The 71,842-nt window shown below is 40.9% G+C and overlaps 1 protein-coding gene across 2 annotated transcripts; it reads left to right on the forward strand.

The window, feature by feature from the left end:
• Window positions 1–1,832: 1,832 nt before the first annotated feature.
• On the forward strand, window positions 1,833–33,039 carry PPP4R2 (protein phosphatase 4 regulatory subunit 2). Of its 2 annotated transcripts, none has more exons than XM_068408837.1 (9): window positions 1,833–1,977; window positions 3,468–3,549; window positions 21,921–22,091; window positions 27,075–27,168; window positions 28,623–28,660; window positions 29,142–29,216; window positions 29,632–29,775; window positions 30,189–30,457; window positions 30,768–33,039. In XM_068408837.1, coding segments are annotated over exons 2-9 (1,107 nt in total). In that variant the 5' UTR covers window positions 1,833–1,977; window positions 3,468–3,547; the 3' UTR covers window positions 31,082–33,039. The 2 variants fall into 2 exon arrangements, with proteins under 2 accessions (XP_068264938.1, XP_068264937.1); XM_068408836.1 differs by lacking the exon at window positions 1,833–1,977 and adding an exon at window positions 2,619–2,694.
• Window positions 33,040–71,842: the final 38,803 nt, after the last annotated feature.

Here is a 71,842-nt window from a genome sequence, read left to right on the forward strand (position 1 = left end):
AAGTACATGTGCTGCAGAGGCCTTGAGGCAGGGAGAGTCATGGCAGCAGAGCTGCAAGGGCAAGGTGGCCAGTAATGAAAATTGTTAACTGTGTCCATGTCTCTGTGATGAACAAAGTGGTCAGAAGAAAAATGGCAGTTAAATTCACAAAGGTTTTAATGCCATCTTATGCACTGGGCATTGTTGAGTTTGGTTTTGGTTTTTCTTTTCCCCAGAGGTTTGGGCAAGTTGTATCTTCTTTGTCTCACTGGTCAGTGGTTAATAGAGTTGCTGGGTGGCTGCAAGGGAACATGTAACACAAGAGACATGTATGAGAAAGTAAAAGTGCCAAGTCCTGAGTATTGCTGTTGAGAATTCTTGTGTAAGTGATGTCCAGTGGGGAATGCCTTTTTCCTTTTCAGAAGCTGAGAATCGATCTGTGGCACAAAACCTAGACAATTCCCTTGTAAAACACTCAGAAGTAGCTGCACTCTAAAGTTGCACTTGAGTGAGCTTCCAGCTATTAATATTTGATCAGAGCGCGCCCCAAAATACTACATCTGAGGTATCTGTACCTGGTCTGAACTATTTTTGGTTTATAGAAGAGATGCTTTTCCTGCGCTCCCTGTCGTGCCGTGGCACAAGAGCATAGCAGCTCCGCTCTCCTCGTGCTTACAGCCATGACCGCAGCTCAGCGCTCGGCTCAGGCTGGAGGGGTGACTCAGCCTCCTCCTCCCACACGTGGGCTGCAGGATTCCTACCATCACAATCCACGTTTGGCCCTGCTGGGTGCCTTGAACAATGAGGCCTGGCCCGAAAGGTCAGTTCGTTACCCCACGCTGCCGCTTTTCCCTCCTCCTGCTGACCAGGCAGAGGGAGAGGGTCTCACAGAGGTTCATGAGCTCCCCTCTGCCTGACCACAGCTTTCACAAAGAACCCAGAACTTTCTTTGTAAAGTCTGCTTATTTCAACAAAGGTTTTCACAATAGTATGAAACAAGAACTTTGTACAGCGCACCTGTAAGTATGAAACTTTAAATATCCCTATTAGCGTTACGTAGTCCTCCAAGGGTCAAAGAGATCTGAAAGGTTCTCGATTTTAGAAGCCATACATTTTTTTAAATAAAAGTTGGGGTTTCTCTGTGATGCAGTTGCCAGCAGAGACCATTAATTGCACAACTTGTGGATCACTTCCTGCATGATAAAATCAACACAAGGGGTCAGAGAAAGCAGCCTGCAGCACAGGAATGCTTGCTGTGGGTGCCACGTTCATCTCCCAGCCATTTTCCGTGATCCACAAACTGGGTCGTTTTGCTGTAATGTTAGCAGCATTTCTAAGAAATGTGGCCATGTCACAGGTTTTCTGTTGTCAAGCTGGCACCTGGGAGAGTGGAAAGGTTAGTACAGCCATTGGCATTACCATCTTTTTAGGGACTCCCCTGAGACGAGATGGTACAGCGGAGTGCATTTCTGCTGCAGACAGCCGATCCACTCTTGCTTGCGATCAGCCTCGTGCTCTGCCAGGCTGACCCTGCACGCAAGAGCAGCGTGGACATGCCACGCGGGAGGACAGACACCTCTGCGCACATGGCTGCCTGCAAGTGCAGGCCTCAGGAGGAGACTGGGACACGATCCAGGTCTATATCAGGATTTTACCTAATATTAAACCACCGCAGACGTGCCAGCTCACATATGCCTAGAATAACAGTTGGCATCGATACTTGGCTACCTTATTTACAACTTCTTTTTGTGTGTGTGAGTGTTAAATTAGCATTTCCCTTTCCTTCCAGGAACAGCCACCGCACGTCCCTCAGTCCTACTGAAGCGTTCAGGCTGGAGGAGCCTGCTGGGCTGGAGCCCCCGCCGCTGCTCGGGGTTTACCTGCTCTCTGCTGGGCTCCCCTCCTGCCTCGCCTGGGGACCTCGTCCAGGAAGGAGTGACAAGGGGCAGCCTGGAGTGACAAGGGGCTGCCTGGACTTCTAACTTCGTTAGAGCTGTGGTGAGAAGGGACTATCCCCAGGACACCGGCAGCATGTGAGAGCAGCTGCTGGGCTTGAAGGTGCAAAACAGGGTGGGAGAGGCAGGTAGAGTGAAGAAGGGGGACGGTGGCTCCTCCTTGAGAATAAAAGGGGGGGCTGGCGTGTCTGTGCACACACAGATATGAGATTTGAGGGTGAGGAAGAGCCGTCGCCCTCAGCCTGAGGGGGGAGGAAGGCGCACGAGCTCCCTGAGGGGCCGGGGCGGGGAGGCCCCGCCACAGAGGCGGGAGCTCCGCGTTCCCCACCCCGAGGATCCGCGAGGATCTCCGTGGCGGGGCCGGCGCGAGGCGGCCGGTAGCCGCTGGCATAAGGAGGAAGAGGAGGAGGAGGAGGAAGGCTGCGGCCGGAGCCGGCCCGGCGCTCCTCGCCTCACAGCCGGGCGCTCCCTCCGTCCCTCAGGGCCGCCCCGCCCCGCGGCCCCGCCTCCCCGCGCGCCCCCGCCCCCCGGCGGGGGGGCGGGAGGAGGAGGAGGGCGGGCTGTCGGGGCCGCGCACGGGGACGGCCCGGGCGCCATGTTGGAGGGTTGCTGAGCCCGGGGTCTCTGTGTGTGCGCGGCGGCTGGAGCCCGTTTCCTGCGCGGGGCGGGGGGGGGGCTGGAAGAGGGGAGCAGCGCGGAGCGGGGGGGGAGTCGCCCAGGCGGATCATGGACGTCGAGAGGCTGCAGGAGGCTCTGAAAGGTGGTGCCGGGGCTTGCCGCGGAGAGCGGGGGGTGGGGGGAGCGGTGTCCCCACGCTGAGGGGGAGACGGGGGGGTCTCCCTCGCAGCTGAGACCGTTGTGGGGGGACGGAGCGCCCTTAGCTGAGGGCGGCAGCTCCCCTCCGCCGGGGACGAGGGTCGGGGTCCCCGTGCTGTGGGGAGGGGGCTGCTTGCGTGGGAGGGAAGGGGGTCCCAGGGAGTGAGGAGAGGCCCGGGGGCTCCCCGTGGGGAAGGGGAGGGGTGAGCCCCGAGTCCCCACTGCCCTAGCGATCCCCTCGGGCTCGCTCTGGGCTGCGTGAGGGCGAGCAGCAGAGGGAGGTTAGTGACCCCACCGGCTCCCCTCCTCCTCCAGGCCGGGGCTCCCCTCGCCCCCCGCACGCTGCCCGGTGCCCTTCCTCGGCCCGCGCCGGGGCTTGTCTTGTTCTCCCTCCCCAGTCCCTTCTGTGCTAGCCTGCCTCGCTGGACGCAGCCTGGGGAAATCAGCCTCTTTCTCTGTGGTAGCTGCTCAAAAGAAGTTGCAAATCAACTTTTGCTACTCAGATGCATGTAGTTTCTCCACACGAAAATACTAAGTGTTTCAAGGGCTGGGAAGCTGGTGGAACTCTTGGTAACAACTAAAACATTGTGAAAACATGAAAATATTTTTGTGCGAGCTGTGCTGATTGTTAAAGCAAATAAATCGCTCATTATTATGGATTTTTGTTCTATCCTATCTTCTTTTACCATTCTTTTTGTATCGTTCTCATGCCAACAGATTTTGAGAAGAGAGGAAAGAAGGAAGTGTGTCCAGTACTGGATCAGTTTCTTTGTCATGTTGCTAAGACTGGAGAGACGATGTAAGTGTGACTTCGGTGATCTTCAGTTGTAGCTTACAACATTTCTGCATTTTAAGTCAATGAGATGCTACCTGGATTCTCTTTTTGTCTGTAGATTGCTTCCATGAGCTAAATAAGCTTGCCTTACTTCCCATTTAGTTTTGGATGGATTGGTTTTGTTTGCTGGTAGGTAAGTTTATCTAACAGGGAGACTTTTTGTGTAGGCTTTGCTCAGGGGTGTCAGTCAGCTGCTATTGATCCTGCTCAGTACAGTAAACCTGTTGCTCTCTCTACATTTTATGTGACATTCAGGCTTTTTAAATGGAAAGTTTCTCTCACTGTTGTAATGTCTGCTGTATACTGTTGTAATATCTGTTGTATACAGTATCTAATAGTATTACTTACATAAAGGAATGAATGGCTTAGATAATCTCTTTCTAGGCTCTGTACACCACGCTGTGTGATGATTGTGTCTAAAGGCTTTGGATGAAGAGGGAAGAATCACGTAGTGCTTTCTGCAGCAGAGACGTATGGGAACTGCTCTGAATTTCCGTGTCGCTCGTTTTTTGGCTCGCCCGAGAGCGTGACCTTTCCTGGGCTGCCTTTCACAGGTGACCCTCGTGGGTTCGGTCCCCAGGTGGGGTGTAGCTGGACGGAGCCCTGCCGCACGCTCCTTGTCAGGGGCGAGCTGGTGCTGCGCTGGGTGACTTCCTTGGCGGATCAGTATTTGGCAGGAAGGGGAAAGGCTTCCCTGGGTGCGTTGCTATAGAGTTGCTCACTTTCTGGCTCCCGGGCTGTCTCCTTGTTTTTGAGGCCTAGTGCCAGATACAGGCTTCAGCAAGAGAGAGGAGATTTTACCAGTGTTTTGTTAGCAACCAGTGATCGCAGGGGCTTGCTTTGGCTTTGTAGAATCCCTCTGACTTGTGAGAGGTTTGTGGGTTTTGGTGGGGTGGTTTTCTTTTTTTTGGTAGCTTGCTAGTACTGCTTGAATTAATGATTTTGAAAGAAAAACAAGTTCTGAAATGTACTTTGCTCTTTGAATAGAAGGCTTTGGCTCAGCGGAAATATACAGCTGTAACGCTTAATATTTTGGTGTAGTACTTATTTTAGTATGGGCTTACTGTGGTGTGTTCTGTCTGTATAATATGTTTAAAATATTTTTCATGTTCTGAAGTATTTCTTCAGGCTGTTTTTATTGTTTCTGCCACTAAGACATATATTCCAAAGCAATTTTAAAAAGTGATTGTATAGGGGCAAGTTCTTGGGAACATTCTTCCCTATGTGAAACTTGGGAGAATGAATAAACTCCTGATTTTGTTTCCATTTGGGAAATCTAGATTTTTTTTTTTTATTATTATTGTTATTTATTACAAACTATTGCTTAAACCTGAACTGGTATCTGTCATCTAGAATTTCATGCAGACCCTGGCCTGGTATGTTTTCAGGGTTTTCTTTAGCTGTTATTTCAGGTCTGTAGCTTTTTTCCACCATTCTTGAACCTTTCAGTTGCATTAAATTGTTCTTTAATAAAATCTGGAGACAGACATGGAAATATTGTTCCATAATGTTTAATTTGCTTCCCATTACCTAGTGAAAACTGTATTTCTTCATCAAATATGTTTCTGTTTTCACTGGTGTGCTGTGTATCAAAGTATCAGGAAGAAATGAGTAAAAATCGAAATCTCATGGTAAACATCAATGTAAAGATTGGTAATATGCATTATAAGAACTTAATGTGTTTTTAAACTAGTGCAGCTTGACCACAGTTAAAGTGTTCCCTAATACATGTTAATTCAAAGTGAGCTAAATATTCTTTATTTCCAGTTATGCAAAAGTAACTTTATTTAATAGAAATCTAAACCAGAAATAAATAGATTGCCTTGGAATGAGAAGATGAAATCTAAAATAGTAGTTTGTAAGTTTGTAGTGACATTTATTAGGATTTTTATGACGTTCAGAGCTCAGTTTGAAGGGGAGGAAAAAAAAAGGATGATTAAATCAGGGGTAATTACACAAACAGTTTGCAGACTTATTTATTGAAAAACAATGGATCTTATTCAGTCACAGCCTGTTCCTAAAGTAACAAACAAAAAGTACCATGTAAGTGAGGACCAAGGAAAATAAGGACAAGTGAAATGTGAAGTATTTTTGCTTTGAGTTATTGCTGTTTGTAGGAGAGTTATATAGTGTACATGGGGGTTCTCTCAGCTTTTTAACTTACTCTATGATGAAGGCTGATTTTAGATGATATACTGCAGTCTGCACGCTGGGTTAAATGTGAAGTGTTCTCACCTCCCATACCTCTTCTGGACATAGTTGCAGCAGATCTTGTAAACAGTTAGTAAACTTAGTTTGAAAGGGTGCTGATGAAATAAATTTAAATGACTTTTAAGGTTCTCATCAAAGCATGATCGTGGCATACGTAGCTTGTTTAACAAATTGAAAGGATGGGCTTGTACAGTGTTGGGTGCCTCCCTGCTCCCGTGTGTGCCAGTGTGCTTATTCATCTGACTGAGTTATGAACAGGTAGACGCAGGTTTAGGTTAGGCTGTAATTTTACTAGTGTTTCTCTTGGCACCAGTCTTGGCTAACGCAGCCATTGTGTCACTGTTTCACTAGTGCTTGTTCAACTATTTATGTAGCTGCGTGGTAACCTAGAGCAGGAAACTGCTCGCAGTTGTAAGTAACTTTCTTTTTGGCAGTACTGTTTTTAACAAGGTTCAGCTCATTGATTCAGCTTGTTTTGCCAGTGTTAACTGGTATGTCAAGCCGCAGCGCAGCTGAAGAGGCGGTGTAGGGGAGGAACAAAGGGTGAGAGTTGTATAAGGCAGCAGTGCAACTATGATAAGGCTCTTCAGAGTGTGTGGTTATTGTAATTAAAAGTCTTTTTCATTTATAAGGAAGGTGTGGAATAAAAATGTTGCTAAATTTGGTTACATTATTGGTGTAAACTCAGTTGTGTTATCAATATGTTGCAGTAAAAGCCTGATCATGCAGTCATGTGTTAGCCTCACCTATTTGAAGTTTAAGCTATCTTCCTGTCCAAAGTTAACCATTCACTTAATTGTTTGTGAGATTATGGCCTGCATTTACAAAAGCCAGTCTAAACTTCCTTTATTATAGGTGAACAGAAGCAAAATTTTTTGATTGCATGGCTACTTCCAAATATTTTTGTTTCTTAACAGTTGCTATGGTAAGACTTAGCCTTAGGTGAAATATAAAGTTTATGGTTCAACCTTTTTTAATCTTTTGTTGAGTCTTTGGACCTTTTTCTTTTCAGAGGAGTGATGTACTCCTTCATGGACTTGACTTTTTACTAAGATACTAACATGGAATTTCCTTAGTGAGACTGAGTATAGTCAGGGAAGATCACTATAACCTCCTTTTCTCTAATTTGTAAAAGATCAGCATGACTTGCAAAACTGAGTAAAGTGAAGAGATATGAAATTTATTAGTCTTAATACTATACTGTATCTGAAAGACTTTTCTAAAAACAAGACATGTTTTTATGATTGGTTTTTGCATAAGAAATCTACTTATCTATTTTTTCTGTAGTAGAAATGACTTTAAGAGATGGTACAAAAGTCACAGCAATGTAATACTAGAAGTGAAATAATTTTTTTGTTCTTCTGAAGAATTCTTAAAGAATGAATACGGAGATCACTTCTCAATTGTGATCTTGTGTCTTGTATTTAAAATACATTTTCTCTTACCTCTTAGGAAATTCTTTTGGATTTAAAATCACTCTGCCCGTTCAATAGCAAAAATGTTTCTAAACCATATATTTAGGTACTTCACCAAGAAAATACAATTTGTTTGGTCTGGAAAGGAAAACTAGAATTTTCCTTTGGTTCTAAAGTTGAAAATAAACCTTAGAAAACAAAAGCAATCAAAAATTTTATGTCAGTTTTCTCTGCATTTCCCTGACTTCTGCCCTGGGGCAGGCAGCCTATAAAGCACAGTTTTAATGGCTTACTATAGTGGAAAGTATAATACAGATGCTTACTGACAGTGAAGGAATCCAGAAATAACTAGTAAAGTACCAAAATCTGGAGAAATACAGTATATAGGCAGAAGTGATTAACTGTAAAATAGTTCTAGGCTGAAGTAGAGAACACTGGCCTGGCCAGGATGTAATGTAGTTATACCAGTTCTTGCCCTAAATGCAGTATAAACAGCCATTGAAATACATTCTGGTTTTATTTCTTTGTGTAGTCAAATTCTTTCCTCAGAGTTTCCCTGGAAGATCTGAACTATTAATTTGCACCTCATCTAAGCCTGAGGACAGAAGTTGTGTCTTTGCTAGTTTCCTTGAGGACCAACATAAATGCTTTTCTGCAAAGTTTCTTGAGTGAAGTTTAATACATGTGATTGTAGAGCAAATATGAACATCTGTAGCACCATCACAGAAGAAAGTAAGTTGGAAGGGAATTCTGGAGGTCATCCAGTCAGACCCTGTGCTCAGGGGGGGCTAATTCCAAAGTTAGTTTAGGTTGCTTAGGGCTTTGTGCAGCTCTTCTGAAAATCTCCAGTGATGGCAATTCCATAGCCTCTGTTTGGCTCCCTGTTTCACTGCTTAACCACGTGCACTGGGAAGAATGTTTCCCTTGTAGCAACTTGGAGTTTCCCTTGAAGCAACCTGGGACCGTGGTCTCTTACCCCTCATTTGTGCACCTCTGAAGGGAATCTATTTCCGTCTTGCCTGTACACGATTACCCCTCCAGTGAAAGACAGCAGCCAGATTCCTCTACCATAGCCTCGTGTTTTCCAGAAGGTGACATGCTGCCTTAGCTTCCTGCCTAGGTTGTGTGCTGCAGCTTTGTTAACCATCTTGGTGGCCTTCTGCTCATCTTACTTTCTGCTCATCTTACTTTCTGCTCTCTTTTGCATTGGACATAGTATTGTGGTTATGGACTCGTAAGTGCCAGGTAGAGGGGTATAATTGCTTTCTCTGATACTGCAAATGTATCCCAGTGTGCCGGCAGCCTTTGTCACAGCAAGGGCACACTGACAGATGTTCAGCTTCCCCCAGTATTGACTCTGAGCAACGTCGTTTGTAACTGGTTGCAGACTTTGGACCCCTTTGGCCACAATCACTGCTGGGTAGGCCTGATGGTCCACTGAGCTGTAGCTGTCCAGCTTGGCTGCAAAGGTGCTGTGGGAGACTGTGCTGTATGTCTTGCTGAAGCTAATGGTGTCTGCTGATCTTCCCTCATCGACAGAGTCCGTCAGGTAGATCAGGCACGATTTGCTGTTGGTACATTACGTAACCGTAAGTTACATAAGTGTAGTTCTATCAAAGATAATGGCAAAAAGTATTTTTGACCCTTTGATACTGTTTCATGTACCCTATGTAGCAGTGAATGTTTTTTCTTAATACATTTTTGGAACACTTTTTTTTGATCAGTTTAGCTCTTACATTATTTTGTTACAGCAGCAAAATAGTTTGTCAGCTGTAGAAAAGATGTGAGTGGAGATATGCTAGCAACAAATGTGTGAGAATAAGTTCCCGTTCTCAGCTTTAGTGTTTTAATAATGTATTCTGAACTCTTGTATAGTAATTTCCTCTCTTGTGTTAGAAATATGTAGACTTTTCTAGCCATGAGTCCTTTAGCTTATTTCACATGCTTAAATTTAAGTCTACTTTTTTCTATAAAGTACGTTCCCTGCTTTGACATGTGTATTCTAGTATTTTTGGACCAGTTTGAAAATTTTGTTCTGATGTGGAGGCAAATCATTACTTGGAAATCTTTAGAGCTATTAGGGGAATGTAATTCCTTGTGATTTTTTTTTTTTTTTTAAATTAAATAAAACAATTCTCAAGTTCCTGCTGTAATAAACAGGATAATATTTTCTGAAAGAAGTCTGTGTGCCTTTGTTAGGGCAGCCCTCTTCCATTTCCATGTTCTCAGTGAAGCAAGAGATGTGAGTAAACTTCCTTGCATTGTTTCCTACTATTATTCCTCACTAACTCCATTCCACTAAGTGGCTGGAATTATTCCCCACTAATTCCCGTTCCACTGACACTGTGTTTTCTGTCTCATAATCCCCTGATGCCTCCAGAGGACAGGAGTCTCGGTTGGAAAGCCTGTTGACTTATCTTTGTCAAAGACAGTTTAGCTTCCTGGCTCTTTTACCTATATTATAAAAATTATATATGTATCAAATGTACAGTTGTAGTACTTCAGAGGAATCAGTTGTGATACAGATGAAATCACTTGCTCCTTTAGGAAACGCACACTGTTGTAGTGTTTTCTTTTAAATGCTGCCACTTCATGTCTCTTGGGAGTGGGGTTTACAGTATAAAGGTCAGACTTTAACTACTGTTATAAAACGTGCTTGATGAACTGATCCTAGTAAACTTTAATCTGCTGAGGTAACGTGGATCTCTATGCACTGGACATTTAATGGTGATAGCTACACTTACCAGCTGAGTTACAGCATTTCTTTTGTTTATTTGCTTATTCTGTGCAAACTGGTGATACATGGAACAACTCCAGTGTCCTATGTTAGTAGATAAGTGGAATTCAGTTTGCGTATGGAAGAGGTTATATATATGCAATTATCCAAACGTTAATTTTAAATTACTTGGAGTGATTTTCTGTAGGCAGTTCCTGTAGAGATAGTAATTTTAACTTGCTGTAAATTCAGGGAGACTTCACTTACTGCATAATACTTCAGTTTTGACTCCTGCACTTCTACTATACAGGTTTATTGAGAAAGTGTCGTCTATTTAATGTTTCTGTATTCTGCCTGCGTTGACTCCAGAGTACTACAGAATTATATTGCGCCTTTGCCTGGTGGATTATTTTCCTGTGCAATATCTATTGAATGGGACTCGCTCTGACCTGTGCTATGGAATTCCTGCACAATCTCTATTATACAGTGCACAGCATCCCTCTTGAAACATGCCTTAGTGAACACTAATCTGTTCAGTGAAATTTTGTCTGAAATGGAAATAAGTAAAAGCTAAGAATAATCCACAGCATTGTTAGAGTTGAAATAAATGTTTGTCTAAATTTCAACAAAATGTCCAATCACGTTAAAGGCAGATCTGGGCTATGTAAGTGGTTTTGGGGAGGTATTTTGACACAGATAATGCCTGTCTGCTCTTGACAGTCTGATTGGTTAGTGCTATTTGAATGCAGCTACAGTTATCTTTGGTAGAGCAGATGAATATAAATGTTTGTAGGGCTCGTGTGATTGTGACTTGTGAGAGAAGTCGGATACCTTTCCCCCTTCCAAACTTTTTGTGCTAGTCGCTGAAGTGATATTGTTTACAGTTCTAAGGTTGATGTGAACGTCCTTTAATGAAAGTTTAAAAATGAAATTTTAAGAATATGGTCACTGAAATCATGCCTCTTTGAAACAATTATTCCTCGTATAGTTTGTTGTAGTAAGAACTGGATCAAAGTCTTGCATTAAGTGTTGCAGAAATGTGTAGTAATCTAGTCCGTGTCTTGAAGATACATTCTACAGAAATGAGGCAGATGTGGGCTGAGAAAACAGTTGCTGTACACAAAGTGATTACTGAGAGTTCTTGAACAATTCTGTGTGTTTTATAATTAAGTTATGCAGGAAATATGTAGATCATCATCACTCAGATTAAAAGGTACTCAAATGATTTTAAGATAATCTAGTACAACGGGTGCTAACTAAATTTTTTACAAAGGTAAATGTAATAATTACACAGAATATTAATAACAAAATTATCCCTAACTAGAGAAATAAAATCTGTTGGGGTAAAGTATTCTGTAAAATATGTGACAGCAGGAAGATTCCAGGTCTGCATATATTGTGGCGTAAGTTTAGTGTGGTTCCCTGAACTAGTTATTTTTCTGCATAACAGAAAAAAAAAAAAAAGAAAAAGGTAACTAAATAGTAAAGAAGTTAACTGTGGTTGATATTGCTCAGATGGGAGGACTTAGCTGATATTTGATGCTTATCCAAAAGTCTGTGTTTTTAAGACTTGGGGAGCTTTGTAGTTGGTGTGCACTATAGAAAAGTCAATATCTGGGATGATCATTCTACTTTTAATAAAATTTGATGTTTATAAGAAATGGTATTTGAATATGTGCGTAAATGAAATTATGTGAAGAATAAGAAGGCAGAGCAAGGTAGGAATTTACACAGCGCAGAAGCACAGTATGTGGAACAGTACAGTAAATATGCCAGTTTATTCTTATCGGCTAAAGATAATTTCAAGTAAATTTTCAAGTGGAAGAGGGAAATTTAATGAAAATATAATCAACTTTCACTTTTGTCTTTATAGATAAACCACTGCCGGTGGTTTATGGAAGTTTTCAAGGCTTTCAGTTACTTTGTGCGTGTTGTGTTCCACTCTGCTATAAGGAATTTTAATTCTTGAATGAAGAATCTGTTGTAATCTTGTACTTTTTTGTTATGTGGTCAGTTTTTGCCTTTAAAATAAAAGAAAAGGAGACGTACTTTAGTTCGTTTGGTTTTAGGTAACTATATTAAGAAATGTACTTTCTCGAAAAATTGAGCCCTAGTTCAGATTTTCTCTGTTTGGTGGAACAGCTGTATTCTGTTGGAGTCAGCTGAATATTTATCAGGAGAGATCAGAATTAGTCCCTTGATGATTACAGATACTACTTTAATGTCTTCATCAGCTGTCTGTTTCCATAACTAAGTCTTAATCTTTTTTATTCCTGGCAATAGCAGTAGTAATTTGCGAATAGTAGAGAGGTGAACACTCACACTACCAAAGTAGATGTAGTTCTGATGTATTCCAGTTCCTGTGGTTCTGGAGTGAGCTCATCATGCTCACAACGAGAGCAAAGACTTAATTTCGGCTGACAACAATCAGCAAGTGAAAATGGAAAAATACCTTCTGTGCTTGTGGGAAATACCAGTTTTTCCTCTTTTGAGCTCTTCAATATATTTTTAATTAAAGTGAAAGGTAACATCAGGTCAGATCCCACTGAAGATAAAATGTGAGAGTGTTTTAATTTTACATGAGTTATCAGGTGAAAGTGAACAGGACACTCCCTCAGGAAGAGTGCTTGCCAGCTTGTTTTCCTAGGAGGAGTATACCATTTATAGCAAAGCACAGTGTTCCACTCAATTCACCATGCTGCATCACCTAAAGTTTAAAATTTATTCCTCCTTCAGAAACACCAATAAAGAATCTAGCACTTGCGTATGGTTTTAATTTAATGTTAGGTTGAAGGATTTGCCCACTTGGCAGAAGCAGTTAAGAAACTAATCTGCATTGATGCTCGGGGGATTTTACCTTGTAAACATATTGTCATTGTTTGGAATTTCCCATGTTAGTCTGCACTGCGTGGATGGTGAAAATAGCAACGGTGTGCAAAATGATGACACTAAAATTAATTGCATCAAAATACTGAGTATTAAGATAAAGCATGGGAAGTAAAAAAAATGAGTTTAAAGTTCAAAGACTATTTGAAGCAAGAGTGAAATTAAGTAAGGTACGTTCTTTTATCTGGTACATGAGGGCAGCTGTTTAAAGGAATGGCTCTGCTCTCTACTAGTCACATCACACATCTTATTCTTCCTTATCTGTAGCATTAATTTTGTGGTTCTATTAGTGATCTGCTTCACCTCCCTGTGAGTGGGATCACAGGAATGCGTGGGAGCAGCAGAGCAGGCTTGCCCCTTTCTGTGTAGACCAGGTATAAAGCTAAGTATGTAGTGGGGCAGCGCCCTCCCTCTCTGCACTGTGATGAAATCCCTGCTGAACCACAGCGTAGCTCATCTCCCCATTAATGGGACTCCAGGGTTGCCAGCTTTCTACCCCAGAATTAATCAGAGCTATTTTCTGAAGAAGTTGAAAGCCATTTCTCTGTCATTGAGTACTTCTTGTTAAGAAGCAATCTTTGTTTATATAATAGTAATTCCTGTACAAAAACTAAAAGGTCAAATGGTAACTGCTGGGTTATGTGTTTTGTTTTGTTTTTTTTTTTTTTGTATGAAAATGCTGGAGATTGTGTTTTACAGGCAGTTACAAGATTTTTAGCTTGTTCACTCCCTTCTCTTTAACAGTGTACATCCAGGTATCCTTGTTTGTACCCAACAGTAGATCTGAAATTAGGGTGTGCTAAGTAAGGTAAAGATTAAAACAAAAATATAAATAGAAGGACAAGGCTCTGTCTACTGTGTTTCCATCACAAAGAACAGAGGTAACTGAGGAAGTAGATGAGTGAGAGGAAGAGAGTGGCCTCTGTCCCCCTTCCTCCAGAGGACTGCAATCCATCAGTTCCTCTGCACAGCTGTAGCTCCTGGCTCTGTGCTGCTCCCCGGGAGTGGGACGCTCAGCCCTGCGCAGGCTCCCCACACTGCCTCCAAGGTCCTTTCTGCAGCTGAGGGAAGGGAACCACCCTGGGGCTTCTTGTGCCTGAGGATAAGTTCTGTGCTTTCTGGTGGCAGAGATGGGCCTTTAGTTTGGGAAGTGGCATATTCCATCTCGTCCACAATATTCCTGTTTGGATACATCTTGCGTCAAGACTGTGGAAGAGCACGCTGGAGAGTCTGGCATCTTGCATAGGGGTTTGGATTGGGTATGTGAGTGCACTTCCTTTTCTACGCCTTTTGACTTTTAAAATAGTTTTGGGGATCCTGTTGATAGACCAGGATAGAAAAGGAATTAATTTGTTTTGGATGAAACTTTAATTTTGCTTCTGACAGTCTGTGGAAATTACTGTGTTTTAGAGTATATCTTCATCTTCTATGAGCTCTAGGGCAAGGCACAAAAGAAGAAACAGTTACTAAAGTTGGCAAGTTATTTCACTTAAAAACACCTGTTTCCTACTAGCAAGTCTCTGTGGGAGCGTAATCTCAGTCAACAGTATGGGGTAGGGGGTGAAGCTAATTTAAGTGACTCCTCTCTCGGTACAGGTTAAGTGAATCCCTCCGAGATTGTCCTCTGGTTCTTTCCTTCTGTGTTCTGAGGACTTTGCCTTAAAATCAGTTTAGCTGAACATGAAGTGCTTGCATCCTAAATATACTATTTTGTACTTCTTATTTTTTTATTTCTGCTTGTCAGAAAGCTAATAACAAGGGTGGAGAGGGAAGTGCTCCCTTCTTTTACTAAGTTCTGATGTTTCTTTTATGGCCTGTTCAGTGAACAGAATCAATAGTACATCTACTTTTGTTTTCATTTTACGTTCTTTGTGGTATATAGCATCTCTCCAAAACAGATGGCATCCTCTTAAAATTTAAACCACGTAATTTTGTAGTGAACTTAAACGCTGTGAAATCTGAAGACAGACATCCCACCAGGACTCCTGGGACTCTTAATGTTTTAAGTACATAGCCAGGTCTCTAGAAGCTTAACATCCCTTCAATATAATGTTTTTCTTAATTAAACCTGTAATCTGTGAAGCAATTCCAGAAAGATTTACGAAATAATTGCAGTACCTTCATTTCAGGAGGTAGCCTTATTTCAGGCACTCTGAATTCTTCCTCCTGTTCTTCAGTTAATTTTAGGTTTTGTGCTGCTTACCTTCCATGGGTCTTATTTATTTCAGTTTGGAACTTAAAATCCTGTAGAGTTTATCTAAAGTGTGTAAGCCATATGTACTACCTTAGTGTTAGGTCTGTTATTTTAACACAGTTGCTAAAAAGGGAGATGGGTAACTTAACCCTAAGTTGTCTTTTGCACTCGTGGAGACTCGCAGTACAATCTACACTTAATGTCCAAGTCATGTAGTAATGTCGGGGATCACTGCGTTGTACCAAAGCCCTTCCAGTGTAGTACTAAATACACAAGAAAGAACTATATCACTTGTTCAATGTGGATAGTTTTTCTTAAAAACAGTAGGGAAAGCACTGTTTGTATGAAGGAGGTAGGGATATTGCAGTTACAGCTTTGTCTCCTTTCGTATTGTAGTTCTCTGAAAGTTAATGTTTTTCTGTGATTCTCCATACTGCAGGACTTTCCGTTTCAGGTTCTTAAGTTGCCTTTCACTATTACTTCTGTTACTTGGTTTTTAATGTTTGTCAGATCTTGCCCCAACAATTTTGTTAAACGTTCTGGCTTTCTCCTCTTTTTGTTGAAATTTCAAGTCTCCCAAAGTGAATATACCGAAGGGCAAAAGAATCAAATATAGAAACTTGTCCAATGGTCAGAATAAAATATCATTTAATTCTCTGATATACAAAAAACATCTTGGTAGCACAAGCTATTGGCAGAGAGTTTTCCTCCTTCACAATAACTAGTATGGTAAGGGAGAAAGCTGCTTTCTCAGTTTCACCAGTACAAACATTTTAAGTAAGCAAGAGATAAGGGAATGGGGGAAGTCTTTTGCACTCTGGGAGTGATAGGATTAGATTATTTCCATGTAAAATGCAATTTTGTTTTTGATATGCGTGTTTGGGAAGATGAATTGTGTGCAAATCATGTTAGAGAAGCAATCGTACCTTGCAGGCGACTTCGTGCTGGTAATTCTTCTTTTAAATCAAAGCGTAGCATCAGATTACTTGAACTGCTTGCTAAGGTGACCTCTGTCCCTTGTTGAAGAGTGCTGTTTATCAAATAGAATTGGTGGATTTCTAAACTTGGTGGATGTTGCTTGGCAAATTTCGGTTGATCTGTAGTAATGGATTTGTTCCAACAGAAAATCATGTAGTTCAAGTACAGGTGTGAAATAGTTTGCTTTTATTAGAGAACAAATTTATTTAGGATTATGTTCTTCCCTGTTTCCGCTCTGGTAATGCTAGGTTGTGTCCCTTGTCTAAATTAATCTTTTTTTTTTTTTTTTTTAAATTCTTCCCTGTGCAATGGAGGTATTTTTGCTGACTCATCAACTTCGAGTGAATAAGTACATTATTGTAGTACTGTTCTGACTGTAGAGTTTCCTTACACTCCATTGTGTCTTTCTTCATAGGGCTTAACTTTCTGCTCTTCACTTAGTAATTCTGATGCTGTCCTGGGGTTTTGTGTATTTATGTGGGGGATTTAAAAATCCTGCCTTAGATGTCTTGTGTCATCCTTTTTTAGCCTTTTCTCATACTGCCTCTCTAATTATCTGTAAATATTGTCAAAACTTGCGTATGTTTCTCATATTATTGACTATTTGGTCAGGTGCTGTCTGCTTTCCTGTTTAATTTCTGTAAAACACAACTGAGTATCTTCAAACACTGATGTCTTTTCCATCCATGTTTCTCTGTTATGTTTCTAATTTTTACTTAAATTGCAATGTCGGGGACTGCATTCTGGTACATTATGGTGTTAAACATTGTTTCATATCTTAAAGCACAGTTATTAGTATATATTAAATCTAGGACATGTTATCATGTATTTAAGTAATGGAAGTTCTGGAAGCGTGCTGTGGTTGCTTCTTTTCAGCCATTCATTACTGCCTCTGGTGACATTTTTTTCCTTGCTAGGTGCTTTTTTCATAAAACCAGTTTCTTCCTCTTAATTTTCTGTATGTCAGAGCAAAACCTCTAGGTTGATATAAGGGAAGGCTGGTGTAGGAGCTGGTGGGAGGGAAGCAGAGGACTCTATTTAAGAAAAAATGGCAATTTACGATGATTTGCAGTATCTGTGAAAACTACATGCTCGTTAGCCCAGGGGAGCTGTCTTTGTACAGGTATATTTACACAGGATGACCCAGATATTGTAGTGAGAGATGCTTTAGATATACATAAAATGTATATGATTTTGAAGTTACCATTCTCTAGAATGCAAGTACGCTAAATCAAAACATTTTAGGATCAACTAATTTTTTGAAGTATTGTTTCTGAAGATATCTTTACAGATTATACAATGTTCACAGGAATTTTTTTCTTTGAGTGGCTATAAAAGAGCTCTCAAAGTTGCTAGTACAAATTCACAAGTTAGCATAGTGGACAGGAAAAGCATGGTTTAGAAGACATGAGTGTGCGTTTAGAAAAGGCTGATTATGTATAATGCTGAGTGGGAAGAGCAAGTATTTATAAACAAGCCTGCTCAGAAGAAAGCAAGAATAGTGTTTTCTCTGTGGAATTTCTTCAGTTTGGTTTCTTTACAGAGCTTAAAGTGTGTGTCAGTTATTTTCCAGTGTATAAATCTTCATGAGGCTGTACATAAAGCTGTGTGGAAGAGTTTACTTTTGCTTCCATTTGGCTCTAGATTTAACTACAGAAGGTATTGACCAAACTTTGCTCATTTTCAGTGTCTCCCATTTTGTAACAAAGCACCTAAAACAGAGGTCTTGCATCCTAATGCTAGAGTTGTTCTCAGGGAGCTTGTGATACAGGTGGGAAATTTTTTCTTTTCTTGAAAACAGATATTCACCATTTGTTTCTCTTATCGCTTCTCACTGCTATTGTCTGGCTTTGTAAGTGACCAGTCTTTCAGTGTATGCTGGTAACTTAAAATTCCTAGAGGTGTAGATATAGATTGCTTTGCTAATTAGGAGGATATGCCATTTTTAATCTTCATTTTTGTGTTGTGTTGGTTTAACAGTTTTACCCATCATTTATGAACTAAATGGTTTTCTCTAAGGATGAGATGCAAGTGAGTTTCAAGAGTTTAAACTAGCTGATACCAACTTCTACATGTCATTTTCATAGACTGGTGAAACAGGAAAGGTAACTTTCCTCTTTTGATCACTTCCACTGAAGTAAATGGAAATTAAGAAATTCTTACTGTCCCTGCAGATTTTTTTTTTGTCAGAAGCGAGTTCATTGTTTTAACAATTTATTTTTTTTCAGATACACAGCCAGATACTTTTCAGTTTTGTAGATTGAGTATAATCTTCTATAAACAGTTTAAAAATAATGTTCAGACTTTGCAGTACATTGTCACAAGTGTAGATGAGTTTCTTTACCAAATATACATAATTAAGGTTGCTTGAAGTAAGATTCTTTTATATAAATCCTTTATTAATCCACCTTGTGAATTATGTTTCTTTTCTGAGGACTTGTTCAGAGTTAGCTTAAACTAGAGGCATAGTACACAGCTGTTCAGGAGGTGGACTGTTAGCATTTGTAACGTGGTGGTTGATGCTGCTGTTGCTGATGAAGGGACTGGCTTTGAGGGAAAAGGAAGTAGTTACAGTGTTGGGTGAAAGCAGAAGGAGCAGAAACCTGCTTTCCAGAGCTGCTCCCCCTTGCTTTTGAAGTATTTTCTTCCTCCTATAGGCATAGTGTGTAGTTCTGCCCCCTTCCTAGCAGCCTGGCAGGCACAGAATGGTAAGTAGATGAGGTAAGAAGGAGGGGAAGAGGGACTGCTACTTACAGGGCTGGTAGGAAAGGCAGGAAGGAGGTAACTGAAGGATGGTGTGCAGAGTCGGGCATGCAAGAAACAAGTGACCTGCATTGTAGCCTCCAGAAACCTTCCTCCTTCTTCCTGCTTTCCAGGAATCCACTGTGCTGCCACTGCAGGACTGAATTTTGCGTACATGGTTGAAGAGTCTGGAGCTGACTCAGTCTTTTGTGGTGCAAGTATTTCCTGTTGAGTGGCTGGAGTTCCCATGTAACTTACTGGTACTGGGATAAAACTGTTCATCAGAAACCAGTTGCATAGATTAAAAGTGCTTCAAGACCATCATCTAAATGGGAGCACGTTTCAATGTCTAAATTACAACACGGGTCAGGAGATCATGCTCTAGAAGCATGAGACACCTCTGACTTTGGAGCGGGTGTTTATGGTACGAACTGCAGTTACATCTGTGATTGCAGTGTGAAAGTACCACTTGCTTTTAACCAGTTAGCTTTCATGCTGCTAGTAGTACAGCCACAGCAGCAGGGAATTGAGCAATGTTGAAAAGACCAGCTGGAGAAACTGAGTAGTAAATGTCTAAACAGCAAGCCTGTCCTGAGCTCCTGCTGCTGTGGTTACACTGCTGTTAGCAACAGCTTGTTTAGTTGATGTAAAGCTGGGGTTGCTATATGTGCGTTAGCTATAGTCACACTTGTGACTGCAGGATAAGTTTATCTTTAAACTCTGCTGCTTTTGTTTGTAAGCTGGACTGTGTCACCTGGTTGGCAGTCATTTATCAAGTGTTTTGAAATACAGGATGAAAGGTGCTTTTTAGGTTGGAATTGCAGTGTTCAGATTGCAGCGTACTGCAAATGCAGGTTCTTAGCCTTTTTATGATAGAAGAAATACTAATTAAAATACTTGGGTTTAAAACAAGTGACAGTTTTCTAGACTTCTATATAGGGGCAAAATGTTATGTTCTTTGGTTTCTGCAGCTTCAGGATTGTGAAGAGGAGCTGGTGGGTGCTGCTTTCAGGCAGTAGATTGCCATTTTAAACTTCTGTATGTTGGTTTATTTCAGTGACACAACGCTGATGGGTTAATGGTCTATGAAAAGATAAGTGTTACTATTTAGCAAGAAATAAATAAGAATGAAAATAAAGAACAGCTCAAGTTTTAAAGTGTGAAAAAATATCTAAATGGAGTTGTCAAAGAATGTTTAGAATAATGGTGGAATCCCCTGTTATGAGGCAAGTAAAGCTGTTGGGATGCTCTGTAGGGAGTAATCCTACTCTGGCATGGGATTATTTACTGGGTCTTTTCTGTCTGTGTTTTGTGATGTGCTTATGTATTAAATCTGTCATTTGTTATGAAAGCTTTGGTCTCATGGTGGTAACACTGCAGAGTGGGATAGCTTTTTAAGTTAACCTTTGTAGTAGTAATGCCTAATATGATACATTGAAAACACTATAGTATTCGGTTTTGGTTGTATGGTGCTAATTGGAGCAATTATCTAGTGAGACTCAATGATGCTGTTTAATCTATCTATGCCATTCCCTTTTGGGACCTTGTTTTTTTTCTTTCTTTTTTTTTGTTTCTGGTTTTAAGTCCTGTGTTCCTCTCTGCTGTGAGGTGCTTAATGCGTTCTTGTGAAGGAAAAGGGAGGTTTGCTTTTCTCTTTAGGTTTCCCCCCATTCTTGCAAATTTATCACTCCTGATAAAAGATGAGGGTTTCATGTCTGAATCTCTCTAAATAAACCTGAGCTAAGTTTTCCCCCTTTTCATCTCATAATTATTTATTTGAGACCAAGGAGAAAATTAAGGCAAAGATAACATGGCACTGTTTTTCTGGGGAAAGTAGGCTGATAGGACTTAATTGACCTGTGGTTTTATATTTGGTAGTAGTGGTGCTTGAGCATAGTGTGCAGGACACAAATGTCACCACTTTGCTGGGGAGTCACCGCATGTAGTTCACAGCACAAATAGTTGTATCAGCCCGACAGAAGGTCAGATGTTATGTGGGGTTGAAAATAGTCAGGGCGGTTTAAGCTAGTACTGCTACCAAAGACAGCCTGTAGAAATACAGCCTGTGGCTAAATAGTATTTCTTTCAGCAGGAGCTGAAGGGCTGTCCAGGGCTTCAGATTTTATGCTTGTTTGATTTGAGCCTGTTCATTCCAGATTGAATATGTTGTAGATAAATGTCAAAGATAACTTTCTCTCTTTCTTTATTGCTGGTTTGTTATTCTCCCTGTTTCTTCTTTCTCTCCACTAGCATCTCCATCCTGTAGCTGTGAAAGCTCCTGCATCAGTATGAATAGAATAAAATTGATAGTAACTGAACTAAATCGGTTGCTTTCAGGTTGCTCCCTATGCTGCTGAGAAATGCACTAGCCAGAGGAGGCCCAGAACTACTTCTGTGACTGTTGTGTGGGGCGGTTGGTGTACAAGGGCTTACTCAGCAGTTTCCCACCTTGTCCATTGTATGCAGTGAGAGAGACCCATTTTCTTGAAAATTTCAATATGTAGAATTCTATAAATGATAAAACTCTTACGTTGTAAGGCGGAAGGTAATTTGGAAAGATATTAATAGATTACTGACTGTTGTGAGAATGTTTTTCAGGAGTCAGAGTTGTTTTGCTTAAAAATTCATCAGCAAGTGCTAGCTGTGATGCAAAATATATTTGCCTTTCTGAGAAAAAGAGGTACTATTAAAGCTTTTAAGGTGCGTGGATACTGAGCAGTTAGTTACAACAGGCCTTTCAGTAAGATTTCGTAACAGAAGCAGATAATGCTGTGTACACTTGCTGTATGGGTTCCAGACTTGAAACACTTTTTTCTTTTTTTCTTTTTTTTTTTGTTTTTCTCTCCTTGTGAGCTTGGTGATAACTTCAGGCGGTGTGTAGGCTCACTGTAAATGGCACAGAACACATTCTTATTTCACATTTAGGTTTGAATTGTAAGTGGATATTGGTTCTTTAAGGAAATGTCTTACCCTGTTGTTACTGGCAATTGACTTGTGTAATATTGTTCTATTGTAATTATTTAAATAGTTATCGTGCTTTAAATTCAGGAAGAAAAATAATACTGCATTACTTGCCTCATTTATCTTAGGACTGGCGTACCAGCATGAATGTTGTTTTGCAAATATAGTGATGCTATTTTTCTGTGGTTTTAGGGCTGACTTGCTTATGTCTTAATTCTTGTGTTTTATGCAGGGTTCAGTGGTCTCAGTTTAAAGGCTATTTTATTTTCAAACTGGAGAAAGTAATGGACGATTTCAGAACCTCAGCTCCTGAACCAAGAGGGCCCCCCAATCCAAACGTGGAATATATTCCCTTCGAAGAGATGAAAGAAAGAATCCTAAAAATTGTCACTGGATTTAATGGGTATGTATAATTTGTTTTATAAACTCAGGATAACAAATAATTTCCCAATTTTTAACTTACTAGTTTGTACTATTTACATGTGACTGTTCATTTTGCTTCCTCAAATAGATGAGCAGAAGCAAATATATACCTTAGAAATACATTTCACTAGTTTCAAAACTTTCACATTATTATTCTGTCTTTGAATGAAAATTATGACATCGTATGACCTGTCAGTCACTTCAGTTTTTCAATATGTAGTTAGTTAGTTTTTAAGTAATACAATTCAGTGAAGTATGGTATTACTATGTGCATTTAACAGGTAAAATAGTAAAGTGAGATTTCTTTCAATATATTTTGAAATACCTAATTGAAAGAAGTCTTTTGGTCTTCAGTTCTTAATTGCTTTGTGGCAGTTCATTAGCTTTTGAAGAAGTAATGCCGTGATAAATGTGTGACCACGAGGCAAGGTGTACCTGGTTTTGAATTGTTAAATTGTGCCAGATTCAAATTTATAGATCGAGTGATACTTGCTGAGAGACTTAGTATTCTATTATTCTATGTATTGCTGACAGTCTCTTAGATTAAAGTGGATACCCTTTGCTGGTTTTGTAATGATGGAAGTTTTGTTTCCTTTAAAATAAAGCTCCTGTTGTGGTTTGTTGTTTTTTTTGGTGGTGTTTTTTGGGGTTTTTTTTTTGTTGTTTTTTTTTTTTTGTCTCTTATTTGGTGTATCTTTTTTTTGATAGCTTATATAGTATTTTTCTTGTTTCTAAACTGGATTACATAGTTACCATAAGCGGAGTCATCCTGCTCTCAACACTTGCTTAAGAGACACTTTCAGCATTTTTCTCAGCTTGTCAGGAAATGGGCGTGCTATAAAGCTTGCCTCTCTGTAACGCTGAAATTTCAGATTTGGAGGTGCTACTAAGATGTCCTTAGCGGCATATTTTGATGCTAGGCTAATAACTTCTACTGTCATTGTTCCATACTGCTTAATTTATTTACAGTGTAAGTGTCCCGCATAAGTCGGATTTCATCCTCCCCCACCAAATTGCTCTCACGTAGGATACTTCTAAGAATGTGAAATTCAGCTTGTTCTCAGCTACCCATTATTTATACTGGGCAACTGCACTGAAGGAATTTAAAAACAAACCTATCCTTTATGCTCGAGTCTGCCTGTCTCCCACCTCCCCCAGCTTTTTGTTAATGCTTCACTGCTCACAAAATTTGTAACGTTCTCACATGGAGCCAGCTAATGAATGGGCTGCTGTTACCTTCTGGTGTTCCAAAGTGCCCTACACAAACCCCTGGGTGACCAACTCTGGAGCTTACTCTGTGGCTGTGCTATTTTGACCTACTGCTGTAACACGTAAGAGTGCTCAACTTCCTCATACTTTGAAGTGAACCACCCAGTCTTTGAGGAAGCAAACTGCATACATTAGTTACCTTAAAGAAAATAATACATTAGGATGTTTCAGAATCTAGGATTGTAGAATAGTTCACTTAGTAAATTCTTCAACTCCTACAGTGAGGATAATATTGTGAAAGCTGAATCGTGTGGAGATGTGTCCAAGAAGTAACAACAGCAAGTTTTGGTTTGTGTGATGGATATATTCAGGCTTCTTATTTAGAGTTGTGGATGTCATTTCAGGGTACTGTAATGGAGAAGGAAGCTACTTGATGTGCCTTTGTTATTAGGATGTTTTTATTGGTGTTTAAAAGAGTGAGGGAAAGAGTTCATTAAAACTAGCTAATTTTTTAAAACTTTTTTTTAAAGTCAAAGAAGTAACGAATTAAGAATGATCCCTGTTTTGGGGTCTTCCTAGATGAAGTCTCTTACAGAAAACACAAACTGCCTGTTTTAACCTTACTGTATCTTACTTGACATTGTATAATACACTTGCAGAGCCAGATTCTCATGCTATGCTTTAGAATTGCTTTGGAGTAAGAACTTCTTAAAAGACTTGCCATTTTCTTTATCCTTTGCTAGTGAAGCAGAAAGTTCCAAGGTAAGTTATTGGGGATCTCTGATGACAGAGGAGTCTTCACAGCATGAATAAAATGACATAATCATAATCCAAATTTTCATTTCTGTATAATTTTTTGCTACAATTTAATATAGCTGTTATAAGTAATTTTCCCAGATCCCTCTTGAATCCTGTCCATATGATGAATTTTTGGCTTGTAATTCGTTCTGAACTATAGAGCTAGGAAGTGCAGTTTTGAATGTGTTCGTATAGAATTTTAAGTGGTTACCTTAAGTAGGCAGATTAGGACTATTCATGCAGCTCATGTACTGAACTAATTCAATTTCCAAGCATTTAAGATCAATTCTCATACTGCTCACAAACTTTCACACTGGTGTTCATATATAGGTTTACACCAGTTTCAGTTACTTCTATTTTAAAATCACTTTGGGTTTTGCCAACTAAAAACATTTACAATGTTGAACAAATGACATGCAAAGGAGGTGATAGTGTGGCACTTGGTGCCATCTGCTGCTCAATAAACGAAGTTCAGTTTACTATGGAAAATTTCAGAGAGAAATGAGCTGGTTTTAGCTTTTGTTTAAACCTTGTATAGCTGAGAGTAAAATAGGAAGGTAGCTTTTACTTCTGGAGTTCGTTGCAGGCTGTACCCTTCTTGAGTATGCTTATTCCCCAAGTAGCCAGAACTGTATTGATGTTCACAAAATACTTCATGTCTTAGTACTCCAGGTGTCCAGTCAGGTGTAGCTAAATATAAATTAGCCAAGGAGTGATTCTCCAAGATGTGTTACAGATTTGGCTGATGAAAAATAATTTAAAATTCTGTGTATTCTTGTTTCTGTGAAATAAATTGATTTTTGAATGGACAGTCTAGTCTATTAAAAATTATGAAGTCTCTTTAATTATGGACTTTTCAACCCAAAACTAAAATGGCCATCAATGAGAAACACTTGATACAATTAGTGCTGTAGCTATGTGGAAAAGTTCACAGATCAAGTAAATTATTTGTGACTGAGGTGGAGATGGGAATTTTGTTAAAAAGAGAGCACTACACAGAAGCTGAACATAGTGAAGAATTTGGGTGTCAAAAAGATTACTGGTCGACCAAAAGTTGCTGAACAGCAGCACTATTGGATTGATAATAAGGCAGCTTTAGGGAAATTAATAATGACAGAACCATTGTGAAGCTTATCAGCTTTCATGTAATCAACTGAATTAAAAGGAACACTTCTTCCTGGTTTGTTCTGGTTTGTATTTACCAGATTTTTGGGAATGGGGGAGGAGATACTTCTGGGTCAAAAGAGGGAGGTGAAATGTATTTTGCCTGTGTGCCAAAACACTCGCTTTCTGCCAGTTTACTTGCTTTTAAGCAATAACACGTCAAAACAAATGTTTTGGAAATGCTGTCATCTTATAGCATTACTTTTTGCAAGTGTTTAATGTATTTAATGCTTCATGAGCTGTATTCTAACTATCCACAGCTGATTGATGGAGATTAACTTCACCATCTTTCTATTCTTATAAATGAAGTAAAGATAAGTTGGTATGGTGTAGTTCAGGGCGCATAGCAAGGGAAGGCGTTAACTAGTAGGGTAAATGTGCTGTACCTTGTGTGTTTTTTCCGGTAGCTGTGTTAGAACTAGGGCTAAGGGTGGTTGCATTGTAGCCTGCTTCCTTACTGTTTTCCAGTTGAGGATTATAACTTCCTCAGTAATGTGATATACAGACCGTTCCGAAAAACAGAATTAAATTATTGATACTTGGTCACTCTCTTTCTGACTACTGCTTGCTTTTAAAGTGAAGTGTCATGTAGTGTGATTAATCACAGCTATGCTGACCTGTTTGTGCTGAACTAGTGGTAGATCTGTGCATCTTTACGATGTGGCTTTGTAGCTAATGAACTAAGCTTGAGACACATGCTGTGTTAGCTAATGAAATAGGCTTAAGATACTGTGTACTGAGTTCCTCAGAAAATAATAAAAGTTTAATTTTTATAAAAACTTAGAGTATAGGGATATATACACATACATATGTAAGTCTGTATTGATATTGCTCTGGATTTGGTGTATCATTTGTATTCCCAATCAAGAAATGGTTCTTAAGTATTGCATTGTATCAAATATTCTTCTTAGACAAATTTGTGAAATGTTTATGGCTTCAATTTCAAATAGTTACCTGTAAAAATGCATGATTCTTTATTATTTTATCAAAATAACTTTTAAAGTATTTTACTATTTTGTCAAAAGTCACAGAAGTTTCTTAAAATATGACACTGAATTTGCAATGAAAGTGTATGACCTCTCAGGTAACTGGTGTATGTATGTAAAGTATTGCTTGTCTGAAAGGTCAGTTTCTCATTTAAGTAGGGATGAAATTGAGTGCAGAATTGTCAGAAAACAGAATGTGTGATTGTGATGCTTACGGATTTATATATCTTAATCTGAGTTTAATTATTTTTACTGAGCTGTTCCTTGATAGATAAGTATACTGTCCAGTTGTGGCAAAACAGAGTATTTGTAAAAGCTAAAGTATAATGGTTCTACGAATTCCAACATTTAATGCTTTTTCTGTAAATGTATTTTGTAAAACATGAAATAAACTACAAATTGAGAATTTTTTAGCTCTAGTGTGTATGACTCAAATTTGTTTTGAATCACTTACCGTTTCTGTTCTATATATTTGAATAATAAATACAGTCTTAAACTATTTTACTGTTGATGATCTGATTTCCTTTTCATTGTTTTAATGAATTATTTGGGTTGTGGGATGATGTATTTAGGATTCTACTTAAGAGTTTTGTGATGGTGAGCACAAAAGACAGTGCTTTGTTACCTCATTGTATGAGATGGGGAAAAATGAGGCCTTGAGTCGCTACCCTATATTGTTAATGATAACAAATTTCAGTACTGTTTTCTTTCTGTCTTCTCAGTAAGGGGGAGAAAGCAATAACGTTGTTGCTTCCTAACAGTCATACTCATTAAAATAAAATTATTACAAATCTATTTCATTGCAGCACCCCCTTCACTATTCAGCGACTCTGTGAGTTGCTGACAGACCCTAGGAGGAATTACACAGGAACAGACAAATTTCTAAGAGGTGTGGAAAAGGTATGTATTTTTCTGAGAGAGAACACAGCTAAAGAGTTACAACTACCACTTAAATAACTTCTGAATTACTCCCAAAGGTCTCTTGGTTTCATTATGCCTCATAGCCATAGTATAGCTAGTAGCTACTCTGAGTTTGTTTCATACCTTTTAACATCAAAAAGCAGTTTTAAAATAACTTAAGACATAAAAATAACTCTCGGGGCTGTAACCATTGTGTTTCTTAATCACTCTGCAGTACTCAAACTGTAGTTTGTGCAGGATGTAATGTCACTTGTTATATTGAGTCCTAGCTAGAAATAATCAAATAATCACCTGAAATAACTTGAATTTTTTGGTCAGGCATTTCCTTCCACATTTGCGTTCAGATTAGATCCAGTAGGTGAAGGAAAAGGGAGGTCCCTTCCCCCCAATGTCTTTTGTTTCAGTATTTAAATCCTCGTGTAGAGGACTGTGCCTTCATAAAAGCATACAGATGTCATTTAATGGTGTTTTATAGCTTATGTCAGAATGTGGGATCTTTCAAAAGTAGATAACAGACGTTCAGGTTGTGGTTCCACATAGGATTTTCTTGATGGCAAAATTGGCTTGAGGTTCTGACTTAGACTGTTTGATTGAAGAAAGGTTAACTTGTAAATGGATTGTTTTTCACTGTTATAGTGGATGCAATCAGGTGTATTCTTGCACGTTAAGATGGGAAGGAGATGGTCAGGAATAAATGATGAGACAGGAATTTCACAAAGCAGTTTCCTAGCCAACAATGACATCTGTGATACCACACCTCAGGTTTTATGGAGAACCTTCACTGAAGTTCACCTGGATTAATGTAGCTGGCCCTGTGATAAAAGCCCCTCTGTGTAACTGGGTTAAGCATTGATTTGAAGAGAGAAACTTTACCTGATTTTTAAGCTAGGCTTCTAGGTGTTAAAATTGATTTCGTTTGCAGTGCCATTCGAGAGGGAGAGGTGGCTAAGCAAAACATACTGAATTAATCATTATTTCTGCCCTTTGTTTATGTGGGGCCAAAATAATTTCACATTTGAAGTATAGCTGTGCCAAAGATAGCTAACAGTGCTCACACACTGTGGAATGCAGGACTCGCATATGAATAGAGCCTTTCTCCGTCAATTCAGAAGTTTTCCAGCATTTTGGAATACTTTGCTTTCCAGAGATACTTCAGCTAGAAATCACAAACACTTGGGCCTGAGGCTTAATGTGCTGGTCTTGTTATGACAGTAACCCACTTATGAAAATACTGACTTTTAGTGTCTGACCTTATGAAGAGGGAGCAGAGATGCTTTTTCTCTATCTGTCACCTGTTGGTAGCTTTCAGCCCACTGTTCTGTAGAGATACTTTAACAGGTATGACCAAAATCCTGTAACTCTAAGTTTTGGGGTGTTGTCAAGAGCTGAAGCTTCTGTTTCTGAACTCCTAATATGTTGTTTGTGTATTACAGAATGTCATGGTTGTCAGCTGTGTATATCCATCTTCAGAGTAAGTATAATCATTTTTGTCTTGAAACTTCAGGCTTGTGTTAGTAGAGGGGAGAATGTGTGTGTGTGTGTGTGTCTAATATTCTTTGCTGGAGGTAGTTTTATCCAAAAGACAGACATGCAGAGTTCAGTTTTCATTATCAATAGTTAAGTCAAGAGTAGTGTCTCTGCAAGTGTTTTGTGTAGTAGTGTGGAAATGAACAAACAGCTTTGGAGTAGGATATATGGTACAGTTCAGTATTAGCCCTGAACACTAACCTGTTATTTTGTACCATAGCTGGTGGTAGAAGAAATGAATACCCCTTGACACCAGTTGTGCTGTAAATTCATATCCTGGCCTGTTTCCCTAGTATAATGTATAGGTGGAAAACCCCTTGAGGACTGACAGTGGGGGACTATTTAAGTTGGCGAGGGAATTCTGTGCAAACAAGCTTAAAGTAACTTCAAGTGCCTTTATTAATAACTTTTTTTGTTGTTGTTAGGAAAAATAATTCTAATAGTTTAAATCGGATGAATGGTGTTATGTTCCCAGGAAATTCACCAGCGTACTCTGACAGGTAAGTTTAGTTTCGGGAGTTAACTTTTTCTGCATAAAAGCAGAGTAGTTCTGGAAACATCTGGTTCAGATCCCTTATCATTACCTATTCTGATGCCAAATTAGATAGTGTCAAAAATGGCGTGTGACATGGAATGCTGGGGGAAGGAGGGTAGAGGAGGCATGAGCATACACACTCTATACTCTATTTTTATCTTTTTGTAACCTCCTTGTTTAGAAATTTTTGTTATTTAAAGTTTTTATCATAGTTTGCATGTTGTAGGCAAGGAATTTTTTCTTCAATATAAAATAGCAAAAGTACCCGGTCTTTTTTGTTTTGTTTTGGTGATCTTTTAAAACAAGGTTATAGCTGCTTTCTGCCTATTAGGAACAAATTACTAAAAGGATGAGTTAATTTTTTATTCTTCTTTTTAAAGATCTAATGTAAATGGTCCTGGAACTCCTAGACCAGTAAATCGACCGAAGGTTTCTTTGTCAACTCCTATGACAACGAACGGTTTGCCAGACAGCACGGAACATAAAGAATCAAGCTTGCAGCAAACAGAAGATAAAAAACACAGGTTTGTGGGGAGTAAAGTATTTTGAGTTGTTATTATACTCAGGTTTTTTCATTTACATTTAAAAATGTCTTAGAATGGCCATCTAAAGTATGCATAATTGAGTCTCAACGTACAGATATCTGCAGCAGGATTTGATGTGTACTCACTACTGTTTAAACTGTCTAGATAACTATTAGCTCAAGTTTCCACAGTTGGATCCACCAGAGCAGCCTGATCACTGTGTGTTTTCATCGACAATCAGGTGAAGGAGGAGTGATGGCTTTGAGGTTTTCTCATGTAATAAGTGAAGTGAGTTCTACTGTTATCACTTGTATAGTGCTTAACTTGAAGTAGCCGCTACTTTTTTTTTTAGTGTGACAAGACACAGAATGTTTTTCTTCAATAAAAACTACAGATGCTTTTGTTGTTCATAGTGAATCACCAGCATCTGAATCAGAAGGTGCTCAGAGCAGCCCAGTAAAAAATAAGCACTCTGAAGATGATCCAGCAGAAGCAGAAGGACATGAGGTAAAAAGACTTAAATCTGACAAGGAAGGGGAAGCCAGAGATGCACCTAACCAAACTGCCTCCAGTGAAGTTTCTTTAGGCATGGGGGAAGAGACAGAAACATCCTCTACATCTCAGGATAAAGAAAAAGATGCTACTTGTACCAGACAGCACTGTACAGAGGAAGAGGAGGAAGGTATTTCAGATTATATTGTCTTTACTCTGTGCATTTTCCAAGGAGTTGGGATTTCCTTTGCTGGAGGCCAGTGCTGTTGGGATTGCTGAATGTCTCCAGTTGTGCATTTCATAAAAAAATTGGACTTTATGGTATATTAGGATCCTGATGAAGTTGGCTAATACTTATATCTTCTAATAGGGGTTTGTCAGCTTTTCCTGTCCTTGGCTGTATTGTAGAAGTATTGCTCAGCATAGCTGGGAGTGGAAAGTAGCGGGATTAAGATATGTTTAAAAATGCCTTAGTAATACTGTACTTTCACCATTTCTAGAGTCCTTCATGTCTCCCAGAAATGTTGGTCCAGACAGAAAAGATCAAGAAAAAGACACTGAATCCTCAACTGTGAATGAAGAGACCTCTGAGGAGAACAATCAAATGGAGGAGTCTGATCAGTCTCGAGCAGAGAAGGATTTACACTCGGATGACAGTGAAATTAGTGGATCTGCCAGTAGTGGAGCTGACTGCAGTGAAACTGAAGAGTCAGGGTCCTGTGCTGGCGAAACTCCAGAAATTTCATCAGAGACCCCTATGGAAAACAGTGATGAAGCAACAGAAGTTGCAGATGAACCTATGGAGCAAGACTAATTTAAATACACTTAGATGCAGTATTTTCCATAAGGCTCCGGTTTTACACTGTATAAATAATTTTATGTAATAAAGTGGACCTTTAGTTTTACAAAAAGAAGCAGGTTGTAAAATAAACTTCTCCATGGATTGAACCTTGAAAGAGTTGTACATGATAAGAACTGTGAATACCAGCTCCTTCAGGTCCTGCTTACCGCTGAACTTTCGTTTGGTCAAATCAGTGGTTGTGTATAGTTTTTTTTATTTAGAATAAAAGTTTTTAAACTGGAAGGTAATTATAATTTTGACAACTTTTTTGGAGATTACCACACCTAGTTGTATGTAAGCAAGAAAGCTTTTTGTCTTGTCTTTTTCTGACAGCTATAGCAGTTACTTCATATTTTGGTTACAGTTTCAACATTTGACATGTGAAATATGGGGTTTCATGCTGGTTTCCAGATTTTTATTTGACTACACACTATGAAACCTTATGTTGTGTGTTTAAAATGTGTTACATTTCACACACACATATATGCACGCATGCACATGTATGTGTACCCTCACTGTTCTAAGGGGGAAATGGTATATTTTTCTGTTTCTATAAAAGGTAAATACAGCAAATACTTTTTCTATAGGAGAAGACTGAGTTCACTTCTCAAGGCACTTTGTTTTGCCTCTGGAAAACAAAACAAATGAAATCTGGCCCATATGAAACCCTGGAAATACTAAACATTGTTGAAAACACCAGAGTAAACACATTCCAAGAGAACTGTTCAGATTACAACATTTTTGTATACTTCTGAGGTGCCTGAGTGAAAGGATTTCATTAATTTATGAGAAAATGTGCTTTATGTTGAGAACGTTGTAATCAAAACATTAGCTTAAACTTTTGTAGAAGAAATGTTTGAAAATATGATAAGAAAATATCTTGGAAGAAACGAACAGGTACTTGCCTTTTTGAGTGCTTCTTGGAGCATTGTGAATATTGTAGAGAAGTCTCAAAATTATTCTAAGGTATGCAGATGGCATCGGTATGATCACACCCCACTGTATTGGAAGAGTTAATATATGACCGTAGTTGTGTACCTGAGCTAAACGACTAAAAGGTTTAGGGGTGCATAGAAATCACCATGATTTGTATAACATTTTGGAAGTGGACTAAATATTTTTGAACATGCTACTTTGACAGCCAGTGTTAAATTTTTTTCAAACCAGCTCCAAAGCACAAACTACTGCTTTAAACTCTCGGTATTTTCCAGTTCCCATATTTAAAGACGTGCAAGCTGCAACCTCCCAGTCATGATTACTGGCTGCCAAATTTATACCTGTTTCTTCAACTGTACCTTTTTGATATTTAGAATTTTTAAATTTCTGTAAAGTAGATTTTTGTAGATTGTAATGAGTGCTCACTGCCATTGTGAAACGGTATATAATTGTATAATTTCTGTGTGTAAACTGAATGCTTGGGCTTTCAATACAGTATTCATATAAAGCAATAAATATTAATGTTATGAAATATCTGAGTACATTTTTATCAGAATTATCCCTCTTTGGTTTTAAGTTCACATACCTGAAGTATAAAAATGACCTCTCAAATGCATGCTGATAGTTTCTTGTACTACATGGTATGCTTTGTGTCATTTTGGGGAAATCTAGGTTTTGATAAATACCAGAACAATTTGGCTCAGTTGGAATATTTATAGTTATTTCTTGATGATGTTACCTATCAAGTTCCAAGCAGACAGGATTCAGGGAGATGCTTGCCAAAAATAAAAAAAAATCTTATTGAGATCCCCTTACAGAAGGAAAATTGTACTTTGACTCATTTTCATTGTGCTTAAGGGTTGGATGTGTATTGTAAAATTAAAGGACTGAACCAAAATGTTGAAATTAGGAAAGTTTAAAAATATAGTGACATCTTACACTTTTTTTTTGCATATTTTGCCAATGAGAATAAAATTTTAAAATTTCTAAGTTTAGAGATTTCTGAAATTTTCTTTAGACTGTTTATTTGTGAAGATCTTGTCAATAAACTTGTTCTTTAAGCACCTGTGACCTTTTCATATGTTTGTTTTAGCAGCACTAGTGACTTGCAGAAGAACTTTGAGGTATGGATCCATTTATATATCTGCAGTATTTTTTTTTTTTGCAATGGCTAATAAAAATTGAAATCATGCTTTAACATCACAGTAAGCATCTTAATACTAAACATGTGCCTGCATTTAGAGATTGCATTTACTAAATTGGAGATTTCCCCCCTTTTTTTTTAATGTGGATTTAAAAAACCCAAACCATTTCTAAGCAGCTGTATATTGTCAGAGGTATTGCACACCTCCAGATGTGGGGGGAAAAAAAACAGGGCTGAAGACTGATAGAATCTTATTGATACGAGTTTTCTGTTGCGATAGTTAAGTGGCAACCTAGTGATTAATTAAAAAAAAAAATTTTTTTTTTCTGAAGTGAATGCTTTCTATTGACTGTAACTGTACAAAACACCCTTGTGCAATCCTTGGGCATTTTTTATTCATATAGTACATTTCTAGGAAGGGTTTAAAGGGTGTTTGCATCTCAGTCTCTCTGAGGTCAATGTTTTTCAGTTAGACAAGTATGGAAGAGGTACGGATTACCGAAGGCATCCTGGTTACATCCCTGCTGTTACCACCAAGACGCCCTCGTTTTGTCACGTAACTAGTAAACTTCTGTTAATCAGAGCTCTTCATCCTCGTTTGCCTCAAGGACGTTCATGCCAGCAAATTCTTTATGGGTATAATGTTCTTTTGGGATCTGTGTGGTTTAACTGAAAGGGGTTAGCTCTGAAGTTTGCATATATAGGCTATAGAATGTACCTCTGCGTTTGTGCTCTCTGTTCTGTACAGGGAGTCATTCTGCTGGGCCTCTCCCACAGATAGTTATAACAATTTTATGGCATATTTTGTCTTAATTTCTGTGTTTGTGATCAGGTTCTGGGACACAAGGCACCTTATTTCCAGGATTCCTACAGCCTGTCAAAAAAATACTCATGCCAACAACTAATCTCCTGCAGACTTAAGTTTTTAGGTTAAGAAATAATCCTGTGTTTTCCAGCTGAAAGAGGATGTTCTGGTTTCTATGGACATAAATGGCAATCATGTTTTGGTTCTGGATGATCTTTTAATGCATGTGAACAAGGCACCTGAAGTCCTTCCCCACGTTTTGGACTACAACTTACCAACTCGTTGCCAAGGTTCACTGTAAACTGTTGCATTATTTCATTTGTCAGTTGATCCTCTGTCCTTGCGTTCACTGGGGAAAGCTGCTTTTCTCCATCCGTGTTTACTGCAATAAACTGTAGACAAAATTCTGGAACTACTTCTGCCCTTTGCAGATCCTTACTGTGAGTAAGCAGTGAGAGAAACTCCTCCAGCCCCGGCCTTCCCCTGTGTATTTTGTTCTGTGGTCCAATTTGATTGCTGGACTGTGTCACTGCAGGTAAAGATATGGGAAATTCCGAGGGTCTCTGGGCACTGCAAATTTCGCAGTGGCTCAGGCTGATGGTATTTGGGGGGGGGGGGTGTGTGTTTCTGCTGCCGTTGTGCTACAACAGGAAACTCGTGGAGTGTTTAAATGGTCCTTAAACCTTCATCCCCACCCGCGGGTGCTGCAGCTTGTCACCGCGCGGGGACTCCTGTGACATATGCGTAAATACCGCCCCTCTCGGACCCCTTCCAGGGCGATGTCTTCTCTCTGTCAATAACTGGGGCTGTTTTACAGCTTTATCGAAGCCATCGAGAACAGGAACCGCCGCGGGCGCGGGGGGCGCGCGGCTGTGGGTCAGCGCGCGGCTGTGGGGCAGCGCGGGGGGCGCGCGGCTGTGGGGCAGCGCGCGGCTGTGGGGCAGCGCGGGGGGCGCGCGGCTGTGGGGCAGCGCGCGGCTGTGGGGCAGCGCGGGCGGCGCGCGGCTGTGGGGCTGCACGCGGCTGTGGGGCAGCGCGTGGCGGCGCGGCGCCAACCTGGCGGCCGTCAGCGGCCCCTCAGGCAGGGCGGCCCGTTAGTCAGGGCACCGTGAGGCGGCCCGACCCGGGTCTGGCGGGGCCGGGAGCGAGCCCTGCGGGTGGGAGACGAGGAGCTTCCCGTCTTCTGAGAGAAGCGGGGAGGCGGCGGGGGGTCCCCGCGGGGCGGCGGGGGCGCGGGCGGAGAGCTCCCTGGCCTCAGCCGGCTGGCTCTGGGGACAAACTCCTGCCGCTGACAGGCCCCGGTGCCGTGGGTCCGGCCCCGGGACCCCGCGTGGAGACAGCCGCTGAGACAGGCTACAGGTCAGTAAGGGTGACACCGAATATTTAAGATAAATCATCTCACCTTGTCCTCCTCCCCTTGCACGCTATCAAGAACTCGCCTGGTGACCACCTTCCCGCTAGCGATTCCCCAGTGCGTTGGAAGCCCTGTTGGTTTATCCTGCCACCCTGGTTTTGTGCCTGCAAGACTAAACAAACCCCATTCTCCCGACCTTCCCCAATAGTGTGTGTTGTTCTGAGCCATTGCTCTTCTTGTCTCCCTCGTCCTCACATTGCGCTATCCAGATCAGGACACAGCACGCCAGCTGGGGCCTCCCAGGCAGGGCCAGTAACGCCTCCCCTGTGTTGTGTGTATGTCTCAAAGTGATGTTTGACTGTATCCAATTTGCGGTCCACCATAATCTCCAAGTCATTTTCTGCCCAAGTTGTTTCTGAGCCATGATGTCCTGTGGCGTAATTTGATTTTGCTTGAAGTGTACTGTTCCGCTCTTGTCTCCTTCCAGCTGCATCGTGTGATCTTTTGTACCCTTTCCAATTTTTTCTTTTTTTTTTTTTTTTTTTGGTTTCTTCCAATTATCATAGTGTTCCATAAGGTCTTTACAAGCGCTTCTCCCTTCACTGTGCTCTGCCTGTACTCTCGGGGCACTTTATGTTACAGTTAGTAACAGTCTGGAACAATACTGGATCCAGAGCAGATACCTGCGGGATTCAAGCTGATCTTAAACTGTGCGTCAAGGCCTTCAGTGAGGGAAGCGTACGTTGATATTTGTGTAACAGAAACAGCTCCCTTGTGGGTTTCATGTGAACTGTGGCAGCCAACACCTCCAAACGGCAGCTGTTCAGCTCCTGCTGCTGAGTCTGCTCCGATCTCTCATCATGACACTCATGCTCAGACAGTTCTAGCACCATTCACCTCTCACCATCACTGCAGTCTCTTGCAATAATCTGGTAGACAGATGCCCCGGGACTGTCTTGCAGCAGATCTGTGAATGCTGGTGAAACCGGCCTTTGCAGTGCACTGGTGATAGAGCTGATGAAGTGAACAGGGAAAGCTGCCTGGCTATCAGTAGCTGCCCGCCTTGCCGTGGGCTCCGTGGTTGCTCCAGAGGTGCCCAGAAAGTCTTCCTGGTCCATTTGTTAATGTTCACACCCCTCTGAACACTGGTCACAGAAGAAGACTGAGGAAGGGGAGCTCAAAAGCAGGATGGGGCAGGGTGGTTTCCTTGAGCATTTGTTTCTTGACCATCCACTTCTGTGCAGTTGAACTATTACGTTTTCTTTGAAACACCTGATAGAAAGACTCAAAACAGGCTGGAGAATGGCAAGCAGCCCTTCTTGAAGTTGTCTTAGAATCTTGTGGAAAACAGGCTGATGAGAAAGCAGAGCCTTCTCGGTCAGCAACACCGATAGATGTGCTATGATAACACGTATGGAGAGAGTGAGCCCAGCAAAGCATGGCTTGCACTGCTGTTGAGGTCACCGAGCACACGCACTTCAACTCGCAAGCGGAAGGACGCGGATTCCCGGGATAGGTGAGCAGGGTGAGAAAACTCATGTGCAATCCAGTTCCCATCATGAGAAACCTGAGAGCGGACAATGTGGAGCTGCCCTCTGGAACGCAGGGGCAAAGTGCAAGGAAGAATTTGAGACTCTGGAGATGCTGGGCCTCAGCTATGCCAGTAAATGGACACCTGCGTTCCCCTGATGGCGTACGTGGCTCGGCGGCTCGCAGGCCCGCAGCACGGCCTCCCCGCAGGCCAGGGGCTCTCTGTTGCACAGGAGCAGCCAGATTTCGATCTGCCAAGTGGAGGAGAGGTCTGTGGCAGCTGACAGTGACAATAAAACTCCTCTGAGCAGTGCCAAGGAAGGCCTAGCTTGCAGCGGTCTTTCTTTGCAGACACATGGCTACAAACAGGCGACCAGCCCAGGAGCGCGCTGGTCCCCGTGGGCACGGCGAGAGCCACGGGAGGGGTGGGCCGGGGAAGCCGCTCCCTCGAGCCCCAGAGCCCCCAGCCCTCTGCACTCCCGGCGGGCGAGGGGCCGAGCAGGAGCCCAACCCCGTGCCGGCCTCCCCGCGCCCCCTCCCTCCCCGCGGGCGGGCGCAGCCCCGCCGCACGCTCCCCGCGCAGCGCAGTGCCGCCGCCGGCCGCCAGAGGGCGCCGCCGCCTCGGGAGAGGCGCGGCGGCGGCGGCGCCATTTTGTGGGCGGGCGGAGGCGGAGGCGGAGGCGGAGGCGGGGCGGTGCTGCCCCAGGGCGCTGCCTGAGCGCCGCCGCCGGGTCCCGCCCCGCCGCTGCTCGCCCCGAGGCACCGGCCCGGCCAGGCGGAAGCGCGGGTCCCCTCCGCTGAGGAGGCGAGCACCCTCCGGTGCCAGGCGGCCGGCGGGGAGCGAGCGAGCGGGGCAGCGCTCCGGCCAGCGCCTGAGGTGCGCCGTGAAGTGCTGGTGGTGGGAAGGTCAAAGGCGTGAAAAGGGGCGATGAGTTAAATGGGGGGGGAGCGCTCATAATTAGCGTTATGGATTTACACTGGAAATAGCCCGAAGTCTTCAGCGTACTGGGCTCTGACGAGACATTAAACAGAGCTGCTGCAGCAGCCCTGCCAAAGATTCCACTCTCGAGCGCTGAGAAACTAAACTGACTTCTCCCAGATCAGATGAGCTTCCAAATTAAAGCGGAGTTGTTTTTTATTTAACTAACAAACCAGGGATACTTTGATAATTTTAAATCTTGCCCCTTTAAGTTTCACTCCTTTGCAAACTTTCCTCTTTAACTTGCACCCTTATTTCAAGTGAAAGTTGAGACCTTTCTGTATTAATTTCATGGCTCCAGGAGGTGGAGCTTTAGAATAAACTAATGCTACAACACAGAGCAACAGGCACTGACGATGAAATAGGGGTATCAGGCTGAGCAATGAGAGGTGCAAAAGTTTTTGCTCCTTCCCTGTCCGAAGCTGGAAAGTACCATAACTTTGTTACTGTTCCTGCAGGTTACAACAAGGTGAAGGTTAAATACCTGTTTCCTTGAGCGGGACCCATCCTGTCAGGGATTCCATGGCAAGAGTGTCGCCAGCCCAGCTTGTCTGGAAGTCAAGGGAAGGGACACAGAGCACCACACCTGCATCATTTCCCAGGGTCTAAAACCACCCTGCCGTGATCTTCCTCTCTACAGGCCCCCAAATCACACAAACCATTGCAGCAAGACTATAGAAGTGGAAGAGGTCTCATGAAACCAGTCTGACTAACAGGCAGCTTTTCAGCACTATGTGCTGCCTTGAAGAGGGGCATGATCTGTTCTCTTTGCCCATAGTCCTTAGGAAAAGGAGTCCTGGATTCCATAGGGGAAGAGGCCGGGTGCTGGGGTAGTTGTAAGGATAAGTGATGTGCTGGAATAGCTCACCCAGCTCTCTCAAAGCCCTTCTCTCCACCTTCTTCCCAGTGACGGAGCCCAGCCCTAGGGTTTGGGGGGGGGCTAGATGACTTCTCCAGATGCTTTCAACCTCCAGTCTTTTTTTTTCTGCCCTTATAATTCTACATTTCTGTAAGGTTTCTGTTTTATTGGGCTAAAATTTCACTGAGCTGGTTCAGTCCAGTTGGTGGTAGGAAGGTACGCAACTGAGCATTTGCCCTGCTCTTGGAATCAAAATATATCAAATCCAGACCCTCAAATCTGAGGCTCAGATGCAGTATCTGGGCAGCTGAAGATGCTTCCTGCAAGGAATTGTACGGCAAATGAGAGATTAATTGGTCTTCTCTTTCCTTCTCCAAATAATTTCTTTTTTATCGCTTGTTTTCGGTACCTAAAGCCGAAGAGATTCACATTTCAGAAGAGATGTGATAAAGCTCAGTTGCTTGAGGTGTTTAAGATAATTCTACCCTCTAATGTACTTGCCTTTCAGGACTGTTTTTTTTTCCCCCCTGATGTTCATCATAAACTTTCTTTATTCCATCCCATTTCCACAAGATATACTTAAAGGTATCCTAATAATTCTATCATACACCTATTTTTGAGTGCTAAGCCTTACCCTTTGGGGCCACTCCCCTCAAGTGTTTCATATTTACTCTTTATCTTTGCTGACAAACGAGACCCAGTGACTTCTTTTCTCAGCTCCTGGGCCTGTGTTGTGTTTTATTAACAACTTGTAAAGATGCTAAGGAGACATGCTGGGTTCTCCATCAAGTGAATGACTGTTTACGTGTGAGACAGAGAGAGAATCCTACGTCCCACTGGCGTCTCTTATCTCCCTGGGAATCACTCAGCAAAGAGTGACTGTCCCTGTTTACATGTGCCTCTCTACCTGCAGTTCCCACACCCAGGATCTTGCCTTCAGATGTTATGATGCCGGGGCATCCTCATACAACAGGAGTCCCAGGTCAGTGACTGTCTGCTCTCCACGGTTTATTCGAGGAGTGATTCATGTAAGTTCCTGAACAACCCTGGGAGCAGGATGTTGACACATCCTTTCCCTGCCGAGGTGACTGCTCTGATCACTGGGCTATCAGGCGATGTCCAAACTTGCTCTTTTTTTTTCTGGACTCATACAATTTTGACTCTTCTCTTGTACATGGGATAAATTAAAGTCACGTGGACAATAAAAACCAGCTGTTATTATGAGGCACTTCCTTCTGTGTAATAGTGTAATTTAGAACAAAATTTACTATAAACAACAGAAGAAATGCCTTGTCTTCTTGGTGCTCTAGGAATATCAGAATAGATCTGTGCCTCTTGGAGTCATACCAGCTTCTTTCTACTTCTGTTCTTTTGATTATTTATTCCTTTCTGAATTCTCTTTGACTTTCAACTCAAAGAGCTGTGCTCCATGCTCCAAAGGCCCTCCTCTTCAGATCTCTCTTTCTGACTGCAGGTCTTGGCTATCTTCTTTAAATATGTGTATTCAAAGGGGCCTCTGTGTGGCAAAGACTAGAGCTCGGTGCAGAGCCTCTGCTTAGAGATCTGGCAGTGCTGCTGCTAAAATACACCACAGGAAATAGAAGTCTTGACTGTGTGATTTTAAAGGGGGTTGTTCTCTAAACACAGGAGTTTTGCATTGCCAAGGTGTTATTGCAGGACTCCGTTGGTTCACAGAACCCTTAGGCAGGCTCTCTCAGTGAATACCCTCCACAGGCACATTTAGCTGTCTTGTATATCAGTGTATGAGTATGGAGAGGTTGACATTTGAGAGCTAAATCACTCTGCAGTTGCTAAATAACCAGCTTTTAAACATAAATATTTTCTTCCCATCCATTTAAAATGTTTACAGTGGAGATTTCACCTTTATATATCCTGAAATTCTTCGTAACTTTTAAACAATAAAACGAACTTCCAATTTAGGAACTTAGTGAAAAACATTAACCTAATCTTTGCATTTTCATAAGAAATCTTCATAAGAGAGGCAGTATATAGATGTGTCTTTTGTAGTGCCTAGCAATAAACCCTCAGACGTTTATAAAATAGGCTAGTCACAGTTTTCTACAGTGACACAAATAAAACTAGAAATTGAAAAAGAGTTCCTCCATGAAAAATGGATGACTGAAGACCACCTTTCACATGAGTATGCAGGAGGGATCTTCACTATTAACATCTCATTTATTGCAGCTGGGAGTATGTCTGTCAGCTGGCAGCAATACACACTCATCAGCCTAGCAGTGGGGGAGTAGGATAAAAAGGGGCTGGGCCCCTTAGAGTTGGGGGAAGTTTTTGCTGTTTTTCTGCAGGTAAGGTTGGTAATGTCTGATAACTTCTCTCTGAGTCTCCCTCTCTTAATAAAAACTAAGTTATTGCTTTTAATTCAATGAAACCTGTTTTAACTGGAAGGGAAGTGATGTGGTGAGATCTGATGTATTAATAAATGGCTGGGGCATTGACCTAACAAATGAAGGATGTGGTTTTGGAAGGAGAGAGGCTTCTATGTGAGAGTGCCTTATAACTTTAGGCATGGTGTCAGGTGCCTTCTGAGAAAGGGGGGACTTTTAACCTAGGCCTCCTGTCCTTGGCAGTGTGGTGTCCTGTGGGAAATGAAAGGGCTGTAGCAGCAGTGTGATGAGGAGTGTCTGCTCTTTAGTGGTGGGGCAGCTGTACCCTTCTCCAAGGGGGAAGGAGGCAAGAAGTCCAGCTCTGAAGCTACTCCAGATGAATTTGAGCGGAGTAATTCTGGACTGACCAGAGCCTCAGATCAAGGGCTGTCTGCTCCCCACCCCCTGTTTTAAAAAGGATAAAAAGAGAAGTGCCTGTTGTGCACTAGCTGTTTGGACTTAAGCCACTAGCTTCTTTTAGGAAGCTGCAATAGCTTGTAGAGTGCAACATCTTTAGGGAGCAGTAGGGCTTTGATTGGCTTTTGTTAATGAGCAAAGCAACTAATAATACACTTGCCTTCCAACAGAAGTATCTTTTTCTTATGTGACACGTACGAAAGCAGTTTTGTACTGGTTTCTCAGGTGTAACATAGGACTGTTGTGTTATCACGGGGTCACACAGGAAAAAAGTATTGGGTGACCTCCTTGGGGAGGTGAAGCACAAAAAGAATTATGAACCATGTGGCTACCACAGAGCATAAAAAACCAAACTGATATTGTGCTGGTGAACTAAAAATTATAGGCAGATAGACAGATGAGCTCTCTTCCAGGCTGATGCATCTGTGCTCTCTGGAACTGCAGTGCAAGGAGTATCTGAGCTCTCTATAGGTGAACTAGAACAGCTGCAAAGTGAGGAGAAATGAGCATCCAGCTATGAGGTGTGATGGTGCAGGCTACTCTGTGAGCACACGGACTTCTCTTGCTGTGTGTGGTTTTCTGGTCAGGGCAAGTAATGTATTGATTCTTACTTTCTATGTGGTGTCTGGATTTGATTTCTTTCTAGTATTATTTTTAACTGTGATTCTGGTCAGTTCCCAGTGTGCAGGAATAAATGACCTGATTTTGCTCTTTCCAACTGAGCTGTAAAAACCAAAGTTCATCTGGGACAGTAGTAGGTTCAACTTGTGTGTACACCATAAGACAAACTGGATTTGAGCGATGAACCATAAAGGGGTCTTAGATGGGAGTGCTGAATTCTTTTGCGTGGGGTTAATTAAAAAGTCTGAGAAAAGTCAGCCAAACTCCCATGGCTAAAGTAATTTCCCCATGTAGCACCTTCTGCAGGGATAAGTCTCTGTTGCAGCTGTATCATTCTCCTGCAATTAGTGGCAGACTGCTAGCTGCTGGCACTCCCCTTCTGTGCGTGGTCTCAGTCTGAGAATGGAGCTGAACCATGTGATCTGATAACGCAAGGCCTTGTCTGTCTGTGTGTGGTAGGTGTTTGCACTTGTGGGTGTCTAATGCTTCGCTGGAAACTTGCAGTCTGATTCCAAACACTACTCAGCTGCACAGTCTCTGCCTGTGACTTAGACTTGATATGTTAGTGAATTTATCTTCTTCCATCAGACTGCCTGATATGGTGTGTGTTTTATGTGTGAGTTTGAGGGAGAATGTGCTGCTGTAGGGTCTCTCCTCCTTTCCCACCCACCCCTGGAATTATTTAGCAGAGACTAAACTGGAGAGGGCATGACAGCTAGCACTGGACAGATGTTAAGAGCAGCTGGTAGTAAACTAGCACTTTGAGTGATTGATGGATGAAATCTCAGAGGTCAACTGTAAGATCTTTGGTCAGGCAAGCTCCCTTGAAGGACAGACTTGACAGCAATGCAGGATTAAGCCTGACAATAGAAGTAGTTTCTAAAACTTTTTCTTCTTAGCAAGCTGCCTTAAGGTGGAGCACCAAGTCTTGGTGTGTTTTAAGATTTGTGTTTTCCATAAGTAATGCAGAGCAAAAGTTTTATACAACTGCATTTAAAAGAGAAGTGTAAGTTTATGTTGCAGTCTGCAGCTTTTAAAAATTAAAGTATTTCTTTGATGGTGAACTTGTGGCTGCACAGCTTCTCTTTGGCTGACCAGTTGTTGTAAGCAGCCACTCCAGTGCCTGTGGTTGTGCTCTAGATAGACTTGTATACATCTGGCACTTTTTAAGCTTATGGGAAGACTGGGTAACTTTTGTTAAACAGCATTATTTAAACTGAGGCAATCTTTGCAAAAGTGTAATGAGAAAACTAATGCAGGAGAGGGGTAAGACAAAGGAAAGGGGGAACTGGAGACAGGCAAGAAAAAGTATAGGTAGATGAAACGGTTTGTGGCAGAGTGGGAATCCAAACATCTTACTTCTGAGTAAGGAAGGCTTTGCTTCCCAGGGCTGAAGGCATGAAATACTGTTATAACATTACTCTGTCCTTAGCTGCCAACTGGCATGAGGCTGTTCAAAGGATCTGAATGTGTCTGTGTGGTGTTTGCTAATCTAAATCTACTGCAAATGGACGGAGGAGCTGGTTAACATCTTGTGTGAAAGGTTACTCTGTAGCTGAAATTGCTTTAGGTGGCTCAGCTGTATTTTGTCAATAAAATGTGCCATCAATGGAGGAACTGGCAGTAAAGTAGCTTCTGTGTGCTTGTAAATGGAAAGCACGTTTGAAGGGCAGCAATAGAGTATTTGGTAGATGCAGTTGGCAATTGTATTGTTACAAAGTCTGCTTTCTGGGGGCTGGAATTTGAATGTGTTTAATTGCAATGGGCTGATATGGTTTATAGCTTGGACATGATTCTTTTTCATCTGTTTTGGCTGGTGTAAAGTGAACTGCATGATGCATGTGAGTTGCTATGCCAGAGAGTTCAGTGAAGGGAAGAAAACAGAGTGCATTCCTGATATAATTATGTATGTGTTGGGAATACACCTTGTAACATCTCTGTAAAAGTATATTGAATGTTTGAGGGGTGGCTTGGCATGGTACGTGATATCAAATCTCTTCCATTCTAGGTAGATGAGACGGAAGGAAGGGTCTTGCCAAGTGGTGAACTTCTCATAAACTTCAAGTTTTAGTGTCTATTTCTGCCCTAAACTTAAACACTTGGGCCAGGTTGATCCTTGGTGTGGCTCCCCTTTGAAAGGGCAATTAGAGTAACACTTGCTAGTAATGCTGTAGGCTGATGCCTTGTGCTTTTTTAAGAATTTTAAGAGTGAGCAAGAATAGTCTTGAAGGTAAGACACTGGGAATCAAGAGATTTATATGTGCTTCTTGGTTCTGACACACTTTCTGAGACCTGGGGCAAGCTATTTATTATTTGTCTGCTTCCTGGTTTCTTATCTATTTAGACTGTATTGACAGGGACCTACAGGCTTTTTGTGCATGGTGTGTCCACCACAATAAGGCCTGATCTTGGTCTTCAGGTGTTTTTGTAGAACCAGTGATGTTGAACAGTGTTTCAACAGCTGTTATCTGTCCACACAAAGTATGATCCTATTCATAAAGGACCTTTTTTTGAAAATTATTTCAGAGCAGCATGCTCTGGTGTGCATGGAGGGAAATAGCAAAATAGGGTCACTTAAAGCTTCCAACTGATCTTGATCAGCTCTGTCATGTTGGCTGTTTCAATCCATAAGTGCAGTAAGGGGTGCCTTATGTGAAAACCATGTGTGAAAACTGGCCTTCGAAATCCTACTGTACCACTAATTATTCATCAGTGTTTATGAAATCATGTCATTAGTTGGTAGAAATATTAAAGATACTGTAGCTGGGCCATGTGAAAACTAATGAGTCAGTCCAACAGTACATGTCTTGTACAAAGTAATTCAGGATCACTCTTGGATACCATTTTAATCATTCTACAAAGGGTTCTGTGGGTCAGCATCCCGGAGTGCTGGCCTGCAGAAAAACAAATGACTGTTTTTTGCAGCTTGTTGCCATTTCAAGACAACTTTAACAATGAGCTGAGACTGCTGCATTGCTGAGCTGCCACGCAGGGCACGGAGATAAGATGATCTTGCTCATCCTTTTCTGCAGTAATTCAGATGTGCGGAGGCTTTGTTGTGACTATGGTTCTGTTGATCACTTCTCTCTGCTGTAGCTGATTGTATTTGATCAAAATGGATATATTTGGCTGTGGATGAAGATGCTGTTGCCACCTCTGGCTTTATCTTCCTGCTAAGCTCTGCCCTAAGTAGCAGCAACTTGGGTAATCTGTGACAGAAGACTTGTTTATTTAGCTTTTTTTTTTTAAGACTTAGCTCTTTATTGAAGAGTGCTGAACACAGACCTGCTGTGGGGCAGTCATCCAAGCAAGGTGGCTCTCCTCAGTTTGACATTTTGGTGAGTGCTATCCTGCCTGATGATGAAAAGCCAGGATTATGGAACAGCTGTGCTACCTCACTGAAGGGAGGGGAGCAAGGGGTGGTTTTGTGAAAACTGCTGGTGGATCAAGTATCTGTTTAATACCAAGCAACTTAAAATAAAAATGATATCTATTTAGACTAGAGAACTGATTCAAGGAATATGGAAATACTAAAACAAATCCCAATTGTATTTTTGCATGAACCTCAGGAAATAAACAGATTTGTTCTTTTTACACTTTACATGTGTAGCGAGACACTTTTTCGGTCATACAATCTTTTCATGATTTTTCTTGTTGCAGCAGAGTGTAGCCTTGGTAGTTTAAGGACCAAAAGGATTAATATATTTGGTTTATATTCATGAAGTACCTAACAGCCTCAGCCAAAGATCAGGGCTCTTTCATATAAGACATTATGCAGGTTTCTAAAAGAATAGTAAAAATCTCTCCTACCACATATGCAGTTTATCAGTTTCCTACAGCTTAAGACCCAGACCGCTTCTGAGAGTGTGCATTCAATGAAGGTTTAAATCAAATGTGAGTGATATTATGTAGGAATATCAAATGAAAAACTAGTTTGATGTCAGCAGTTTTGACCAATGTAGAGTCATTTTTAGCTTTTGTACAAAAGCAGAAGCCCATTTAGCACTCTGGTGACTACTTGGAAAAAAAGACCACCCTCTGTAAAGGTGGGGAGGAGAGCTTTGAGTGAGTATTTACTCACTCGCAAAGTGTTTAAGAAATGTAATGAGAGGGATGGACAGACTCCCAAAATCATGTTACGTTTTCCTAATCCACAGGATACCACAAGAGTGGTGATAAAATAGGTGTGGGGTAGGAAGGAGATTTGGCACATTAGCTGTAGATGAAGCACTTAATTATCCACTGGAGGAGTGTGTCTGGGTATGTCTGGAGAGCCAAGTGTGGTGAGTTAGGCTGAACCTGGCAGGCCCTGCAGCACCCTGTTGTGACTTAACCCACATGCAGGCCAGGGAGGCCATGGTACCCCCTTCCCTGGGGCTTACACCCAGGAAGGAGGAAGCACCCTCCTCTGCTTGGTGTTTGTGGCCTGGCATCTTGCTCTGAGATGGGTACCTCATTCCTCTTTGGTTTCAGACAACTTAAAGCCAGGGTACAGTGGAAGGAGGGAGATCTTTAAGGTGGTTCTGTAAATGGAGAAGGAAAGATTGAAATTGATGGTCCCATCCAGGAGGTAGAAGAACTGGATTCAGGCTTCCCCTCCCTGACTGGATCAAAGCCAAGGCCTCCCCCTAAGGAAAGTGTTCCTCATGCAGGACTTGAGCTATTCTAATGGTTAGATTAAATAACATGTCCAGAAGGTAGAAGAAAAATTCTCTTCCTCAGCTGTAAAGGTGTTCAAACCCTGATCTTACTGAAAGACTTGAGCACTGGCTGGAGGCCATTCTCTGTGATAGCCTCCAGCCTGCCTCTTGAAACACACTGAAGAAAAGCATTCAAGGGTTTCTTGCCAGAGGGAACATGACTCTGGAGCCTGTGAAGGAAGAGGCTTTGACTTTAGCTTCTGTTTATATTGTGCTTTCTCCCATTAGATAAAATAATAAGAGGAATTTGGGAAGATCTAGAGTCCAGGGTTTTGAGCATCTTGGGTGAAGGTCCTTGTAGCTAAGTGTCTTAGGGTAAGTTGTCTTGTGTGTGGGGGAAATCTGTGTTCTCTTTGGTCAAGTGAACTTCATTCTTTTAAATTTGGACAGAAGAGCTGAAGATCCATTAGATTAACCCTGGGTTTCATTCAGTGAATCGGAATCTCTCACGTCAATGAGTACATGCACTGCATGTTTTGTGGAAGAGCCTTGCTACTGTGTGTCGGTTTGATTAGAAAATGCTTGTTGGGTCAAGCCTACTAAATGATGTATATGGAAGTAGTATCTGAAGGCAACTTCTCCTCTCAATTAATTCTGTTTTCACAGTAGGCTTAGCTCACTTGATGCCTTAACTGGGGAAAGACCAAACTGCAGAGTTGCATTCCTGTGTCTTGATTTAGCAACACTGAAGTAATTGTTATGAGAGCTCATAATCTCTTATTTTGGATCCTGAGATACCTACATAGCATGGGAAAGGCTGTGTCAGTGAAGGCTGATCCTTACTGGCATTCATAAAGGTAGGCTTTTGAGGCATTTCCAGTTTTGTGGCAACTGTATCATGTTTTTGATTAGTAAATTGGTAAGTTTTCCAACTTTGGCCATGTACACCTCACTGAAGGAAAGAGGCACTGCTATGTGTTGTGTTCAAGCTAATGTTCCTGTACCTGACCCACCTCCTGTCTGGCCAAGAAGCAGAGTGGGGTGGGGACAAGGAGGGGGCCCTAAGTCTGCTCTGGAGTTAGGGCTCTTACTGCCCTTTTATAAAGGGACAAAACAAGCAATTTGATCCAGGTCTGTCATGCCCTGTTACAATGTCATCCTGGCCATTTAGTTACATATTCTTTGTATGTTTTTTCCTCATCCAAAAGATCATGTAAGAATCTAGGCAGGAGTAGACTGTGATCCAGAAAGGGTTTTTTTCAGCCAATGACGCAGGCAGGTCTTGCTGTTTTCAGTTGGCCTGGGGGGAAACACTGTTAGAAAGATGAAATCTGATACTATAGAGCTCAGGAAATAGAATTTTGTTTCTTTTGGTATTGCTGTTCCTGTTGTTCACTTAATTATAAAGTCTGGATAAATGTACCTTTTGGTATAAATACTACTAATGTTGGCAGTAATTGAAGGTGAAACTGGCAAATGTATCTATCAAGCCATTTCACAAAGTAATCATTTATGAACATAGCTCTATTAATTTGTTTAGTCAGATGCAGAAAAGCAATAGAAGTGATTGACTAAAAACAATTAAAACAGTAAAAGTAAATTGTTGTGTGCATTAAAACCTGCTGAGCCTGTCAGATGAAAATTGTAGGTTTAAATGTGAAAATTAAAGCTATTGATTTTAGCTAGTGTGTAAGTGGCTACCAGGATACTAATTTGTTTTAGTTTTCTTAGCTAAAAGTTGCTGAGACAAGAATAAAGATAATCCTAAATCTTGTTCCTAAAGAGGCATGAGCCTTCTGAAAGGCATATAGGATAAATATTTGTGGTGTCTTGGGAAGATGGGAATGTTTTTTGGAAGACTTATATTAACTGTCAGTATCTTGACACTGCAGAACTGAATATAAATATTTACCAATAATTGTAACTTATTGTACTTCAAAGGAGGTGAAGAATGAGACATTGACATGAGAGAAAATACAGCATTGATACAGAGTGGATTACAGGGCTTCTCAATTTATGTGTATGACTTTATTGTCATTTGATTTTTATGTGCTATAGTAAATCTTGCATTCAGTGAACTACTATTTTTTAGTATTCCATTAAAATGATAGCACAAAGAGTACTGCATCTGGACAGGTATTAAGGGATAGTGGTGGGGAATGAGCCTCCAGTCTGTGCACGAGGGCTTCAGCCACTCAATAAGGGCTACTGTCATGAATTGAATGAGCCGGGGCTTTAAACAAGTATTAGGGGTGTTGACTTGCCAATGTTAAGCAATAGGTCACGGTATTATTTCCTCTTATAGTTTCTTTAGATCTCTTTATAAATCATTCCTTTAGACTGTAAAATGTAATATTTGATGGTTAACTACTCGATCAATAGATAGAATTTTTTTTAAATCTTGCTCTAGGGAGTGTTAAAGCACATCTTCAACACCCGTAGTTTTTGCTCTTTAGGAAGCAGACTCTGAGATTTAAAGTTCTATGACTTACAAACACTGTATTGGTCTAGACTAAAAATTTCTGACCCTAGCATCATGACTGCAAGTGAGGGATGCTGGGGAGCCCACTGCTACGGCTGGCTTTAACGAGGCCATGGTGGGGAGCATCAGGTGGCTTACATGGAAGGGTCCAGAGCAGCAGTGCTCTGGTGATATGCCCTGACTATGGGTCTGTCAGGAGGGAAGCTCGTAGAGAGGAGCAATAAACTCCTGGCTGAAAGGCAGAGTAGCTGATTTGGGGCAGGTTGTTTAACACACCTTCAGGACAACTGCAAATCCAGAGTAATGGGATGTTTGTGGAGCTGGGTGCCTGGGATCAAAGCAGCTGGCAGCAGTCACATACATTACTGACATGAACATCGACTACTGAACTGGCCCCTTCTGCCTTCCAGTCTACTGGGCTGAGAGGGAGGGTGGTGGCACACAGCTTGGAGCAAAGAACTGATCCTGCACACACAGCATGGCGTCGCAGGAGAGTGTTTGTCACACCAAACCATGTCTCTTTGTGGAAATAACCTACTGGAGAGAACTGACTGTTGGGATGACAGGAGTGAGGGGGAGAGATAGGGAAAAAATTTGAATCTTTCTGTGTGTGTGAGCAGCAGAGTTCACAGGCAATGCTTGTCTCAATAGGGGATTCTTTTAAACAAAAAATTCAGATACTAGGGTTGATTCATTTGAGCACTGTGGCACACTTCAGAAATTCTTGGGAGTCTGTTCCACCAGATGAACTCTCTCAGCACATACTTGCAGTAGATAACACAATGGAGAACACAAATAACTTGCAGTCACTACACAGCTAGCTGGAGTTTCTCTTTATGCTTGTCAAAATAACCAGTTCTGTCAACATGCAGTGGGGTGGGCATGTCAATAATGGTGTTACAGAAATGCTATCAAGAAAGAATTAGACTACTTTTACTTTTGAGGCAGTTGTTTAGTGATTTTAAACAGTAGCCCCATAATCCTTGTTGAGCGGTAACAGTCCTGTTAGTTTTCATCTGTTTGTGCTGGATCAGAATACAGGGGAAGAGCCATGTGCGTCTGCTGCCATATGCCATGTGCAAATAGCATCCTGTCCTGCAGTAAGATGCAAGTCCCGCGGCACTGCAGGGGTATGTCATACCATATGTCTGTTCCATCATGTGTGTGAGTGGCTGAGGGAGGCGAGAGGTCCCCACAAGAGGGTTAACTTCTAACAGTTATAAGGAAGCTGTCAAAAGGGGTGTCACTTCTGGGCTCTGATTCAGCAAAGCTCATGAGCATATGCTGAAGTGCTTTGCTGAATCAAGTTCTAGCAGAGAAACTTGTCAAAAGCATTTTACCTCTATCCATGCAACTGTCATGCTGATCTTAAGCCTTCCAGAAACTTCTGTGTATTTTTTTTTTCCTAAGAGCGACTCTCAATTTGAAGGAAGGTTTTGTAATGTATTTCAGTTGCAGACTGCAAGTTAAGCCATACTAATTTTCCCATTTCTGCCTTTTAAATTGATACTGTTTTCCTAGAAAATAACAGAAACCAGGACCTTCATTAAAAGTAACATTAAGCCCTTGTGTCATGTTAAAGCAACAACCTGTGTCATTAGCATGCTTATAAAAGCATTACCTTGCGTCTCCAAAGTAGGTTGCCGCATAACATCTATATCATCTCTAGCATGATTATTGCCTCTGAAGAATTTTCAGTTGAAGCAGAGACTGTGAGGAAGAGGAGGGGCAAGGACTTGCATGGGAGGCCACTCAGTGGAAACTAAGCTAAAGCAGCTTTCTGCTAGAGCACGTTCCCTTTGTTCTAAATTCTTGGTCATGGTGCAAGTGACAACTGGGAAACGTAGTCTTCAAATGCAAAGGGAAAACAAACAGCATTCCAATGAACTGAGCGGGTCTTCTCACTGCACGTACTACAAGTGACAGCTTACTCCTAAAGTAGTTCTGTCTCATTTTCCATTAAATAATGAAATACCCTGCTCAGGCAGCGATCCTTGTGGGTGATAAGGACAAATACGTGTGACCACAAATGGACAATAGCTTTCATGAGTATGCTATAGCAACAAAGTGAGATAGTTAAATTTTATGGTCTTATATATGTAGTAGGTGTCCTGACTGTGCATTTTTATATAAATAATCATTTATTCACACCAATTTTATTTTCATCAGTCCTAAAACTCTATGTATTTTATGTTTAGCATTATCACAGGAGGAAACTATTCCCTTGAGAGTGGAAACCTAGTGAATTTTCACGTAAGCACCACACTAGCATTTCCTTCCTTGTGGAGACTGTAGCATTCAGCAGTTCCAATTCTGCTGGGAACTATAGCGTGGCACCATTATAGCAAATAATTTGAGCGGTTATGTTCCTAAGTACTGTTACTGGCAATACCACGCTGAGCATTAGAGGCAAAGCAGATGTGATTTTTGTCTCTGGTTTAAGAATAAGTGTTTCTTTTCCTGTTTATAAAGATGTGACTTGATCAGGACCCAGTATGTAAATATATCTATGTGAAGGTTGGTTTAAAAAAATAAATAAAAATCACTTGCCTGTTTGTAAAGGGAGAAACCATGTGACACATGAAGCTCTCATCTCTCTTCATGTCAGAAGCAGATCTGTGGACCCAACCAGGGTGTCAGTGAGGTAGGTGGTATGGGTAATGACTATGGGGTAGTATACTGTGAATGGGAGCTTTGAAGGCTTTTGCAAAGGGGAATGTCCACACTGAGAAAAGTGAGCAGGCAGAAACGAGACCTATTTTGCCTGACTGGGAGACAATTCTAGGATGTAAGACCACCTCTGTAGTGGGGGTAAACCCATGCCCAACAGTTCTCTATTGGTTTAGGTTAGTGTTCACTTCAGTGCTATATTGACTTGTTCCAACTGAGCACCTGGTTTTCTGTGCATTGCACCCTCAGTTATTAAAGGGGAAAACTAAAACAGGAATGTTGCTGTGAAACTGCTTTCCCCGGTACTAGACCTCTTTCTCCCACTGAACTTGGCTTAAATCTGAAGGATGAAGTGTAAGCTGCTCTTAAATTGGAATATTAATCAGGAAAAATATATGCAAAGCTGTTTTATTGTGTCACTTCTGGACAGTTGGGCTGAGTGCTGTGTTATACTTCATTGTCTTGGGATCCTCTCTTTTTTGTCATCTCAATATACTGTGGAGAAGCTCTCTTTGTGCCTGCCTCCTTTTGTAGAGTGAATGCATTAGGGCTCATTTTGCTGGAAAAATGAGACCACTCCATTGAGTTGAATTGAGGGTTTTGGTGAAAACCTTACTTAATCATAGTTTTGGGCATCATTTCAAACAAAATATAAATCAGTCCAGATCTGTTTGAACTGAAGCCCAAAACTGCCTGGAAGATTTGCAAGCTTCAGAAAACACAGTCCAAGTTTTACATAGTGCACTGAAATCCAAACTTGCTCAGATTTGGTCACCTTTACAAAAACTTTGGTACAGCTCCAGCAAGACACCTCTTTCAAACACTTCATTTAAACTCTGTGCCATGAGAAGACTTGAACTCCCTCTTTCTCCAGCTCTTCAGGAAAAAAAAAAAACATCACTGTGATGGTTGTTTGGAATTGTATGTGCACTTACAGGAGGGATTTGAAGAACAACAAAGTTTGTTTTACTGCATGGCTGGGGGAATAAAATACTTGTAAAGTATTCCAGTCTTAATGTCACATGTGTCGCAGTGGATAACTATAGCACTGCCAAGAGAGAAAATATAGTAGGACTTGATGTAGAGCAAGATAGCATTTCAAGAAATGAAGAGCTGTGTTTCTTCTGGAGGAATGCTGTTGGTCTGGGGGTCCTCCACAGGAGTAAGAAATAATGAAATTGATGTTTGCATGCAGTTCTGTGGTTGTGCAGTGCTCTACAAAGAATCAAGATGATGTAGAATGAACCAAAAGTTTAATGCAAGTGTTCCCGTGGACTTCACTGGCTTTGGGATTTTGCCTAGCCTCTCTCAGGATCTTGTGATGATCATGTGCTAGAATCCTGTTAGTCCTTTGAAGTACTGACAGATGTGTTGTGGCAGAGGAGTGTGTCCTATTTGTGGTGGTTTAAGGTCCTGACTTGATAGTCAGCTTAGGCATGTCTACATTGGCTTTCAATTGGTCTCACTGACTGCAGTGCATTTAATTGTGCTGCTTTAATGCAGGTACTTGGTTCCCATCCTGGTTCTCCACCTTACTCTGATAACTGGCTTAGTGCTGTAATTAGAGGATGACAACTGAGGCTCTGTTGCTGTAGGTTGAATTGGTGAGAAATTTTGCTGATGAGGCTCCTGGAGCATTGCATGTCCCAAAATAGTGACGCACAGTATTGCCTGAGCACAGCAAAATTGTTCAAGAATGGTCATATAAGAGGTGTTCTGCTGTACGACCAATGGAGCTTGTCTTTCAGGGAGTGAAGAGACAGGAAGCTCAGTAGTGAAACCTAGCCTGCAGGTTTTTTGGTTTAATGTGTTCCTTTACTTTGCTGTTTTAAAGAAATTGCTTGACTTAGTTGAGTTGCCTGGTTGCAAACCTTATGTTCCTTCAGTAGAATTACTGTTCAGTAAGCCCCTGGTAAAAGCAGTGGCATTTCACAGTTTCTGGTCACTTGTCCGATATTGTATTTAATCTGTCAGAAACAAATGATGTGAAGTCTCTGAAAGGGTATGGAACATTCCGCTCCCCTGGTAACGTGTGGCCTTGAACTTGTAAAAAGCAGTTTGCTTAACCATTTTACAAGAAAAGCTCAAATACAGAAAGATGGACATTGTCAAACGCTCTCTCCCTGATGTTTTCAGCTAGCTAATTATTTTGCTTCTCTCTAGCTAATGCTGGAAAAATAATTATTTTACAGACTATGGTTTTATTTTTTCCAATTCTAAGAATACTTTAGGTTTGCCAATACTGGTTTGTTCTTCAAACTATGCTACACCTATAACTGAGACTTTATTTTTAAATATTTTTTTCAGTTTTAAGTTTGGAGGGAAAAAAGCAGCCTTTGTTTGCTTAATGAAGTTGGCTTTATGGATCCATATAACATCAGTGCCTTAATTACTACAAATGGATAATAAACGCTTCCCTGTACATGAGAATGGGAGACACACAGTGTGACTGTCATTAGGAACAATTGGATTTTCTCTTGATAAGTTGGTAAAAATGTAAATACTACAAATAACCACCTGAGGGCATGTTAGATAGCTATGCCAGGAACCATGCAGCAGAAGTAATTTTTACAGAAATTGCTTCCTCTGTTGGAGTTGAATACAGAAGAAACTGAATGAACGTTCATACATAAGTTGCAATGTTTATGTTCTTTGTGAATATTTTGCATTAAGGTGTCTGGTATATTGTTTTCTTGTATTACTGGAAAGAGCTGAATATTGGCAAAGGAGTGGTTAGGATCCAGTTTTCCCTAGTAAGACACAACTCCTTGGCTTTAGGCAATTAAACCAATCCTGTGTTCCATGGGATATAATAAAAAAACCCTAGTCTTGTTCTTCCTATGTGAAGCAGCTCATAGGAAGTCTCTTGTGATCAACAGAGAAAAGGAAAGTTGGCCTTTGCGTTTCACAGTCTCCTTGAGAGACAAACCATCCCCCTTGCTGGATGGGTGGGTATGTCACCAGCCAAGATGCCAGCTCTTCAAATGCTGATGGCAGTGCTAGGCAATCTGATCCTGATGTCCAAGGGGGTAGATGGGTTGCTTCAGTCTTGAGTTAATCACTGTAGATGTCAGTTTATGGTGTTGTACTGGTATTGGAATAGCTTTGTGCTTTGTTGCTCATGTCTCTGCTGACCTCATGGTATAGTAAGCCTTTTTCATTTGTCAATATGATGAGCAGATCTTCTGAGGACTATGGCGAATGCAAAGGCTGCTCTGGGAATGGTTGTACTTCGTTCTGTTCTTGCATTGCATTGTGAATCTTCATTTTGTAGAAAGCTGCCATGCCATAAATTGAGAAGGCGGCAATAGAAGATAAATTAGCTGTGCCATCCTTTATAGGGAAGATTTTATGATGTATTCTTCCCTGTGTGAGACCCCCATCATACCTACCTCTTAAAACGAAGACTGGTGAATAATGGCTTAGGCAAGCAATAAATACATAATGCAATGCCACCTTTGAACCTTGTAGCTTGTGTGTAGGTCAAAGATTATATGGGTCGTAATCATGATTTATGCTTTCAGTCTCTTGATATTTTTTAGACCATCTTTGCCTGTCTGTTGATATGACTTTAATTATTTAATTATTTATTTTTAGGAGGCCCCTGTGGTCCTTCTGATACTACTACAAAGCACACATTTTGTTTTTCTGAATATGAAATAACTCAAACTGTTTTCAATATACACAAACTCAGTGTTCAATAAGGCAAGCATATTCAGAAGAAAGTGAATAAATGTGTCTATATTCAAGATTAACAGTTTGTTAAAGAGAACTTGATTTATTATTGGTAACAGGCTTAGCAATTATCTATCTTTTAGCAAATAATGTAAACTCACTTCCTAATTGCTGCAGAACAATAATTGCACAAAGACATCTTGACAGCTTCTGTATTAATTAATCTCACACTGGTTGATTTGAAAATTTAAGTTTAACTGATGAATGATGACTGTATCTCAGAGCTTCCAAGCTTAATGTTGTTTGATGTTAAAAGTGCATCAATCAACCCTTAAGCATAACTTGACAAAATAATTTGATAGCGGCAGATGCTTGTTTTCGTGTCTCTGGCTTATGCTGATGCTTTGCTGTACCTGAGGTATAAGCTTACCTAGCTTATGGCAAAGAGCTTTCTGACTTGATAAAGCAAATATTGTCATTTAGTTCCACTCTTTCCTGTTCTTGCTGTTTGGCTTGCAGGAACTCTGCTGCAAATAAGGAACTTGTAGACACTACTTCAGAGTAGTGATTTTCATACAAAGCTGTTCTTATTCTCCCCCTTTCAGGCTAAGCTGCCAGATTTAGTGACGAGTGAGCGCATTCTGTCTGCTGCTGCAAAGCATCTCCACAACCTCTGTTCAAACACTCTGGATGGGCTGACTTCCCTTCTTGGTTGTTTCCTTTACTCTGCAATTTGAAGTTAACAGTTCTGTGGAGCAGTGGGTGCTCTTCCCTTGCCTTATTTCTTGTAGGACCACTCAGCGTGTAGCTTTCACGCTGTGCCTTGTGATGATATTTGGCAGGTTTATTTTGTGCTCCTTGTTCTTGAGTCCCAAGGACACCTCAAGTAAGTTCTCTCTTGGAAGAAGCTGGCTTTATGGTATATATGATCAAACAGTGATGCAGCAGCCAGGAAAGTCAACATATTCTCTCTTCACTGGTATGCTCTTGGAGGTTTGTCACTTCAGAGGTGAATGTCAGACATGATCCCTTCCCTCCTTTTTACGATTTGTGCTCATCAAGTGTGTTTTTCCACAAATGCACATTCACTATGTGATTGTGATGTGTTACTGAAAACCCCAGGCTCTGTGTCGTTAGGCTCTTCTCTGGTACTTGATAATCTGCAGAATGAAGGAGGATGCTGGTGGCTGTGGGAGGGATGGTGTGGTATGTGCAGCCTGAATGCACTGAGGGGCTGGATGGCACAGAGGGTGGCTGGACTGCTGTGCTGGGGTGGTATTGGCACATCATAACTTCGGTACCAATTCAAGTTTTTAACCTGCTTGCCTCTAAAGCACATGACCAAAAGATTTCAAAGCCACACTGTTGTCTCATCACTGATATTTTAATCCACTGTTATCTGTGTTAATGTAACTTTTACTTTGTGTTTCAGCTCTAATGATCTGTATAGTGACTGGGAGCTCAAGCGTGGCTCATTGGAAGAAAACCTCAGAACAGCAACAGCCAAATGTAAGTGGTACTGAACATATACTGTTAACAATCAAGTGTAATTGCAAGGAATAGTGCTTGGAAGAGATGACTATATTCCAGCCCCAGGGCATTGTGGCAGATGCAACATAAGGTTTAATAAACTATAGGTCCCTGTTGCCAGTATTACTATATAAGAGTAATAATAACACTGAGAGTGAAAACATCCATCAAAAGCTGACAAATCTGACACAGATTATACATAGGCACATGCATATACTAAAGATGCTACTTAAATCTGATGGAACTGCTGATAAAAATTCTTTAGTGGTCTTAATGAAACGTCATTTTGTGCTTATTACTCCTTTCATGTGAGGTTATTTTTGAATGTTGTTGGAAAAGATGCTTGTAATTACAAAAGTAAATAGCTATATGTTGCCTGATAAATCATAGGTACAATAGCTCTATTCAGAGAGGAGCTTATAGTTAAAGCTTAAAGTTAAAACTTTAAACATAGTGAATATACACACTTATTTTTAGCACAGAGGCTGTCTGTCTTGTTGTATATTTCATTAAGAAATCCTGCTAGACAAATGACTGTTGTTTCAATTTGTGGGTGGCCCAGTTGCAGATGCATGTTTTTAAGAACAAGAAAAAGAACATATGTATGATTATAAAGAGTTTGTGTGTGGGTAGTTGTTTTTTTTTTTCAAAAAAAGTCCCAAAACAAATACCAAGGAGGACATTCCTTTTGAGCTGACCTGGCTACTGCAGCTGTTAGTCCCACGAGTACCGAATTCAGGGGGCTGACCTCTTTATTGGAGCTAGCAACATCGCATACAGCCCTGACTTACAATTTGGGCAGGCGTGACAGCTTTGGCAGTAGCCTGATGGGCTGTTAATCCTTCTTCCTCCTCTGGAATACCTATTCAAATAAAAGTATTCTAAGATGTATTGGTGAAAACAAGTATGGGCATGAGTGGGTGGGGGGAGCTGTGTACATAACTTAAATTTTATGGCAAGACCCAATAAGTGCCAGTGTCCTAGTAAAGCAAGAACAACAGCAAGCTGCGTGTTACATATGAATTTAAAATGTCAGTGTCAATTAAAAATAAAGTCTATGGTTCAATTGTTTATATGTAGCCATTTTCCAACTGTATTTGCTCTTCATTGTCTTCACTTAACACTGAACGCACAACTTGAGAGTTCAGCTTCCAGATCAATGTTTCTGGCTTGAATGTTGAAACTTAAGGTGAAGTGTAGACACTGAACTGCTCATGTGTTGTGCTCTCCCCAAGGCTAGAAGCAGATGCATGTAGCTGTAGATCCCAGCCTCACAGATCTCTGCTGTGCTGCCTGCTTTTGACTGTAGTCTTTTTTTTCCCTGGTTGGGACCTGTGTGTCAGACATAGCCACCGGCCCAGTGAGCAGTGATGGGACTGTGCAGGAAGTGAGGGACTGTATTCCACCAGGCAGAGTCTCAGATCCCACTGCAAATTCTGTTGTCCCTGTTTTGTGGTTTGGGTTAAGTGATTTCTCTCATGTCATCAAACATGCTGGCTGTGGTCTGCATGCTTAGGGACTTCCTCTCATGTGATCCATCTGTTCAGAGCAAAGCAAGCACATGTTTTTCTAGAGCAATTCTGAACACCTATCTTTGTGCTGATGGTAGTGGGGGATCCAAGGAGACTGGGTACCAATGTACCCATGCCTCATCAAAGCCAGTGGAAGCTGAGAAATTGGGATTAGTTTAGTTGGGCTTTTATTGGAGCCTGTTGCAGAAAAAACGCACTTAATTTTCAAACAAACATCTTATTTGCACTCAAATGCAAGTGTTAACATTTCTGTAAACCTGTTGCAGGTGCTTAAATTTGGCATCTGCTCCAGTGGAGTTAATAACACAAGTAAAAGAAAACCTAGCTATGAGGTTTGCTTAATATTACCTTAGAGACTGGGTTTGTTCCTCTGAAAATGTACGCTAATGAGTATGCTATTCAATAAACTTCCACTTCTGCATAAAATGTGTAGCTATTGGAGCATTTAGTCTTTGACCTTCCAAATTAATACCTTGCAAGAATATTAATGTTGTACATTGCTTTGGGGAGATTTAGGCAGGGAGAGAGATGTTCTGAAATGAGTCTTGGGTTACAACTGTTCAGACTTGCAAGGCTCCTACTCTGGGAGCATTCTGGGTCTGTCTTTGAGCCTTTCCTTGTGCTTACTGAGCGTTAGGAACTATGTAGAAATGCTTATTGATTGTTATAAAATTTATGACAGCACCTGAACTACACAAAGGTGCTTCCCAATTCAGGAAGGTGATATATAGGCCACAGTAGAGATCATGTTTTTTAAAGTTAATATTCTTTAAGTGTGTTCTTTGTGTATCTTATTAGATATATTTGTAGCCAGTGACCAATAAAGTGTTAGATTTTGCTGTTTTTTTTCCCAAATGTGTGATATATTCACAGTTTCCTATGAGGAGGGGTTTGTTTATATTGTGTTGCTGTGCTGCAGGAGCTAATATATTAAACATTTTCCCAAAGGATATCTGTGGTCTTTAATTAACTTTTTTCCCATAGGCCTATAATATAGCATTATACAATATTTGGTCAGTACCCTGCTCTTCTACTCTTGTGTAGGACTTATTGGCTCTCCTGTCCTCGGGGAGCATTAGGAGTGCAGACAGGAAGAATGCATCAAATGAAAAGTTGATTGTGTTTAAGCTGTGGGTGAAAGGGAAACAGGATTGAGACTTCCATTCTATTGTGCCCCTATAATAAGGAAAGCCAAATATACAGTTTCCTAGGCCACTAACCCAGGAAAGCAGGGGAAAAATTACTTCAGTCACAGAAAGGACAAAATATAAAATATGCAAACAGCCACAGGAAACTTCATACTTCAGTTTGAAAGCTGGTTACAGGATGATGGAGGTAAAACATGCTAGTATTCGTAGTGATTGCTTCCTGAGGAAGGATAAAATCCTGTCTGCTTCCCAAAGGCTGCTATGATTTGTCCTATTATCCAAATTCCATTGTGTGCAAAAGCAGCAGTGAGGGATGGAATAGAGGAACATAAGCCTTCCCAGGTTCATCATAAATCATTACAGTGTATTTGATGTCAGGCTGTGGGCAGCTTCATGCCAAAGCCTTGGCTGGCACGGCTTCTTTTAGGGGAAGCCAAATAGGGCACATCTGAGGCTAGACTGCGAGCCACTTTCAGCAGTTCTGAGTGCTCCAGACCCAGCTACGTGGCTTACTTGTGCAAAATCTGCTTTGTGCAAGGACAGGAGTTCCCAAGAGGGTGATAACATGAGCAATAGCAGCTGTTTCAGAGCAGGATTTCCAATATTCCTCTCACTTGAGATGCTCCCTATTGCTTACAAGACTTTTCCATTGGAAAAGCTCCAACTGTCAGCAGCAATTTACCCAGCAAGGGTCTGTTATTTTCTACCCTAATATGGTTAATGGGGCTTTGTGAAAGCAGATCTTCAGATGTCTGCTTGATCTGGGGAAAGCTCTTTCCCCTCAGGTTTCACTGAGAAAGTTCTAGACTTTCATTTTTGGGTTTAAGGTTTATATGAACTAAAATTTGGTGAAAATTGCTGGATCAAAAAGGTTCATGGCTTCTAATTTAGTTCTGTGCCTTCTGCCCAAAACACTTGAAGTCTTACCTAGCACTGGAATTTCAGGACAGCTTTAATCCAGATTTCTTTGATACTTGACCATAGTTTACTCAAATTCATAAACCAGAGATTACAGCTTGCATGTGAGGTTTGTAACTTTAGTGAAAATGGATTGTGTTTGTGTAGAATTTTTCATAAACTTTGGTCATATAGTGGGCCTAAACTGTAGAGGCCAACTTTGGAGACAGAGCTTCATTAACTTCTAGTAAATGGAGAATGAAGTGTGGGAGAAGGGGGAGTGGGGAAGATGGACCAAAATGCTGCTGTGTGATAATTCACTTGAACATTGCCACAGTCTGGAGAGTGCACAGACTAACATTCATTGAGTAAGAGCAGCTCAAGACCCTTCCCAGTAGTGAGCATGTGTGTTCTTGTAAATCAAAATTAACTGGTGTGCTGGGATCTAATGTGCCAACTGCACATGGCAAGCTACATCACCATTGTGGCTTTATTACTTGGATGGTTGTAACCTCCAGGGATCTTAATTGAGGTTTCATTGCACTGTTCATACACTTAATTAAAAAAATCAGCCCCTGTCCCATGAGTTTAGGCTGCTGTCCAGATTCTGCAAATACCTGCCTGTTCTTACCTTCATTAATGAGACTAATTTTGCTGAAAATTAGTGAGATAAAATTTCAGCCTAATCATGAACCAAGCAGATTGAGTACTTCTTTTGTCACAATGTTGTTGCTATAAGGCCAATACTGATGATGCTGCTGTTCAAGCAAGGCAGATTATTAGTAAACATGTGTTCAGTTGTTAGCATGTGACATGCCTTGTCACAGCAGAATCTGAGAAGCTATGCCCTGTGTTCCCTTCATATCTAGGTATACTAATCGCTTTGAATTTTACTATTGATGTGATATGACAGGATGTGACTGATACTTGGTAACACATTGAAAGTGATCATTGCCCAGGAATCTTGACTGGCAATCCAGCTAAATAAAAGCAGTTTTCTGAAAGTAGCCTGGTGGAAGGGGTCTTGGAAAAAAAAAAAAAAAAAGTGGGGGAAGTATTTAGCTTCTTAATATACAGGAATTCCCACATGCATCAGCCTGCTTTTTTTTAAGAATGTGTAGATGAAGCACTAAAATACATTAAAGCTGCTCTCTCCTCTAAGACAATGGTGTTAATGCAGGCACACAGATGCTGCTGTGCCTGACTTTAACTGTTAGGTCCGTAATCCCAAAACAAGATGACTGGATTGAGGCACCCAGGCTGTTTGTACAGAACACATTTAGATTAATTTAGAAATGGTATTTTTCGTTGAAATGGACAAAGTCAGTAATTTTCTTGGATATTTGTTATGTGATAGGCTATTGTCTGAAGTTGGGCATAAGGCAAACTGCCACTTTTAACAATTTCTTTGCATATTTTTATTCTCTATAGCCTAAATAAGAATATAAAATTGCTGCTACACTTCTAATCTTGGTGACAGCACATTATAAAAAATACCTCCTGATATCAGACATCATTAACTGTAATAAAAATAACTGTCAGTGGTTTGATGAGGAGCTATAAAGGGGTGTTTAACTGCCTTCTCAACCTTTAGTTCTTTTAACAGGACAGTGTTAGATTAAATTCAGCATCAGTATAACTTAAGTATGCAGTTTCAGGTAGAAGTAAAGGTGATCACAGCTTATGTTCATAGAGAGATGTTGGAAGACATCACAGGAATCTTTATTTAAACTTTGAACAGGATTATTTTCTTGTGTAGATAAGGGGGAAGCATTTGAGATGAGTGCAGTTCTATGTGGATGATGAGGGGAAGATAATTCTATGTATTGATCTGTGATGATCTGTAATTTATGACACTAATTCAATGTCTGGTCTTACTCAGTTCTTATGGAGAAACTCAGGCTATCAGCATAAGTACACGGTGTGAATACTGGATATACAAGTTCAGTAGTAGTAGTAGTAACTAGACTTGTGCCTCTCTACCAGCTGGATGTCATGACTGCCATAGAAGCTATCCCTGAAGGAGCTTTAGTTAGAATGTCATATCACTTTGCACCAGGCTGTGTAGAAAACATTTGGCAATATCCAAGATCAGAGTTAGGTCATTTGGTTTAGCTCCATGTGATAGATATATCTATGAAGTAATGATTCCATGTAAGAAAGAAGTTGTGTATATGTGCTTAAAAAGGAATGAAACAAGTTGTTTGTTTCATTGGTAGTGATGGGGAGGTGAAGGCACGAGTGTGTATTTTTGTTACCACTGCACAACTCTTCCAAGCCTGAAGTAAGCTGCTTTGTTAACGAATCTTATGTCAAGTGACACAGGCACCTTTGCTTGAGCTATCACTAGGGCAAATCCACCTGTCAACAAGGCAGTTTTGTTGATCAGTCTTTAACACTTTGCAGAGCTTGCTAGTGGCCAATGTTAAAATCTCAGTGGAGATTAATTATTAAATATGTTCTTTTCCTTACTGGAGATTTATAGCGCTTTGTGTGAGAGAACACCTAGGTCTTTGGAGAATGGTATGATGCCAAGTGTCAGTTCTGTTAAGATCCATTACAAGATGAAGATTCATGGTGTGGTACAAATGGTACTTGAAGTCTCCTGCTATATACGTGCCTGTCTGTAGCTAAATATCCCCCTGGAGACTGGCAGTTCAGTTGCTACTGTCTTGATGCAGCTTATTCCATCTGTCACTGATGCTTCAGTGCTTACATGACACATCTGAAACAATAAGGGCCTGGATCTATTCTGACCAGTTTAGAACTTGTCAGAACTGGCTTCTAAATTTAGGACCTACCTGAAAATAACAATAGTTGGGGAGAAGGGGTCTGTCCTCTGATAAGAGCCTTTGAGTACTAAACTTAACACAGTTGAATAGTGCTCTGAAGGCAGCAGGGCTGTTATCAGTACATAAAGGAGGCTGTATGTGGGTCTATATATGGATTTCCCAAGATTTTGAATCTCAAGGAAAATTTAAAGCATCTGAATCTTTCATTATCTCAGCTCTGGTAAAATATGAAGGCTTTCATGTTGTGGCATGGTGCTATTTTATTATAATTTATTTTTCAGTAGACTTCAGGAAGCAGAGGAATTGCTTTCAAACAGTCTAATTTATGGTCTAATATTTATATAGGACTGATTCACAAGTAATTAGGTATCTGTGCTTGTATTGAATTTCCTTTTAAAGAGCAATAACTTAAGTCTAAAGAAAATGCTGTGGAGGTTCACCCATTCCAAAGTCTAAAAGTGTTTGTTTTTCAAAGTAAACGGTGGATGACACTTGTTTCCCTGCATGTAAAATAATGAAGAAACCTTATGTCTTTTTGGATACAGAGGAACATATGTTCACTTTTTTCATGTCCAGCAGCCACCATGTCCCACTGCAATGTTGATGTTCTTGACACTAACTACATTATCTGGTCCCTCTATGAGAAGCTGAACTCCCTAGAAAAACAGTTTGGAGTTCCTTAAATCTTGCCCTGGGATTTTTTTTTTTCCCCTCCAAGTTACAAAATCCACACACCTCTCTTGTGACTGCTTTTTGCTTGACAGACTTTCCTTAAAAATGGCAAAATGAGAGCAACTAGGGCTTCTAAAGAAGCTATTGAAGAGCAAGAGAAGTGGGATGAGTGGGGAATGAGGAGAGGGAAAACTTGTGCTGAAGAGATCTGTAGAAAAAAAAAAAAAACAAACCACAACTTCGGATGAATCCTGCTGCATCCAGAGTCATCCAGAAACAATGGTGCTTCCCATTGTACGCACTACACATTAAAGAAGGAGAAAAACAGTAATGGGTCTTTTTTTCTTTGTCCTTCATGATTCCTTTGCCTTGGCTCCCTCTTCACTTCTTGTGTCAGAGGAATGGAATATAGCCAAATGAGGGCATTTTCTGAATTTAGTGTATTGTGCTATCAGTCAATACCACTTTCCTGTGTTTTTGCTGTATGCTATTGGGCTTTTACCCTTTGAACAGATGAAAAGCAGCTGGACTATTTCTAGTGTGTGCTGAAAAGTACTTGGTAATATTGTGTTTAATGAATGCAAGGAAAAAACTTCATCCTTCTGAAACTGAAGGCAAAACCTGTGCTTTAGTAGCTTATTATTAAGTGCTTATTTTTGACCTTCTCTAATATTGTTATTTTTTTCTTTTAAAAGCTTTTGAGTTCACTTTTTGGCACCTTCTCTGCCAAAAGGTGGCTCCCAGGTATGCAACTGTGAATAAAGAGGCTGGAGAAACTTCTGTATCTGTGCCATCTGCTCATACATAACAGGAGAATTCAGTGCTCATATAGAAATTCTAGAGCTAAATTTGTATTCTTTATTTCAGTTTTAATGTTACCCAAAAGACAGAAAGTATTACTTCTACGTTCAGTAGTGTTCATCTTGCTAGTTTCTGTTTGTGGTCTATAAGCTATCCCATTGGAAACTTTTTTGTCTTTATTTTTTTTTTTTACAGTTAAAACCTACTTCTTTGATTTTTAGTTCAGTTATAGGTTCACTTATAGGTTTTATTTTTCATTTTGTCTTTTCTATGAAAGCTTCCAGCAAAGTGCCTCTTACTCTGAATTTCTTATTGCTGCTTCAAGTTGACAGGTTTTAAATCCTTTTGGAAAGAGGATCTCCAGTCATTCATGTGATGGGTGCTTTTTCATTGCCACCTGCAAAACCCCTTCAAACCACTCTTCAAACTCCTGATATGGAAAGTTGCAAATGAGCTGTAGCAGATTTGGCAGGATGCACTTCACCCATTGCCCAGACCTTGCCTTCCCTCATGTTCCTGTGATGGAAACCAGTTCTGTCCATAGCAACTGCTTTGGCAGTGCATGAGCCTTCCACTAGGCAGATGGGCAGGTGGCATCAGGACGTTCCCAAATGCACTGCTGGCAGGAGTAAATAAAGACTCCATGCATCAGGATGGTCTGCCTGAGCTCCCCAGAGACCAAGAATGCCAATCTCATGGTGTCATGTCTGCAGAAAGATGCTACTTCAAAAGCATTTATAATGTTTGAGACCTGGCTGTTTTCAGTTCATGGTATCAGAATTGGTAATTAAATGCCGCTCTTCCTCTAAGAATTTCTGAAAGATTCTTCTGTTTGGTATGAGATCATGCTTAGTTACATTACTGTGCTATTGCTTCATATTACAGTGCTACAGAGTGGACAAATTGTCCAAAGGGTCTTTTTTCTTTTATTAATGGTGGGGTGATTTTCTTGGTTACAGTATGAGGTAGGCACTATATTCTCTTATGAGCCTTAGCTGACATTAACAAAATTGCTGACTAAATGCTGCGTTTTGGAAGGGAGGAATGGAGACTTTCAGAAGCAGGGCAGGGATTTGGAGCCAAAATTGCAATGGTCCTTTTCTAATGAAGTTCAAACTGTTTCTTCAAAAGTTCATAAACACTGTAATTTGGATTCTTCTGGAGGGAGACTGTGCTGGATGCTAGCATCTTCTCATTGGTTTGAAAATATATTCAATGAATGGAATTCCTTGGCATTTGGACACAGGTGTATACTGTCCAGTGTACTGTATCTCTTCCTCTTAATGGCAGTAAGATAAGCAGGGATGACTTAAAAAATTAATTTGGACTTTGAAAAATTTAGCAGAATTGGGACAGTGTTGTGAATGAGATTCCAGAATGTTAAGTATGTGTTAAGACAACTTGCTTTTAACTCTGTGCTGGTTTTGACTGGGATAGAGTGGTTTCTTTTTTTTCCGCAGCAGCTAGCATGGGGCTGCATTTTGGATTTGTGCTGGAAACAGTGTTAACACAGGGCTGTTTAGTTATGGCTGAGCAGTGCTTACACAGAGTCAAGGCCTTTTCTGCCTCTCACACCACCCCACCAGTGAGTAGGGTGGGGGTGCACAAGAAGTTGGGAGGGGACACAGCTGGGACAGCTGACCCCACTGCCCAAAGGGATATTCCACACCATATGATGTCATGCTCAGCATATAAAGCTGGGGGAAGAAGGGAAGGGTATGTTCAGAGTGATGGTGTTTGTCTTCCCAAGTAACCGTTATGTGTGATGGAGCACTGTTTTCCTGGAGATGGCTGAACACCTGCCTGCCCATGAGAAGTGGTGAATGAACTCCTTGTTTTGCTTTGTGTGTGTGGCTTTTGCTTTACTTATTAAATGGTCTGTATCTCAACCCGTGAGTTTTCTCACTTTTACTCTCCCCCACCCCACCGGGGTGAGTGAGCAAGCGGCTGTGTGAGGCTTAGTTGCTGGTTGGGGTTAAACCACAACAAACTGCTAAATAACTTCTGACATAATGGTTTAAACTCCTAAGCCACTGAAATAATTTTGAAGACTTCTAAGAATATCAACTCAAAACTCTTCATTAAATACTGTAGAACACTTGAAATCTGGACAGCATTGTCAGTGAAGACCTCTTCCCTTCTATGATCATATTAAGAATACAGGCAGAATGAAGATTGATATTCTCAAAAGTGCTTGAGATAATCAAATCCCCAACTCCTATTGAATTTCAGGGTTTTTTTAAGCAGAAAGGTATTGGGAAAATGTGATCTAATGCTAACGAGTGTGGTGCTATTGATAACTGTTGCTATTTAACAAATTCAGCCATGTTAGAATACACACTGGTGTTGAAGAAGCTTTGCCTCAGTAGAGTCACATTGTAGCTGTCTGTAGGAATGTCACTGACGATGAGGTAAGATAGAAAAAGGTCTGGGTTTCAGTCATGGAGTGGTGGTTCTGTGTCTTAATAGTGGTTTTGTACCTTTCAGGAGATTTACTCCTATTTTGGCAGAGTAGACTGTAGGAATGGAGCCAATGTAATTAAGCATCTTCAATGTTATATTTCTTACATAATCGTCTGACTCCACAGTCACTTTGGAGCTCTAATAACCTACAAGCTTTATTTCATCATTGGCTTTTTTGAAATGAAGAATACTATTGTGCTCTCTAGAAAAAGCTAATCAGTAAAGCTCAAAGTCTCTCACAACAGCATCAAATCTCTGTCTATTGTTTTGGATGTGATCACTATAGCAGGATTGCCATGGATGATTTTCTTGTTGACAGTCCCTCAGAAGGCACAAAGGCCCAAAAGTCGTACGCATCTAACTTTGTACCTTCGCATCAAGCTCAGCAGAGCTTCTTTGCTTCTATACAGAAAGAAATGAATTGTAGAAGATTATTAAATTGTTGCTTGGCTGTTTTCATTGGGAACGACAGCATGAACTACACTATCCAGCTCTCCTTTTCCTAGTTTTATTCTTTCAAGAATAGCTTTGCATTTTCTCTTTATGAAAATGGACATGATATAAAAAAAAAAGTTAAGGAAAGAAATAAGAATAATGAATAAGAGAATGACCCTCACTACCTCAATAAAAATAAGGAAACAATGTAGTTTATGGCAACTTTAATTGAAGGGAAATGGAGAAAAATAGAAGAGCAAAGATTTTGCATGCTTAAATTAGCACTGGCAGACATGTATTTTCTTTTCCTTCAAAGGACCATGCATTGACTGAAGAGTGCTGAAGTATGCTCTGCGTAATTTGGATTGCGGTTACAGTGAGAACCCTTCTAGTTGTGTATATTAGGCTTAGTGGGCTAAACTAAAGGGTGATATTTATCAGGAGTTAGGGCCGTTGCAGTACATGGTGGGGGGGCAGAGCTAGCTTCTCTGAACAGCTCCAGAACTGGGGTTTCATGCTAGTACCTGCATACAGTTCCATTTCTGGCACTGCTGCAAACGCAAGGTGAACTGCTGATCTGTGATCTCAACAGAAGAATGGAGGATTTGTGTTCTTTTAGAAATAGTTCTGTCCTGTGAATCAATTTTGTGGGATCATGGGTCACACAATACAATTATTCAATTTGTGGAATCCAAAGGTGTTCCAGAAAGATGCAATTGCACAAAGGTTCACATGGAGTCCTGGAGAAGGAGAGCAACTAGAAAAAATGGACATTAGTTCCAGAATAAACAGAAACTACACCAGATACTTGGGCTCCTGCAAAAGAACAGCTTTTCTCTGTCAGGGTTTTCCAGCAGGAGAATGGAAGCATGCAAACTGTGCACATGCAGAAGGTCACTGTGGCAGTAGGGAGAATGAGATGAATGGTTTTATAGCTGTTTTTCTGTTATGTTAACACTTTTTCCCAGTTCTTTCCTGCTTTTTGTTGGGCTGCTTGCCAAAGGTGCTGCCCAACAGAGTAGAGTTATTAATATGAGATTGACTGTACAGCATTTTGTAAAGAGAATGCACAGAGTGAGATGTGTCTACCTGCCCATCAGCAGGTACTTAGCTGTAGTAGTGTTTTACTGCTTGGATCCTGGATAGAAGTCAGGCTTCTTTGAACAATCAATGTCCTTTGAGACATAACATCACAGTACTTAACCTCCATTAGTTGTGGATTTCTCTTGTACTAAGGTACTTGGCTGACCTCTAATTTAATTTTCTTGATAGTTCAATTGATTTTTTTTTTTAACAACTTGTATAGACCCCTTTTTGTGTCAGTTCAGAGGTCTGTGAGTATTTACCTGTTTACTTCTTTGTTGCTCTCTTTGAGTGTTTTGTTTCTTACCCTTTTGCTCCTTGACAGCCTTTACAGGACCTTCATTTTGGCACAGACAACCACATAGGTGTGACTTTAGTTGCTAGTTTTTCTTTACTGATTGATATGGGAAAGCTAAAAAAAAAAAAATCTGCTTTTAACTGTAGTGTTCTTAGCACAGATTGCACATGCTATCCACAGCCTCTTTGCTTCATGGGGTATAACGGTGAGGTCTTAATGGTATACCTCCATCAGAGCTTTTATGAAGACCAGAAAGAGCTGTTGATCACTTAGTCTGACTTCCTGTGCACCACAGCCAATGGACCCTTGCCCATCAATCTCTGAATTAAGCCTATAATTTCTGTGTGGGCCCTGACATACCATTTTAGGAAAACATCCATCCTCAAATTCAAGACTGCCAAGGAAATAGAGATTAGAGATTACACTATTCTTAGGTACATTATTTGCACTGTTATAATCTTTAGATTTGTACAGCTCAGCTAGATAGACATAGTCTGATGCCACCTCTGAAGGCTCAGTGATCAAAGGGACTCAGGCAGGCCCTGAAGTAACATGTGTAACATCAGTGTATTTGTAGAATTATTTCTCCTTTGACAAGGTCACATACTGATGACGGTGAGAGGCACAGCAAATTTGCTGAACTCAAGCAAATTATGAGTCATATTCTTCTCTTTCATCGGTATGGTCTAGTCTGTATTTCTAGTTAAGAAGTACCACCAAGGTAGTTCACCTCATGTTTGAAGTGCAAGCTGTTAAGGCTCGTGGTGGCATCTGATTTTGCAAATACCTGTTCCACAGAAAAGTGCAGAGCAAATTATATGATAATTGCTGGTCTAAGAAGGGCAATGTCTTGGTAATGTAAAGTACAGAGCTGCAAACATGTGTGGCAAGAATTACAGCCTTCTAGAAACATGAAAACACATTTGCATCTCATCCAAAAGAGTGCATTTCTGTTGGAAAAAATGTGGTGGCTTCTCTTCAGCCTGTACTGGTGTGCTTCTAAAATGGTTAATCGTGTGGGGAAACACATTTATACTGATGCAGATAATTAAACACTGAAACAATCAGGTGATGTGGTTGCTTGAATGTTTTACATCAAGACTGAAGTTTTTCCAAATAGTATGCTGTAGATTGGCTAGAAGATCTGTGGAATGGACTAACACATGGCAACAGCAGTCCTATCTGGTTTTGGCTATGTGAATGTAGTACCTCAATATAGCTATAAGAGGTATAAAATGTCTATGTATAATATCTTGTGTTTAAATACAAGCAATTCACATTTTATTCCAGCACAGATATACCGTATAAGCAGTGATATATTTTTCACTGGTACATTATCTTTGTGATTATGCTGTATGAGATGTATGAATAATATATCTAAAGACTACAGAAGATATAGCACTTATTGACAGAGAATTGCATAAGAATTTTCCTCTGTCTGTCTTGGATAATATATAATTTAACCATTCAGTTGATGGATGGACTTAGGGTGAGCAGACTTTGAGTAGGTTGAAAATCAAAGAGCAATGATTTCTACACACCCCCACCCCCAGCTTCCAGGCAAGGATCCATGAGTATTAAATCTTTCAGTTTAATTATACTATGAGTTGCAGGGGTAAAATGCACACAAAGAAATGAAATGAGGTTTGTGAGGCATTATCTTTCCTGTAGTAGTCAGTGAAGGAGGCTCTGTGTTGTGTTTGTGGAAGATGCGTGTAGGTATGTGTGCTTGCAGCTGAATGTAGACATTTAGCAGCCCATCCAAAAGCCACCTTCATGTCTTGTATGATGTGTGGAAAGCACAGAACAAAAATCCATGGTAGGCTGTGAGGTACAAAGAAGTTGTCTGGTGTCCCTGAGCTGTGGATAGTGGCAAACAAATATCCCTACACACATTTTTCATTTTGCTCAATGTCTGTTAATGGCAGTTGATGGAGAGGGTATTGGTCTCAAAGGATTCTTGCCTGACCCACTGTAGTCATTCTTACGTAAAACTGATAACCTTCTGTTCTTTCTAAATCAAACTTTTGGAAGGTCCTCAGTCAATCACAAGATAAGACCTTAGACGACATTAGGGGAAGGCTTAGATCCAGAAGTGGCTTCAGAATTCAGGTTACGTGAAGCTGAGTGCAGCAGACCTCTGTGAGGGGCAGCCAACAGGGAATGTGATGGTGATGCTTATGAGCCATGCCTCTGTAAGGGTCTATGCTAAAATCACTCTAGCTAGTAGCCTTGTGCCAGTTATACAGAAGACCAGAAAAACAAAAGCTGAGTGACTCAGATTTGGTTGACATGCTAAGTGGGATGGCTCTGATCTAAGGCAGTGAGCCTCTTGTGAAGAATTAGTACAACTGGACAGTGCTCTCTGTGTGAATTTGGCTGAAGGACACTGATTTTTGGCTGGGTATTTGCCAAAGAGGGAATGGAAGTGCTATGAGCCAGGAATGCATAGCTCTCCATCTGCAGAACTTTGACGTGTGCCAGTTCCTTGACTTAAAGTGGGTTGTTGGGGGAGTGATCATCGTAGCTAAGCCTCCATTTACTTCCTCTCATCTCTTTCACCTCTTCT

This window comes from Nyctibius grandis, chromosome 10 (assembly GCF_013368605.1).
Source record: "Nyctibius grandis isolate bNycGra1 chromosome 10, bNycGra1.pri, whole genome shotgun sequence".
Taxonomy (NCBI): domain Eukaryota; kingdom Metazoa; phylum Chordata; class Aves; order Nyctibiiformes; family Nyctibiidae; genus Nyctibius; species Nyctibius grandis.

Coding starts and splice junctions, on each gene's coding strand:
- PPP4R2 (XM_068408836.1), top strand. CDS start 2,661: ATGGACGTCGAGAGGCTGCAGGAGGCTCTGAAAG. Junction 3,550..21,920: donor GCTAAGACTGGAGAGACGAT/GTAAGTGTGACT, acceptor TGTTTTATGCAG/GGTTCAGTGGTCTCAGTTTA. Junction 29,776..30,188: donor ACAGAAGATAAAAAACACAG/GTTTGTGGGGAG, acceptor TGTTGTTCATAG/TGAATCACCAGCATCTGAAT.